At 44.9% G+C, this 72089-nt stretch overlaps 2 long non-coding RNA genes across 2 annotated transcripts; one reads left to right on the top strand and one right to left on the bottom strand.

Moving 5' to 3' along the window:
• Nucleotides 1–16473: 16473 nt before the first annotated feature.
• On the bottom strand, nt 16474–16987 carry LOC120976278 (uncharacterized). Its single transcript, XR_005771522.3, has 2 exons — nt 16847–16987; nt 16474–16736 (listed from the first exon to the last, which is right to left on the bottom strand). It is a non-coding gene; the product is annotated as an uncharacterized lncRNA (long non-coding RNA).
• Nucleotides 16988–33129: 16142 nt separating this feature from the next.
• On the top strand, nt 33130–36534 carry LOC109785676 (uncharacterized). Its single transcript, XR_002238161.4, has 5 exons — nt 33130–33281; nt 33363–33529; nt 33882–34005; nt 35104–35297; nt 36178–36534. It is a non-coding gene; the product is annotated as an uncharacterized lncRNA (long non-coding RNA).
• The last annotated feature ends 35555 nt before the right edge of the window (nt 36535–72089 follow it).

Below are 72089 nucleotides of genomic sequence, written 5' to 3'. Positions count from 1 at the left end.
AATCTAAGCTATTGTTACGCAATCCCGGGTCCGCTAACACGAGCGTTTCCGACCCACCTGCGTCACCCAGACCCAACCGGAGAGCAACAACGACTTATGAGAGGCCTTGGGCCCTCTCCCCCCAAAAGACTAGCCTGTTAGGAGGGGACACCCCTGCCCTTATAAATCGTGTTATGTCTCCTCCCACAACCGATGTGGGACTAAACTCAACAATCTCCCCCTCATACATCGGTCATCCATGGGCTCACTAACACCAGCATTTCCAGCCCACCAACCATGACCAACCACCCGTGAGTCTACCAAGATTCATTCCGGGCACCTGGGCTCTGGTACCACTTGTTAGAATTAATCTGAGGCACTCCGTCGATCATCAGAGGACCAAGCAATCACACGAGGCACAACACCGAGATTTGGTAACGAGGTTCACCGATATGGCTACATCCCCGGGGCCTGACTATGGGCGCTCCTCTCCATGACACCGCTACAATACCCTACTAGGGAAAACCCTAGTAGTAGCGCGGGTTTAATGCCCACTAGTACCCCGGGCAGCCGCGCTACTAATAAGGCACTATAGCTATTACTTAGCAGTAGCGTGTGCGACAAGCGCAACTGCTAAGACACTTAGCGGCAGCGCTTGTTCTATCCCGCGCTGCTGCTAATCTAGCTAGTTGCAGCGTGTTTACTATCCATCGCTACTAGTATTTTTTTTCATTTTTAGTGTATTTATACGTCGTTATACAAATTTTGGTACAATACCAATTATGACGTTTATATCATTATGTCCATAACAGTGTGTCAAATGAAGGTGGATTAGGTTCAAGTGGAGGCAATATGTGGTGCATGTCAAAAGTATACTACTAATCCAAACTTGATCTAGTTTGGACTAGTAGTACTTTCGATGTGCACCACATGTTGCCTCCACTTGAATCTAATCCGCCAGCACAAGCTATTTAATCATCATCATAGTCGTTACACCAACAATATTTATTTAATCACCATAGTCATAGTGTAGCACATCATCATCTTAAAACTCATTCTAGCTAGCTAATCACCACCAACACTAGATGTGGTAGCTATCTAATCACCACCAACACTAGCTAATAATAATCATCATAGTCATTACCACCAACACTAGCTATTTAATCATCATAGTCATAGTGTAGCACATCATCATCTTCAAACTCATTTCTAGCTAACTAATCACTCCTGCTGCTCTCTCTCAGGTAAAATAACATAAAACATGTGTAGCTCTCCTCCTTCATCAAGTTGGAGCATGCAGATGAACCTGTCTCCTAATCATGGGCTGCGCTTCTGATTGCTGCCCCCTAGTACTTCTCTGCACTCCTCCACCACAAATTTGGTCCAGTCTTTCACTATTAAGACTCCCTCGCTATTAGAAATACTGAATGCACTAAAGTGCATTGTAGGATATCTTGGCCGTAAGCTAACAATACTCATGGTACCTTTAGTCTCGATCCCATGAGGCACAGCATTCATCGGGAGTCCCTGTTCAAGAACATCGTATAGTAACATACTTAGCAATGAAGTTTAGCTTAAAAAATAATGTATGCAAAAGATGCACTGAGAACAAATAGTAAAAATCTTACCATCTTTCCTAAATAGATGTGACCGTAGTTCATTATGAACACTATTGGTCGAACGTTTTCAGTACTAACATTTCTAAGTGCAGGAAGAAACTTTGTCTTGACAGTATCAAGATCCTCAAGTCATGAAACATAATGACTTAGCTCCTCGCAGTTTAGTTCAGCCCCGGGATAGTAGTAGGTCCTGTCTATCAAGCGTTGGACATGTTTGCTTGAACGGAAATAAGCTGACAATAGAAATTAGTTGTCAACTATTTTTGAATAAACAACATCAAAGACATAAATATGGTTGAGAAACTCACATAATGGTATAACTGGAGGCGTCTGCACATCGACCCAGATGTCGGTATTACCTTCAATATCATCTTGCAGACGAATATCAAAGGTGATAACCATATCAGGCTCAAATGCATAAGTCTTGCATAGTGATCGCCAAGTTTTGCATCCAAAATAGGTGTAGTCGTCTGTGTTGTATAATTTTGCGTGGAAAATATAACCATGCTTGGTCTTCAAGTAAACTTTCTTTACCTCCATAGTAATCTTATCCAAGACAAAAACTCTTGCATGACAGGGGATAAGCTAGTAGAATAGTAAAAAATAAATTATAAGTTGAAGCAAATGAAGCAGATGTCATGCTTAATTACGAAAAAAGACTTGTTGTTGTGACTTACTGTGTCCACTTCGAAGTTCACGTCCAGCTTGATGCTGAAGCGCGTATCATCATCCAGGAAGATTCCGTCGCACAGGCCGCGCTCGTCTTCGCGGTATTTGCAAATACCGAAATCCTTTTCGTTGTCAGACATTTCCTATGTTCATAGGTGAAACATTAAATGAAAATCGATCGAAGAAAACTACCAGGATACTCAAAATATCTTATAGGACTCATACTCAAATTAGCATGCATTCAATAAGCAAAAGTAACAACAAATGCGGCGGAGATTCCCCCGGTAGGTAGGGCCTCCCAGTACCACCCCGGCGGAGCCCAGTCCCAGGCACTCGATATGTCCTAGTTTGTAGCACAAGTCATGCCAAAATTCACGAAAATTTTTGACATGACTTTTACTAAAAAGTGGACAAATCGAGAACCCGAAATTTGCCGGAACAGGAATGAATCAACATTCCGGCAAAACAAAGGCCACTCGACTTCATTCCCTGGAAACAACAAAGCCACTTGGGCACAATCGAACCACTTCAAGTATGGAATATGCAAACGAACATCAATGACATATATCATATAACAACAATCTTGTTTTTTGTTTACATAGCACAAGCAGTTTAACCAAGTTTTTGAAAGAAAAACAATTTTGTTTTTTGTTTTTTGAATGAAATTACTGTTTAGGCATTTTCAGAAAAATTTGCTCTAGCTAATTTCCTAAAAAAATTCCTAATCATTTTTCCTAAATGCTAAAAAATGCCTACTGCCCTAAACAAATCTAGGGTTTATATGAACACCTAGGGTTCATATGAACATCAACACAGCATCAACTCATATATGAATTGCCCTAGCAGAGAGAGGAGGGTAGGGGAGAGGAGAGCCAGAGCCTTACGATGACTACGGCGAGGGAGGGGCCGGCGGCGTCGAGGACGGGGACGGGGCTCGGGCGCGCGGCGGAGGGCGGCGTCGATGTCGGGGTCGGGGGCGGCGTCGAGGTCGGGGTCGGGGGCGGCCTCGAGGGTGTGTGGCGGGCGACGACGGTGGTGAGGTTGAGGGCGGCAGCGGGCGGCGGCGGTGAGGTCGAGAGCCGCAGGGCAACGACGGCGATGGAGCAGTTGGGGGAGAGGGGGAAGTGGAGACGAAGGACTTAGCGAAATTTTGAGCCCACGCGATCGCGGGTTAAGTCAAACTAGCAACTATGCGTTTTGCCGGAAAGCGCTATAGCTAAGTTAGCTATAGCGTGTCAAGCGAAACGCGCTACAGCTATTCCTTTCTGTTTTATAGTATCAGTAGCGCTTTGCCCTGAAAAAACGCTACTGCTAAGTCTAAGCATGTAAAAGCTTCAAAAATATAAATTGGTCATTATTGATCTTTTTGTGTAGAATCTAAATAGTCAACATGAATCCTCACAGTACTTGTATAGGCACTGGTGAAGATTCATATTGCAGCCACAAATCCTACACATATGGTTCAATGAAGACCAAGTGCTCGAGATAGTTTGAGAAGTAACATATTTAAGGTGGTAAACACCTTGTTCACTTAGCAGTATGGGACTAAACTTAATTAGGTGCAATACTTAGCAGCAGCGTGTTTTGAAGAAAAACGTTGGTACTAAGTTCTTTAGCGGTAGCGCGTCCTAGGAAGGGCGCTACTACTATATCTAGCCTGGGGGCAACGCCGTGGCAATTATAGTAGTAGCGCTTGTTTCATCTACACCGCTGCTGCTACCCGTGCTATTAGTAGCGTGGTTTTACGGAGCTCGCTACTGCTAATTAGCAGTAGCGTTTGTTTTTAAACCGCGCTGCTGCTAAGATTCTGTGTATAAGGTTTTCCCTAGTAGTGATACCGCACACGGTAGCCCTAGACGCCGACACATACCGCCGGCTTCCCCTGCGTTCCTGTGTTATTATGTTGGCATAGGTTACATCATGTGTCTACCCCCGCTATATATGAGAGGCCTAGGATACAAGTGTCCTAGTCCATTTTTGGGGAACGTAGTATTTCAAAAAATTCCTACGATCACGCAAGATCTATCTAGGAGAAGCATAGCAACGAGTGGGGAGAGTGTGTCCACGTACCCTCGTAGACCGAAAGCGGAAGCGTTTAGTAACGCGGTTGATGTAGTCGAACGTCTTCGCGATCCAACCGATCCATGTACCGAATGCACGGCACCTCCGCGATCTACACACGTTCAGCTCAGTGACGTCCCTCGAACTCTTGATCCAATTGAGGCCAAGGGAGAGTTTCGTCAGCACAACGCCGTGGTGACGGTGATGATTAAGTTACCGACGCATGGCCGAGGTGGAAAACTGTGGAGGGGGGCACCACACACGGCTAAAGATCAACTTGTGTGTCTATGGGGTGCCCCCCTCTCCCGTATATAAAGGAGGGGAGGAGGAGGCCGGCCGGCCAAAAGGGGCGCGCCCAAGGGGGGATTCCTACTCCTAGTAGGAGTAGGTTTCCCCCCTTTCCTAGTCCAACTAGGAGAAGAAGAAGGAGAGGGAGAGGGAGAGGGAGAGGGAAAGAGGGGCCGCGCCCCCCTCCCCTAGTCCTATTCGGACTCCCCTTGGGGGGCATGCGCCACCTCCTGGATGCTACCCTCTCTCTCCCCTAAGGCCCAGTAAGGCCCATAACTTCCCTGGGAGGGTTCCGGTAACCCTCCGGCACTCCGGTTTTATCCGAAACTCTCCGGAACACTTCCGGTGTCCGAACAACATGGTCCAATATATCAATCTTTATGTCTCGACCATTTTGAGACTCCTCGTCGTGTCCGTGATCTCATCCGGGACACCGAAGAACCTTTGGTACATCAAATCACATAAACTCATAATACCAATCGTCATCGAACGTTAAGAGTGCGGACCCTACGGGTTCGAGAACAATGTAGACATGACCGAGACACATCTCCGGTCAATAACCAATAGCGGAACCTGGATGCTCATATTGGCTCCTACATATTCTAAGTAGGTCTTTATCGGTCAAACCGCATAACAACATACGTTGTTCTCTTTGTCATCAGTATGTTACTTGCCCGAGATTCGACCGTCGGTATCAACATACCTGGTTCAATCTCATTACCGGCAAGTCACTTTACTCGTTCCGTAATGCATCATCCCGCAACTAACTCATTAGTAACATTGCTTGCAAGTCTTATAGTGATGTGCATTACCGAGAGGGCCTAGAGATACCTCTCCGATACACGGAGTGACAAGTCCTAATCTCGATCTATGCCAACTCAACAAACACCATCGGAGACACCTGTAGAGCATCTTTATAATCACCCAGTTACGTTGTGACATTTGATAGCACACTAAGTGTTCCTCCGGTATTCGGGAGTTGCATCATCTCATAGTCAGAGGAACATGTATAAGTCATGAAGAAAACAATAACAATATACTAAACGATCATAGTGTTAAGCTAACAGATGGGTCTTGTCCATCACATCATTCTACAATGATGTGATCCCATTCATCAAATGACAACACATGTCTATGGTTAGGAAACTTAACCATCTTTGATTAACGAGCTAGTCAAGTAGAGGCATACTAGGGACACTCTGTTTGTCTATGTATTCACACATGTACTAAGTTTCCGGTTAATACAATTCTAGAATGAATAATAAACATTTATCATGATATAAGGAAATATAAATAACAACTTTATTATTGCCTCTAGGGCATATTTCCTTCAGTCTCCCACTTGCACTAGAGTCAATAATCTAGTTCACATCGTCATGTGATTTAACACCAATAGTTCACATCTTTATGTGATTAGTTCACATCTCCATGTGACTAACACCCAAAAGGGTTTACTAGAGTGAATAATCTAGTTCACATCGCTATGTGATTAACACCCAAAGAGTGATCATGTCTTGCTTGTGAGAGAAGTTTAGTCAACGGGTCTGCCACATTCAGAGCCATATGTATTTTGCAAATTTTCTGTGTCTACAATGCTCTGCATGGAGCTACTCTAGCTAATTGCTCCCACTTTCAATATGTGTCCAGATTGAGACTCAGAGTCATCCGGATTGGTGTAAGAGATTGCATCGGCGTAACTCTTTACGACAAACTCTTTATCACCTCCATAACCGAGAAATATCTCCTTAGTATTCTAAGGATAATTTTGACTGCTGTCAAGTGATCCACTCCTGGATCAATATCGTACCCCCTTGCCAAACTCCTGGCAAGGTACACAATAGGTTTGGTACACAGCATAGCATACTTTATAGAACCTATCGCTGAGGCATAGGGAATGACTTTCATTCTCTTTCTATTTTCTGCCGTGGTCGTGTGTTTTCTTAGTCTTACTCAACTTTACACCTTGCAATACAGGCAAGAACTCTTTCTTTGACTGTTCCATTTTGAACTACTTCAAAATCTTGTCAAGGTACGTAATCATTGAAAAAAAAAACTTATCAAGCATCTTGATCTATCTCTATAGATCTTGATGCCAATTATGTAAGCAGCTTCACCGAGGTCTTTCTTTGAAAAACTCCTTTCAAATACTCCTTTATGCTTTCCAAAAAATTCTACATCATTTCGGATCAACAATATGTCATTCACATATACTTATCAGAAAAGTTGCAGAGCTCTCACTCACTTTCTTGCAAATACAGGCTTCATCGCAAGTCTGTATAAAACTATATGCTTTGATCAACTTATCAAAGCGTATATTCCAACTCCGAGATGCTTGCACCAGTCCATAAATGTATCACTGGAGCTTACACACTTTGTTAGCACCTATCGGATTGACAAAACCTTCTTGTTGCATCATATACAACTCTACTTTAAGAAATCCATTAAGGGATGTAGTTTTGACATCCATTTGCCAGATTTCGTAAAATGGGGCAATTGCTAACATGATTCGGACAGACTTAAGCATTGCAACGAGTGAGAAAATCTTATTGTAGTCAACACCTTGAACTTGTCGAAAACTTTTTGCAACAATTCGAGCTTTGTAGATAGTAACACTACTATCAGCGTCCGTCTTCCTCTTGAAGATCCATTTATTCTCAATGGCTCGCCGATCATTGGGCAAGTAAATCAAAGTCCATACTTTGTTCTCATACATGGATCCCATCTCAGATTTCATGGCTTCAAGCCATTTCGCGGAATCTGGGCTCATCATCGCTTCCTCATAGTTCGTAGGTTCATCATGGTCAAGTAACATGACTTCTAGAATAGGATTACTCTACCACACTGGTTAGGATCTTACTCTGATTGACCTACGAGGTTTAGTAGTAACTTGATCTGAAGTTTCATGATCATCATCATTAACTTCCTTACTAATTGGTGTGGGAATCACTGGAAGTAATTTCTGTGATGTGCTACTTTCCAACTCGGGAGAAGGTACAATTACCTCATCAAGTTCTACTTTCCTCCCACTCACTTCTTTCGAGAGAAACTCCTTCTCTAGAAAGGATCCATTCTTAGCAACAAATATCTTGTCTTCAGATCTGTGATAGAAGGTGTACCCAACAGTTTCCTTTGGGTATCCTATGAAGACGCATTTCTCCGATTTGGGTTCGAGCCTATCAGGTTGAAAATTTTTCTCATAAGCATCACAGCCCCAAACTTTAAGAAACGGCAGCTTAGGTTTCTTGCTAAACCACAGTTCATATGGTGTCGTCTCAATGGATTTAGATGGTGCCCTATTTAACGTGAATGCAACTGTCTCTAATGCATAACCCCAAAACGATAGCGGTAAATCAGTAAGAGACATCATAGAGTGCACCATATCTAATAAAGTATGGTTACGACGTTAGGACACACCATTACGCTGTGGTGTTCCACGTGGCGTGAGTTGTGAAACTATTCCACATTTTTTTAAATGAAGACCAAACTTGTAACTCAAATATTCGTTTCCGTGATCAGATCATAGAAACTTTATTTTCTTGTTACGATGATTTTCCACTTCACTCTGAAATTCTTTGAACTTTTCAAATGTTTCAGACTTATGTTTCATTAAGTAGATATACACATATCTGCTCAAATCATCTGTGAAGGTCAGAAAATAACGATACCCGCCGCAAGCCTCAACACTCATCGGATCTCATATATCAATATGTATAATTTCCAATAAGTCAGTTGCTCGCTCCATTGTTCTGGAGAACGGAGTCTTAGTCATCTTCCCATGAGGCATAGTTCGAAAGCATCAAGTGATTCCAAAAGCCCATCAGCATGGAGTTTCTTCATGCGCTTTACACCAATATGACCTAAACGACAGTGCCACAAATATGTTGCACTATCATTATCAATTTTGCATCTTTTGGCATCAATATTATGAATATGTGTATCGCTACGATCGAGATTCAATAAACCATTCACCTTGGGTGTATGACCACAGAAGGTTTTATTCATGTAAACAGAATAACAATTATTCTTTGACTTAAATGAATTACCGTATTGCAATAAACATGATCCAATCATATTATGCTCAACGCAAACACCAAATAACATTTATTTTAGGTTCAACACTAATCCCGGAGGTAAAAGGGAGTGTGCGATGGTGATCTTATCAACCTTGGAATCATTTCCAACACACATCGTCACCTTGCCCTCAACTAGTCTTTGTTCATTTTGTAACTCCTGTTTCGAGTTACTAATCATAGCAACTGAACCAGTATCAAATACCCATGGGCTACTATGAACACTAGTAAAGTACACATCAGTAACATGTATATCATATATACTTTTGTTCACTTTGCCATCCTTCTTATCCGCCAAGTATTTGGGGCAGTTCCGCTTCCAGTGAGCATTTCCTTCGCAGTAGAAGCACTCAGTTTCAGGCTTGGGTCTAGCTTTGGGCTTCTTCATGGGAGTGGCAACTTGCTTGCCATTCTTCTTGAAGTTCCCTTTCTTTGCCTTGCCCTTTTACTTGAAACTAGTGGTCTTGTCAATCATCAACATTTGATGTTTTTCTTGATTTCTACCTTCATCGTTTTCAGCATCAGCTCAGGAATCGTTTTCATCATCCCTTGCATATTATAGTTCATCACGAAGTTCAAGTAACTTGGTGATAATGACTAGAGAACTCTGTCAATCACTATTTCATCTGGAGGATTAACTCCCACTTGATTCAAGTGATTGTAGTACTCAGACAATCTGAGCACATGCTCACTGGTTGAGCTATTCTCCTCCATCTTGTAGGCAAAGTACTTGTTAGAGGTCTCATACCTCTCGACTCGGGCATGAGTCTGAAATACCAATTTCAGCTCTTGGAACATCTTATATGCTCTGTGGCGTTCAAAACGTTTTTGAAGTCCCGGTTCTAAGCCGTAAAGCATGGTGCACTAAACTAGCATGTAGTTATCATACCGAGCTTGCCAAACGTTCATAACGCCTGTTATCTGCTCCTGCAATAGGTCTGTCACCAAGCGGTGCATCAAGGACATAATTCTTCTGTGCAGCAATGAGGATAATCCTCAGATCACGGACCTAGTCCGCATCATTGATACTATCATCTTTCAACATAGTTTTTCTCTAGGAACATATCAAAAATAAACGGGGAGCTACATCGCGAGCTATTGATCTACAACATAGTTATGCAAATACTATCAGGACTAAGTTCATGATAAATTAAAGTTCAATTAATCATATTACTTAAGAACTCCGACTTAGATAGACATCCCTCGAGTCATCTAAATGATCATGTGATCCATATCAACTAAACTATGTCCGATCATCACGTGAGATGGAGTAGTTTTCAATGGTGAACATCACTATGTTGATCATATCTACTATATGATTCATGCTCGACCTTTCGGTCTTAGTGTTCCTGGGCCATATCTGCATATGCTAGGCTCGTCAAGTTTAACCCGAGTATTCTGCGTGTGCAAAACTGGCTTGCAGCCGTTGTATGTGAACGTAGAGCTTATCACACCCGATCATCACGTGGTGTCTCAGCACGACGAACTGTAGCAACAACGCATACTCAGGGAGAACACTTGCACCTTGAAATTTAGTGAGAGATCATCTTATAATGCTACCATCGTACTAAGAAAAATAAGATGCATAAAGGATAAACGTCACATGCAATCAAATAAGTGATATGATATGGCCATAATCATCTTGTGCCTTTGATCTCCATCCCCAAAGCACCGTCATGATCACCATCGTCACCGGCTTGACACCTTGATCTCCATCGAAGCATCGTTGTCGTCTCGCCAACTATTGCTTCTACGACTATCGCTACCGCTTAGTGATAAAGTAAAGCAATTACATGGCGATTGCATTTCATACAATAAAGCGACAACCATATTGCTCTTGCCAGTTGCCGATAACTGTTACGAAACGTGATCATCTCATACAATAATTTATATATCATCACGTCTTGACCATATCACATCACAGCAAGCCCTGCAAAAACAAGTTAGACGGCTTCTACTTTGTTGTTGCAAATTTTACGTGGCTGCTACGGGCTTGAGCAAGAACCGTTCTTACCTACGCATCAAAACCACAACGATTTTTCATCAAGTGTGTTGTTTTAACCTTCAACAAGGACCGGGCGTAGTCACACTCGATTGAACTAAAGCTGGAGAAACAGACACCCACTAGCCACCTGTGTGCGAAGAACGGCGGTAGAACAAGTCTCATGAACGCGGTCATGTAATGTCGGTCTAGGCCGCTTCATCCAACAATACCGCCGAATCAAAGTATGACATGCTGGTAAGCAGTATGACTATTATCGCCCACAACTCTTTGTGTTCTACTCATGCATATAACATCTACGCATAGACCTGGCTCGGATTCCACTGTTGGGGAACGTAGTATTTCAAAAAAAATCCTACGATCATGCAAGATCTATCTAGGAGAAGCATAGCAACGAGTGGGGAGAGTGTGCCCATGTACCCTCGTAGATCGAAAGCGGAAGCGTTTAGTAATGCAGTTGATGTAGTCGAATGTCTTCGCGATCCAACCGATCCTAGTACCGAATGCACGACACCTCCGTGATCTGCACACGTTCAGCTCGGTGACGTCCCCAGAACTCTTGATCCAGTTGAGGCTAAGGGAGAGTTTCGTCAGCACGACGCCGTGGTGACGGCGATGATGAAGTTACCGATGCATGGCTTCGCCTAAGCACTACGACAATATGACCGAGGTGGAAAACTGTGGAGGGGGGCACCGCACACGGCTAAAGATCAACTTGTGTGTCTATGGGGTGCCCCCTTCCCCCGTATATAAAGGAGGGGAGGAGGAGGCCAGCCGGCCACAAGGGGCGCGCCCAAGGTGGGGATTCCTACTCCTAGTAGGAGTAGGTTTCCCCCCTTTCCTAGTCCAACTAGGAGAAGAAGGAAGGAGAGGGAGTGGGAGAGGGAAAGAGGGGCCACGACCCCTCCCCTAGTCCTATTCGGACTCCCCATGGGGGGGGATCCACCTCCTGGCTGCTGCCCTCTCTCTCCCCTAAGGCCCACTAAGGCCCATAACTTCCCCCGGGGGGGGGGGGGGTCCGGTAACCCTCCGACACTCCGGTTTTATCAACTCTCCGGAACACTTCCGGTGTCCAAACAACATGGTCCAATATATCAATATTTATGTCTCGACCATTTCGAGACTCCTCGTCATGTCCGTGATCTCATCCGGGACTCCGAACAACCCTCGGTACATCAAATCACATAAACTCATAATACCAATCGTCATCGAACGTTAAGCGTGCGGACCCTACGGGTTCGAGAACTATGTAAACATGACCAAGGCACATCTCCGGTCAATAACCAATAGCGAAACCTGGATGCTCATATCGGCTCCTACATATTCTACGAAGATCTTTATCGGTCAAACCGCATAACAACATAGGTTGTTCCCTTTGTCATCGGTATGTTACTTGCCCGAGATTCGATCGTCGGTATCACCATACCTAGTTCAATCTCGTTACCGGCAAGTCTCTTTACTTGTTCCGTAATGCATCATCCCGCAACTAACTCATTAGTTACATTGCTTGCAAGGCTTATAGTGATGTGCATTACCGAGAGGGCCCAGAGATACCTCTCCGATACACGGAGTGACAAATCCTAATCCCGATCTATGCCAACTCAACAAACACTATCGGAGACACCTGTAGAGCATCTTTATAATCACCCAGTTACGTTGTGACGTTTGATAGCACACTAACTATTCCTCCGGTATTCGGGAGTTACATAATCTCATAGTCAGAGGAACATGTATAAGTCATGAAGAAAGCAATAGCAATAAACTAAACGATCATAGTGCTAAGCTAACGGATCGGTCTTGTCCATCACATCATTCTCCAATGATGTGATCCTGTTCATCAAATGACAACAATTGTCTATGGTTAGGAAACTTAACCATCTTTGATTAACGAGGTAGTCAAGTAGAGGCATACTAGCTAGGGACACTCTGTTTGTCTATGTATTCACACATGTACTAAGTTTCCGGTTAATACAATTCTAGCATGAATAATAAACATTTATCATGATATAAGGAAATATAAATAACAAATTTATTATTGCCTCTAGGGCATATTTCCTTCGTCCATATCCTATCTAAACACAATACTACTCATAATCCAACTGTAATCTACCTTGTACACAATATTCGACACAACTCCAACAACTATGATGCACGTGCGGAAACTGATTGATGGCACTGTTAAGATAAATTTTGATGCATCTTTTCACCGTGGAACACTTTCTGGAGCTAGTGGAGTAGTGGCAAAAGACCACAAGGGGAACTTCATAGTTGCTGCCATTTGGGTTTTACCTCACATGTTTGCAGTGTTGAATCAGCTAAGATAAATGCTATCCGGAATGGTCTTTATCTGGCAGGGAAAATAGGATGCAACAAGCTGGTCATTGAATCTAACTGTATATCTGCAGTTGAGTCGGTTACCCATGCAGCTGATTATATGGATCCGTATGTGGCAGCGTTAGCTGAATGTACTCATCTCGCTTTGGACTTTGCAAGTGTTGGCTATTGTCTGTTGCAGAGAAGCTGATTCAATCGCTGATAGTTTAGCCAAACGCTATCCTTGACTTTATTCTTCCTCAAGTTGTAAACGATATGTACGTTATATGAGGAATAAAGTTGTTGATGCAAAAAAAAAACTAGAAGCGTCAAAACACGCTTCGCTGCGCCGCTTTCTCCTTGGTGTTTTGGCACTGGTCATCTGCTGGATAACAGATATTTTCGCGTTGATCTTAGGTGTTCTATGACATCGCGTTGTCTTAAGTCCTTCCTGTGTACCTTTTCAGCAACATAGTTGTTTGCGTTTTATGTTGTCCGATTATTCCGGGATCAGCTTTGTAAAAGGGATACCTCACTATCTTGCATTATTCGGCCGTGTACTTTGATTCATGCTTTGTCTTTCGGTTTTTTATAGACCAATGATAAGCGCGAATCGGCCAACCAAGATTTTGTCCGGTCGCACTGCGCACGTATAAAATCTGCGTAGTTATAGCTGCACGATATACTCTCTCTTCTAAATGCTTCATTCAAAAAACGGAAAGGAAAGCCATGGCTCCTGTCCACCGCGTGCATGTCATGATCCTCCGAGGCGCCAACCAGCTCGTCGCCCGTCCTCGCTCGCTTGCCTCACTGCCGATCGCGGCCCTTGTCGCCAGTGGTCGCCCTCGCAGCACCCATCCCCGCCAGTTCCAGCACGACTACGTGACCCTTGTAGAAATTCACAGTCGTCTTGTAGCACGCCCGCCGTATCTATAATTGCAGCACATAGCCACCACCGTCATTGCACGTCTATCGCAGAAGCACCATGCTGCCGGCCGCAGCTCTCAACGTCACTGTTCGCACAAATCGGCACGCCGGTTGAAGCATTTTTCACAAAGTTGAAGCATTTCACCATGCCGGTTGAAGCATCATTGCCATCCACAGGTTGTATCATCGCCACATGTCACTTACAACACTATAGGTCGCCAGACCAAACTTCCATATGAGAGTACGGTTGTAGCTCTTTTAATCCGCAGTGGTTCGGTTGGATATTTTTCTAACTATGGTTGAAGCTTTCATATAAGCGGTTGTAGTCACACTGTCGTCCACTTAAATCTTTATATACCACTGGTAGAAGTTTTCGATTCAACGGTGGAAGGTTTCCATGTGAACGGTCACAGCATCGTCGCCATCGACGGTCACCAGCGCCGCGCGCAACCTCTCGCAGCCCTCCTCCCCCGGCGCCCCCCCCCCCCCCCCCCCTCCGGGCTCACCCTAATAGCAAGGTCTCGTCATGCCTGTGCGCTGCACATGGCGGTGGAGATGGAGGAAAAGAACGGCTGCAATGACCTGCGTTCATGGGCAAGAAGAAAGAGGAAAGGTGCAAACCACAATTTGAACCGGGGCGCTCCCGTGGCTTGCGTGACGCAGTGACGCACCATCGAGACGGTCGCAAGGCTCGCCTGCGACTGGCCTAATCTTCGGCTGGCCGCCCGGCCAGAATAGGTTACTACTACGCGTCATCCGGATGATTTTCGGCGGAAATCATCCGGCTGGTGTGCCGTTTGATCCTATCCGATCTGACGTCTCTAGTGGGTCCTAGGTAACGAGGTTGATGATTTCAAAGGCCCAGTGATCAACGCTACCTGCCAGCCTTATTTTACGTGCATGGCCCATGTGCGTAGCTTTTTGGTGTCTCTTTTGACTAGACTACTGAGTATGCTTCCTGTATCATTGTACGTAGGCTGCCATGAATGAAAAAAAGCACGAAGGCAAAACTATGTACATTGTGTGAATATAACATGCGGATCAACTGCATCCACCATAGCAATTAAATCCATGCGACAGTCCTTCGATCTGCGTCAACTGTTTAGCTGCGATACATCATTTGCAACGTAATCGATGTTGCCCTCAGGGGTTTGCAACATGATACACGTTGCAAATACTCTTCAGTCGTTTAGTTGCGACCAATTGTTTGCAACATGACTTATGTTACACTCATGTTGATTGTGACTCATCGTTGGCAACATGCATTCAGGGGTTTGCAACATGATCCATGCTGCGCTTGCTAGCATTGTAAACAATCATCGGTCATTCAGCTGCGACCAATCGTTTGCAACATGACCCATGTTGCACTCGCATTGCAAACACTCCTCAGGAGCGACCCATCGTTTGCAACATGACTCATCATGTTGCGCTCGCTTGGGCAAACACTCCTCGGCCATTCAGCTATGACCTGTCGTTTTCAACATGACTCATCATGTTGCGCTCGCTTGGGCAAACACTCCTCGGCCATTCAGCTATGACCTGTCGTTTGCAACATGACCCATGATACGCTTGGGTTGAAACACTCCTCGGTTGCGACACATCATTTGCTGCATGACTCATGTTGTGCTCGTGTTGCAAACAATTCATGATTGTGACTTACCATTTGCAACATGACCCATGTTGTGCTCACATTGCAAACACTCGTCAACTACGACCGATTATTTGCAACATCATAACCCATGTTGTGCTCAAGAGGTTGCAGCAGCCAAAAAAAAAGGATATAGCGGAAAGCTTGTAGCATCGACATACTTCTCGCTTGCGTGTCACGTGTCTCATGCACACTAGCGGTGGCTGGCTTTCGAGCAAAAAGAAGTATGTGGCTGTTTGCAACATCGATGTGATTCGGCTTGCAGCGACATACGCTCCGCACGCAATAGAGGTGGTCGGCCTTGCAATGTCGTGCATCGGCTCTACACACACGACCGTTCGGCTTTTGCAATAGAAAAAAATTGCATCCTACTTGAAAGATTCACATCTAACATGTCAACACAAGTACTACGCAACATGGGAAAAAATATTTTAGTGTGCCTAAAATATTTTGAAGCATCCAGCATGGCATCCTTTGTTGAGTTATTGGCGGTAACAAAGCTGCCACTTTTTTGCAATAAGAGTGAATACTAGCTACTTAGTGTGCCTTGAAACGTCAACGTACTAGTGTGAACATGGACCGGCAAACACAAAAAGGCAGACATCCTCGTGTGAACACAATGCTGTGCGCCCCAGGGAAATTGCGATCAGCGGTCATCAGACGGCCGAGCAGGTGGCTTACGCGCCTGTTAAAATCAGCCGGTTGTTTTCAAACCTTTTCCTTTTAATATACTCAGTTAATTTACGATCTAGCATATTTTCTAACAGAACAATATATATGTTGCATGGAGTAGAACATGGAATTCTCAAACAAGGGAAACGGAGGAGAAAAGAGGGAAGGAAGAAACAGGCAAAGTGTATGTTTCGGCAACCAAAAACTGCAAACAATAATTGCCAATAAATTCATAGCAAATTGTTTATTGTCTGGATCTTATTCATTTTTCTTCTAGCTCATGATAAGAACCCGGTTTCATGGAAGTACAGAGGAAGAGGAGGGAGGTAAATATGCACACTTGGCTCTGCACTCATCCATTGTTTTGTAGCATTGCCAATTTTGAACACAACAATAGCATCTATATTTATCTGGGTTGCAGATTGGTATAGTTGCACTCTTTGTGCACCACGGAGGAATACGCTCGCCATTGACACCGATGGCTTCAACTATAAAAGTTTATAGACGAATAAACCATCAATATTCAAAACTAATAAAAGAATTAAAATGAAAGGATAGTTAAATAATCGACTGTTGGGGAAATATGAGTGCCACTTACACTGCCCATGAATAGCGAAGCATACGAGAAGAAGTAGCAACAGCGCGTGAACTTGCTTAGTGCACTTTCCCATGATGCAGCCGATGGACCACGACTGCAATATTTGATCTGATCCAAGAACGATAGGATGTGTCGTCGTTTGACCTGCGGCCTTGTGATCCATGGTCCATATATATAGAGAAAGAACTCCTTATCTTTTTATTACCATATATCTTCGGTAATTAATGCATGATACCCTTATCTTTTCATTCATGGTATACACGATATGCTTCCAGTATTGTACAAACGGTTATAAATGAAAAAAAGATACATACAAGATACTGTTTATCTTCTTTTTTGCGATGGAAATATATTTTTTATCGTTGTAATCATAGTACAAGTATTGCTTATACCAATATAAAAGTTTACTATTTATGGCAAATTAATAGCCTCAAATTAAGTTGAGTATCCAAATATGTATTAATTACATATTGGATCGCTCTCTTGGTAATCTCAAATTAATAACATTTTTTATTGCTCTCTTGGTAATCTCAAATTAATTACATATTTGATTGCCTTCTGGATAATCTCAAATTGATTACATATTTGATTGCCCTCTTCATAATCTGAAATTAGTCATGGCAGCATGATCAGCAACCATTTTTTCTCCACTAGTAAATGCATACCTGCAATGAATGTTGATATTATGGAAGATATGAATTGCACGTTGATATTACGTAGCATATTAATTATGCATTAATTCTATGATTAGCACATAGGCTTAATATTTGGTATGATATTAAATTCACGGTAACATGTTGAGCGCTCACCATTGAAGTAATCCAAATTGGATTGACATGATTGATGGTCGAGATTAGTTGGATCCACCCATTTGGGATGATCAATATGATTGATCAAATCATAAAACTCGATATGATCACAATACAATTTGGATCTGCAATTGCCGAAATCGCTAGGCGCTGCTCAGATGGAGATTCCGCATAGCGTCCTGGCTGACAAATCAGATAGAAACCTGACATGCTTATCAGAGTCTGAACCCACCTGAAAGGACCTTCAGGAAGGAGCCATACTATTTCACGAATATTACTCCCTCCGATCCATATTACTTATCTTAAATTTTTCTAGATATGAATGTATCTAGACACGTCTTAGTGTTAGATACATCCCGGGTCGGAGGGAGTACTTTATTTGTGATTGATATTGGTTCTATTTCTATGAATGCTATATGGTAGAAAGATCCCTCATTAATATCAGGAACATTTTGCATCCCGGATGTTGCATCTTCGCATGTCAGTACATCTAGTAGTGGGCTCTTGAAATTGGGGTGCTGCTAGGTTTCCTTGAACACAAGGGTTTGTGTCATACATGAACATGCACAACATCATTTTTTTACAAGGTTATTATAATGGGTTTGGGCCTTGTCGCACAGGAGGTCGGGATCCGGGGTATAGATACATCGCCGACCGACAGGAATCGTATGGAGATGTGATTAGCATGGGGTAGCTTACCAAATAGGCTAGTCAGCTAGCGGTGATGCTAAAGCTCACTAGTCATCCTGTGCTATAGATGTATCTTGGATCACTGTCAGTTTGCGAAAGGACGTTGACTTTGTTGAGAAACGTAGTAGAAAATATATTTTTTCGCTTTACAACCACCCAGGTACAATATGAAGATGCATATAAAGTTTGGATCAACAATAATTACCGACTCCGGAGTGCATCGGAAGTAGACGAGTTGGTGTACATCATACTTGGAGTCCCTTGTATCGTAGATGAACGATCCCGCGAACCGCCGACAAACGATTCCTCAGAGAGAAGACCAAAAGCACGGCCTCACTACTTGGTTGCAAGCGCACGGTCTTTACGATCCGACAGCGCTTCGCCATCCAGAGCTAATCGTAATCGAAGAATTGAAGGGAGGAGATTAGAACCACACTGAACTTCTAATTGTGAGGATTAGAGGATCTAGGTGAAGAATTAAAGCCAGAGAACTTTAGTAGTTCACGTTTTGCTGGCAGAGACCAATATGTGATGCTACAGCATCACTTGTTAGGGATAGCAAAATTCTCAAAGCCCTGTAGGGTCATATCTAGGTGTCTCCTCAAAGATGATCATGGTATTTCTCTTGGACCTCACTCTTTGATGTTTCTGCAAAGCGTCTTGAAGTCGGAAAAATTAATGGTGGAAGAACATGAAAATGTAATACATCCATTTCACATATTCAGCTGGGCTCCTCACTGGATCATCTGCTATCTATAGCAAGGGAAGGGGAACAAAGGCTAACATAGAAGCCACTGAGCAGTTGCTGCCGCAAGCATCCGACATGATAAAGTGGAAATTGCGATAGTTAGGGGTTCATCTATGAGAACTAGGGAGTTGGGGTTTACGTGTGCACTTCTGCTTCAGTACAACCCCCTAAACACATGGAGATCTCTTGGCACCCCTTCATAATAAAGGGTAGGATGGTCTTTTTTTTAATACGTCGACCGCATCGAGCGCGCCCCGTGTACATACCGCCCGGTTCTATTTAGGGCATCCCCCGCCCCTCCGCTCTGAGCCCGGCCCATTTATTCCTTTTCTTTGCTGTTAAAAACAAAAAATATGCAACAATGTGATTTGAACTCCTTAACTCCAGGTTAAGTGCAACAACTGACCAAATGTGCCTACTTTACTTTGTTTTCCTTCTTCAAATCAACATAAAAAATGGGACCTCCTATCACTAGTAGAAAAAGGCCCATTTGTCTTGGTTTTCCGAAGTGGGACTAAAGTGTCGGTAGTAAAGCCCAATACCTTTAGTCCCGGTTCGCCTACGAACCGGGACAGACGGGGCTCCACGTGGCCGCTGCGGCTTGCCGAGGCAGGAGGGCCTTTTGTCCCGGTTGGTAGCACCAACCGAGACCAAAAGGCATCCACGCGTAAGCAGTTCAGGGCCTGGGGTTTTTTTTAAGGGGGGGTGGGTTGGGGTTTTGTGGTTTTGTAGGGTTAATTTAGGGGTTTCATATATTGTGTTAGCTAGCTAATAGAGAGAAGTGTCCTCTCTTATCTTCATGCTTGGTCGATGCTGCGTACTATACGTATAGAGAGGACTCGACATGCTAGCTGGCTAGTAAGCAAATGAAGGAAACCATTAAGTACAAAAGATCGTCATGAACATATACAGAGAGAAGTGATCGACCTCTCCTTCTCCGAGAGATTGGTCGAACAACAAGTTTTCGTATATCTATCCGACGGTACTGGCTACATATATACAATATAAGATCTCTTACAATCCCCTAATATCTGAACTCAAGTTCCACATGGTATTCTCAGTCTTTATCGATGACGTGGTCAAGAAAGAATCCCGCCAATTCCTCTTGAATTGCTCGTATGCGATCTTGGGGTAGGAGTTCATCCTGCATCTGAAACATCTAATTCAAAGAAGGGGGTCAATACATATATATGAATGAAACTCAACACAAATGATGGTAATAAAATAAAATTGTGAATATTATTGTTTACGCCCTTCATATTGTTTTTTAGAGTAGCCCCGCTCACAGGTCGTGTGGTGGATGAACTCGCAAACGTAGTATGCACAGTAATCATTCCCGGGTTCCTGCCACAACTGAGGGAGTCCTGGATTAGGGGGTCCTCGGGCGTCCGGGCTATGTGACATGGGCCGGACTCGTGGGCCGTGAAGATTCAAGATGGAAGGCGTTCCCCCGTGTCCGGATGGGCCTCCCCTTGGCGTTCGGATATGAAGATTCCTTTCTCTGTAAACCGACTCTGTACAACCCTAGCCCCCTCCGGTGTCTATATGAACCAGAGTGTTTAGTCCGTAGAGGCAATCATAATCATACAGGCTAGACATCTAGGGTTTAGCCATTACGATCTCAAGGTAGATCAACTCTTGTAACCCCTATACTCATCAAAGTCAATCAAGAAGGAAGTAGGGCATTACCTCTATCAAGAGTGCCCGAACCTGAGTAAACATTGTTTCCTCCTTTTACCTTCGACCCTTAGACGCACAGTTCGGTACCCCCTACCCGAGATCTGCCAGTTTTGACACCGACATTGGTGCTTTCATTGGGAGTTCCACTGTGCCATGATCGAAAGGCTCGATGGCTCCATCGATACAACAATGCTGTCGTGAAGGTGATCTTTCTCCCCGACCAAATCTTTGTATTCGGCAGCTTCGCCCTACGGGCCAACTCGCTTGGCCACCTTGAGCAGATCGACAACTACGGCCCTGGTCATCAGATCAGTTTTGGAAATCTGAACTACGTGGCAGACATCCGAGGAGACTTGATCGTCCAAGGCTTCGCGACCCCAACTACTGCTCTGGCCTTAGATCCGGAGCACGTCACCAGGTCCGAAGATGGGAGTTTGGACCCGTCGGACTCTCTGCTGCCATGGAGCTCGATTCTGGAGGACCGAAGGGGATAGCATCACCCGCAGGCCCGTTACTTCAGGCCCCTTCTATCATCACAAAGCCGGACTCCTGTCTGGACTTTAGCTCCAAACCCTCAAATTCCGTGTCACGTGAGCTCTCCCAGGGAACTTTTGTCCCGCCCAACTCCATGGACCCTCGCTTCCCCGCCCAAACCACGCACTGCTCGAACGAACCGTGTTCGCTCGCTTCAACGCGGTCCCGCACTACGCTTAACTAAAGCTCAAGATGCCCGGTCCACGTGGCGTCATTACAATCAACGGAAACATGGAACGCTCCCTCCGTACTGAGGAGCATACCGCGGCCATCGCGGCCGAAGTACAAAGCGGCCCTCTCAAGCCGCACACCTCATTGGCTATTAAGCTGCCGGGCTCTATTACACAAGGACGACCAATGTCGCATGCTGACAGCTCGACAATTCCGGAGCTGGATTAGCAGTTTCGCCTCCTTCGATCGACGTGTATATCCGCGAAATCCATACCGCGCGGGCATAATTATGCACTCAAAACACCTTGGGCATCAGCGGAGGCACAATACGAGCAAGCCTATAGTACGGTTCGACCCTATACGACCTTCCCCTTTCTTTAATTATTTTTTCTCTTTTACCACAGGTGAATCAAAACCTACTCATCCTATGGACTCACAAGGACTCTCTCCGAGCCCGGCTTCGTACAAATAGTCGAAGACCATTCCTCTCAAGGAATCTTTCTTTCTCAGGCGAAAGCGGCACAGGCGTGCGGCAGGAAGGTGCAATGGATTTTGTAGACCACAACTTCACTCAAGAACCTGTATAGAGCTTTTCCCCTTAATCTTAGACCCCGGCACGTAAAATGGCCTTGGTGATTATGGTACCCTTTGTAAGATTACGTTTTGACGTATCAATCAGATTCCAGTGAACCAAATTCTTATTCGGTATCGTCTTTACTTATAGACTTTATTCCGTCTCTTCAGTTGTCTCACGCACACACCTCGACACAAATTGCCAGGGGCTCTATATGGCAACACATGTGTTGCCAAACAAAAGTCCGAACAGCTTTATGGCACAATTCGGCGTCCCGAGCTCGGCACTATATGCACCGGCTATGAATCATGTCTTTGGTCAATAGTTGGGTTGCCCAGCTCCTGTGTTTGCTACCTTACTTCCGTCTGATCAGCTAGGGTAGTAAAGGGAGAACTACTGCGATTGTGTTTCTGGTTAGTCCGGTTAAGCACCTTAGTAGAGAAAGCCGAAAACTGGCTGTCATGATGCGGCGAGAGCTGGTCAGCCACTCGACAACTTATTAAAATCTTTAGCAATTTTTTTCCGTGTTACACGAAGGGCTGTTTCCCGGTCACATATGTAGCGCATCTGCATTGGGATAGCCGCTACATACCAGGGGCTATCTCTTAGACCCATCGTCAAACTCCTATGGCTAAGTGAGAGCGATAAAGCCCCATAATCCGATTGCCTGGTTCACCGCACTGACACCTCCTTCACGGACCAAGACGTTGGATCAAGTGTGAACATGTGCTATTCTGAACACCCCCGTAGTATCTATGTGGGGGCTAAAGCTGGCGACTGGAAAACTCTCAGGAATACAAAAACAGCCCCACAGCAGGATAAAACTTTCAAATAAAGGTGCAAATATGCCTCAAGGCTTTAGTGCATAATGAAAACATCAAGGCGGTTCAGGTACATTCATTCAAACATAATGTCTTTTGAGTACTGACCCTCTATCAAGCGGGCGCCATCTAGGACGTCATCTAAGTAGCGCTCCGGCGTACGGTGGTCCTTGCCTCCGGGAGGGCCCTTCACTGCAACATCGGCGGTCTTCATCTTCGCCTAGTAAATCTTGACGTGGGCGAAAGCCATCCGCGCACCTTCTATGCACACTGACCACTTGACGGCGTCAATCCGCGTCACTTAATCAACAAGTTGCCGTACCAAGCCGAAATAGCTGCTCGGAAGGGGTTCGGTTGGCCACAGCCGGACTATAACATCCTTCATGGCCGCTCCGGATATCTTATGCAGCTCGGCCCATTGCGCCATTTGGTCGTTAAGCAGCACCGGGCGCTCCTGCGCCGCGAACTGTGCCGAGAATAGCTTCTCCGTCGTGTATCCCTCCTGAGTCTGGAAGAATTGCGTGGCGTCGGCGGCACTCTTCGGAAGATCCGTGAAAGCGTATGGAGAACTCCACAGTCTGTTAAACAAGGCATATCTGTCCGGCCTGCGGGATCTCCTTGCGAGCTGCTCTTGATTTGGATCGCGCGTTTTTGGCCTCCTGAAGGGCCTTGTCGAGTTCAGTTGCCTTGGCTTTATTCTCCTTCTCGAGGGACTCGCACTTGCGGGGGGGGGGGCGTCCTTGAGCTCATGCTCTACGACGGATATCCGCTCCTCACATTGGCGTCGGGTGGCTTGTTCGGCCTTTAGCTCCGCAGCCGGTTTATCAGTGGCCACATTGCTCACCCTAGCCTGTTCTTTGGCCCGGGAAAGTTCACCCCTGAGGGTCTCAACCTCGGCAGCGCCATCTGCAGTTATGCAGATAATAGCATTTGAATTTCAATCTAGTGTTCGCACATTCATATAGGCATAAAAGGAGTGTTCAAAGCATACCTTGCGCCTCGTCGAGCCGCTTGTTAATAAGGACAATATCCTCATTGGCCAACTTCAGTTTCTGCTTTAGTTCGGAAACCTCCGCGGCCTGGGCGGTTGCCGCTAACAGTGAAGCCTATTTTTTCCAATTAAATAAGCATGCTACTTCCCTGAGATATCTATAGATCCTTTGTTCGCCCTTCTTCATGGGCCACCAGAGTCTCAGGGGCTACTATCTATATACAGGCGTATTTGTTCATATGGAAGGCGGCTAAGACATTACATCACATACCTCGAAGCCTGTTAGTAGGCTCGTGAAGGCCTCATTCAGCCCACTTTTTTTGGATTGAATCTTCTCAAACATCGTACCCATCAAGGTACGGTGCTCCTCCATGACGGATGCACTCTGCAGTATGTCCATCAGGCTATTCGGCGCCTCTGGGTTCATGGAGGTTACCGTAGTATTAGGCGTTCCCCCCTCCCCTGACGGAGGCCGCTCACCCGACTCCGGATCCGTCTCCGGAGTGGTATTCGGCTGGGGGCCGAACAGTCTAGGCCCCCCATCGTTGGTCTTCATGGGGGCCACACCTCCTATGCCCTCAACAACAGAGGTGTTCCCCTCCGGTGTCGTGCTGATGGTCTCCTGTACTTCTCGGCGATCCAGAGAAGTCCTCCGGGATGACACCTCAATGTTGTTCGTCCTTGGGGGCGAGGAAGCTTGCAGTGGTGTCTCACTCTCCATCATCTCCGATGGTAGATCCCCCGATGACGATGATACTTGAGGGAGATCGCGAGCCGGACTGAAACACGTACTTTGACATTATTCTCTCAATTCACAAATGATTGAAAATACGTGAAAGCATCCTTAGGTACTTACGATGCGGCGATAGGCTTGGTCCGGGGCGGTGCTTGGGGATTGCTTCGGCGTCCGATTCCGAGTCGTCCGAAAATGATGTCCTTCCCCTCTTGGACGCTCCCTCCTCCGGATCTGCAGAGGCTGCCCTCTTTTTCCCTTTAAGGGAAGGGCTCTCTTCTTCCTCCTCCCCCTCCTCCTCGTCTTTGTATTCGTCTTCCACGTGGGAGGAAGGAGCATCGGTCTCTCTGGACGCGGCACCCGAAGTACCTTCATGGTGGAGGCCATCTTCGGCCTCCTTGCCCTGCTTCTTCTTCTTTTCTTTCTTTGCCGGCGCCTGGTAGGGCGTCGGGACCAGCATCCTCATTAACAGAGGTTCGGCTGAGTCTTCGGGGAGTGGAGCCGGACATCTGATCTGCTTCGCTTGCTTTATCCATCCCTGTTCAAGAGGCAGAATTTTCAGTACCCCTCCCAAAAGGTTGACGAACTAAGTAATGTTCGGAAATTTAACACTTACTGAGGAGGCCGGATTGTTACAGTCGAGGCCGGTGTCGTCAGACGTCCGTGGCCACGTCTTCTGTTTCTTGAAGAGCAGCTTCCAGATCCCTTTGTGCGTCATGCCAAAGAACCGCTGCAGGGTCTGTGGCCCTTCTGGATTAAACACCCACATGTTGAGAGGCCGTGATTGGCAGGGGAGAGCTCGGCGGATAAGCATCACCTAGACCACGTCGGCAAGGGTGATGTCCTTTTCTATCATACACTTAATGCGCTTTTGCAGCATCAACACCTCGTCAGAGGATCCCCAGTCTAGGCCTTTGTTGGTCCAAGAGGCAAGCCGCAACGGAGGACCGGATCTAAGAGCAGGAGCGGCCGCCCACTTGGTGCCGCGGGGTTTGGTGATGTAGAACCACTCCTGCTGCCATACCTTTACGGTGTCCACAAACCTACCTTTGGGCCAGGTAACGTGGCTGAGCTTGCCCACCATAGCTCCTCCACACTCGGTGTGTTGGCCGTCGACAACCTTTGTCTTCACATTGAAAACCTTGAGCCATAGGCTGAAGTGTGGGGGAACGCGGAGGAATGCCTCACACACAACGATGAACACTGAGATGTGAAGGAAGGAATTTGGGGCTAGATCGTGGAAATCCAGCCCATAGTAAAACATGAGACCTCGGACGAAGGGATGGAGTGAGAACCAGAGTCCTCCGAGAAAGTGGGGGATAAACACCACCCTTTCGCCAGGCTTTGGGGTAGGGATAACCTGCCCCGGGTAGGAAGCCTGTGTGTAATCTCTGTTGTCAAGTACCTCGCTTCCTTTAGATCCTTGATGTCCTTCTCCGTTACGGAGGAAGCCGTCCACTTGCCCTAGGAACTGGATCCGTCCATGGCTAGGAGGAGCAAGGGTGAAGGGAAAGATTGGGATTGGGGCGCTGGAGCTCGAGGATGTAGAGGTAGGATGGGAGGATGGTGCGGGGAAGAGGGATAGATAGTTATCCTTTTATAAAGGCAGTGAATGTCAAGCGCCCCCTCCCCGGCCTTAAAGTTTGCCTATTCCCAAGGGGTCGTGCGGGTGGCACGGTTGGATTACCCAAGTCCTCAGTTATGAGAATCCAGGAACAAGGGGACACGATCTCTGCTTTGACAAGACGTGTCATCGGAGGCTGGGTCTTGAAATGCGAAACGGAAGGTCAAAAAAGATTCAAAATAATGAAGTGGCCGGACGTAACGTCCCACCAGTAAAGTTGTCAGAAGACAGAACTTATTTTTGCTTAAGTATTTTGCCCTTGTGATTCAGGGTTGTGACTATTGTACAGAGCTGGATATAGTTCTTGTGATCAAATACCTTGAAGTGTTCGGAGGAGGAACCCGGCTTGCAATGCCGAAGAAAATCTGCGCGCCGGACATATCGTGATTGAAGCCTGGTTCAGGGGCTACTGAGGGAGTCCTAGATTAGGGGGTCCTCTGGCGTCCGGGCTATGTGACGTGGGTCGGACTCGTGGGCCGTGAAGATTCAAGATGGAAGGCGTTCCCCCGTGTCCGGATGGGACTCCCCTTGGCGTGGAAGGCAAGCTTGGCATTCGGATATGAAGATTCCTTTCTCTGTAAACCGACTCTATACAACCCTAGCCACCTCCGGTGTCTATATAAACCGGAGGGTTTAGTCTGTAGAGGCAATCATAATCATACAGGCTAGACATCTAGGGTTTAGCCATTATGATCTCGAGGTAGATCAACTCTTGTAACCCCTATACTCATCAAAGTCAATCAAGCAGGAAGTAGGGTATTACCTCTATCAAGAGGGCCCGAACCTGGGTAAACATCGTGTCCCTGCCTCCTGTTACCTTCGACCCTTAGAAGCACAGTTCGGGACCCCCTACCCGAGATCTGCCGGTTTTGACACCGACAACAACCACTTTACATGAAATAGAGGTCAATCAAACTGATAAGCAAGCATGTTAAATGGTATTGATGAAACTAGCTAGAATCAATGGGAGATGGGCGAAACTAGCTAGTAGTACTTACTTTCGGGTGTGTAAATCGCAGCTCCCCCAGCAGTCCCGGAGCTTCTGCGGTGAACTTTTTCCAAACCCTGCCAGACAAAGAAAACAATTACTTGATATCAGGAAATGAACAAAGTTGCCGATATGGTGCGATAATGATCGATTGAACTTACTTCTCAAGCATTTTAGTCATGGCCGCATACTCCTCGGGATCTTTTCGCACTACTAGGAAAAGGGCTATAGGTGATATGGCTACTAATGGCGCACCAGACATGTGGTGCGCCACTACTATATAGCAGTGGCGCACCATGTGTTGGTGCGCCATTAGTGTGAAAGATACTAGTGGCGCACCAGACCCACGGTGCGCCACTAGTAATATTTTTTTTTTTCAAAAATACTAATGGCGCACCAGCCAACCCGTGCGCCACTACTAGTGTTAGCTAGTAATGGCGCACCACTAACCCAGTACGCCACTACTAACATATTTTTTTTCCAAAAATACTAATGGCGCACCAGCCACCCCGTGCACCACTAGTAGTGTTAACTAGTAATGGCGCACGAGTCACCCGTGCGCCACTACTATCTTTTTTTTGCAAAACTACTAATGGAGCACCACCTTCTGGTGCGCCATTAGTAACCAGGGTTACTAATGGCGCATTTGCAAGTGGTGCGCCATTAGTAACCTGAGACATGCTAGATATTTTGGACAACCACCTACACACTCACTTTCCCCACTTCATTCTCTCCACCTCCTCCTCCAAGCTTGTCTCGGCTGCCTCCTCCTCCTCACCTCATTTGCACCATAGATTCATCCAAATTCAGTGGTTAAATTACCTTTTTTGATAGGTAAGTAAGGGGAAAGCTTTCTTTATGTTGTAGATCTACTTTTTTCTCCCTCCAACAACGTGCACATGCACTTTTTATGGCCTAGGTAGATCTATGTATGTTTGTGGTGTTGCATATGTTTGTGGTGTTGCATATATGTTTGTGTTTGCAGGTACCGGTATTTGAAATGTGATAGTTGCCAATATTTTGCCGAAATGTTGATTCATTTCCGTTTCGGCGAGAATTTTGGCACTATGCATTCTTTTTGGTCCTATTTTTAGGCAAAGTCATGCCAAATTTTTTCTTGGTTCTAAAATATCGTTTTGCTCTACCCCGCAGGCGACCATGGTCCGCACGATGACCGAAGGCATCGTGAATAGGTTTTTGAGCTCCGCGAAGGCCGAGATGCTTCAAAAGAACGAGACGGAGATAAGATGTCCGTGTCGAAGATGCAAGCTGAAGAGCCTTATTGCGGACCCGGATTCCGGGCAGGTGCGGGACCACCTGCTCTTGCGTGGTTTCATGGATGGCTATCGGTGGCAAGGTGATGAAGATGACTATGAAGTCGTCCATGGGGGCCGGGCAAGAAATGAGGAAGGGCAGCAAGACAACCACCGCGGCGAGGGCGGGCGAGAAGACGACGAAGAATCTCCAGGACATGATCACGACGGTGATGCCGGACATGATGATGAGGAAGATCAAGACGAGGGGCATGATCATGAAGATGAAGATGCCGGAGCAGACGACGATGGACCATCGATGGGCTGGGTGCAGGACCCTCATATTCAAGAGCTGCTTCTCAAGCAGACGGATAATGCAAGAGCTGCCGCCCGAGAGAAAGCCAAGCTGGATCAACTGGAGATAGACGCGGTTACTCCATTGTATGAAGGATGCAGGCCCGTGGATACCCGCCTGAAAGTAATGCTCATGGCTGTGGAGATGAAGGTAAAACACAAAATGACCGACACATGCTTCGACGAGAACATGTCATTCTGGCACGAACGTCTTCCCAAGGGGAACAAGTGCCTGACCAGTTTCGAGGAGGCGAAGAAGATCATGTGTCCTCTGGATTTACCGCACGTGAAATACCATTTGTGCATATGTCCTGTGTGCGGCGTCACTCGATACAAGAAGAGGAAGAAAGCTCCTCGAAAAGTGGTGTGGTACTTTCCGATCACTCCTCGTCTGCAGCAGTATTTCGCGGACCCTAAGCTAGCAAAGCTCCTGCGTTGGCACGCGGATAGGGAGGAGAAGACGCGAGAAGATGATGCAAATGATCCGGAGATAAATAAAAAAGACAAGATGCTGAGTCACCCTAAGGATGGGAGCCAGTGGCAAGCGTTGAACTTCGAACACCCAGAATTTGGGAAGGATCCAAGGAACATCATGCTGGGCGCGAGCACCGATGGAGTCAATCTGTTTGGCAGCCAGAGAAGCACACATAGCACGAGGCCTGTGTTTGTGTGGATGTACAACCTTCCCCCCTGGTTGTGCATGAAGAGGAAGTACATTCACATGAGTATGCTAATTGAAGGGCCGAAACAACCAGGGAACGACATCAATCTGTATCTGGGGCTGCTGAAACAGGAGCTAGACACGCTGTGGAAAACGCCAGCCAATACGTGGGATGCCGCAGAGAAAGAATATTTCCCTATGAGAGCCGCACTGCTCACGACGGTGCACGACTATCTCGGTTACGGATATCTCGCGGGGCAGGTGGTCCACGGATTTTCTGGATGCGTCCGGTGCATGGATGACACAACGTATCGCCAGCTAGATAGAGATCCCGGGTCTTCGAAAACCGTGTTCATGGGACATCGAAGGTGTCTTCGCGATGATGACCCATGGAGAAAACGCAAGGATCTGTTCGATGGTGAAACCGAACCCCGAAGACGCCCGCGTACGAGGAGCGGCGAGGAAATAGACGAGCTGTTGAAAAATTGGAAAGATTGCCCACTGCCGGGAAAGAAGCATAAGGCGCCAGAGCCGGGAAAGAAGCGAAAGGCGCCAGAGCCGCTGCTCAAGGTATGGAAAACGAGGTCTGTTTTCTGGGACTTGCCGTACTGGAAGATCCACCGTGTGCCTCACAGCCTTGATGTCATGCATATCACGAAGAACGTGTGCGAGAGTCTGCTTGGTACCCTACTCAACATGCCAGAGAGGACCAAAGATGGGCCGAAAGCAAGGGCAGACTTGAAATCAATGGGCATCAGGGAGGAGCTTCACACTAATGGTGATGATGATGAGGCGAAGCAGGACACGGAAAGTCGTCGCAAAGGCAAAAAGGCCAAGAAGACCGGAAATGACTTCCCTCCCGCGTGCTTCACTCTAAGTCAGGAGGAGATCGATCCGTTTTTCACCTGCCTCGTAGGAGTAAAACTTCCTTACGGTTATGCGGGGAAGATAAGCAGATACCTAGACTCAGCGAAGCAAAAGTTCAGCGGGATGAAGTCTCACGACTGTCACGTGCTGATGACGCAGATACTTCCAGTTGCAATCCGTGGGATCATGGACGCGCACGTCCGTGAAATGCTATTTGGCCTATGCAACTTTTTCGACGTCATCTCTCGGAAGTCGGTTGGCGTGAGGCAACTCAGAAGGCTACAGGAAGAGATCGTGGTGATACTATGCGAGCTTGAGATGTACTTCCCGCCCGCATTCTTCGACGTTATGGTGCATCTGCTGGTCCATATCGTGGAGGATATCATGCAACTCGGGCCGACGTTCCTGCACAGCATGATGCCGTTCGAAAGGATGAATGGTGTCATCAAAGGATACGTTCCCAACATGTCACGTCCAGTGGGAAGCATAGCCAGGGGCTTTCTGACCGAAGAGTGCATCTCCTACTGCACGAATTATCTAGGCATTGAGAACCCAGTTGGTCTGCCCGTCAACAAGCACCTTGGCAGGCTCGCTGGATGGGGTAACCGTGAGGGTCGCCGCGAAATGCAAGTCGACTTCGAGGGTCGACTCGCCGACTTTGAAAGAGCAAACCTAGTCGCGCTACAACACATGGACATGGTCGATCCTTGGGTGGTAGAGCACAAAACCTTTATTGAGAAGACGTACAATGACCGAGGCCAACAGAGGACGGACGAAGATATAATCAAAGAGCACAACTCATGTTTCACGCGTTGGTTCAAGCAGAAGCTTCTGTCGTACCCTTTACATCAGGATTCTTCCGCGGAAGAACAACTCATATTCGCCTTGTCACAGTGTGCCGAGCACAACCTGATGACGTATGAGGCGTACGATATCAATGGCTACACATTCTACACCGAGGGAAAGGACATGAAGAGCGATGGTTATCACAACTCCGGGGTAACGATGGAATCCTACACCGGTAACGACAAGGACAGATACTACGGAAGGATCGAGGAGATCTGGGAGCTGAGCTACGCTGGAGAGAAGGTCCCGATGTTCCGTGTCAGATGGCCCAAGAGCGTCATCAAAGAAGACCGGTATTTCACTACCATGGTTATACCCGAAGCCAAATCCAAGACCGCGGGCGCAAACGTCACCGCGAAAAATGAGCCATGGGTACTGGCTTCCCAAGTGGACCAATGCTTCTTCATTACCGACCCGTCAAAGCCCTGTCGTGTTGTCGTGAGGAGTGGCAAAAGGAAGATCATCGGAATGGATGGAGTCGCCAATGAGCAAGACTTCGACAAGTACGGCGACCCGAAGATGGAACATGACGACGACGATGAAGTACCAACATACACCACAAGAAGAAGCAGGACCACCCTACCTAAAGGAAGTCCGTTCAAGAGAAGAACTCCATTTACGAAAAATAAGGGCAAGAAGATTGTGAACAGATAGCTAGCTAATATCGATTGTATTTAAATTCAAGCCTTCATTTCTCGATTGTATTTCATGGGCACTTTTTGAACTCATGAATATTTTTAAATTTCATGGGCACTTTTTGAATTCATAAATATTTTTTCAAATTTGATGATATTTTTTCATATTCAATATGAAAAAATATTGAATATTCATGAGGACACTCGATCTCGATCCCCCTCCATCTCGATCGCTATCGCCCCTCGCCAGATCCCCCTCGCCGCCGAGCAGCCCCCGCACCCTCCCTCGCTCCACCGCCGCCGCCGACCCCCCGCACCCTCCCCCGCTCCACCGTCACAAATTTATTACTGTTTCATATTCATATTCATTTTCTAAAAAATTATTAGATGCAACAAAAAAAAATAAAAAATTACTCCTTACCGTCACTCTACAAAAATTATTAGATGCAACAAAAAATAAAAAAATACAAATTTGATGATATTTTCAAATAAAAAATTTGATGATATTTTCTCATATTCATAAATATTTTCAAATAACAAACTTGATGATATTTTAAAAAAAATTATTACTTTTTTTATAAAACATTATTACTGTTTCATATTCATATTCATTTTCTAAAAAATTATTAGATGCAACAAAAACTAATAATAAAAAAATTACTCCTCACTGTCACTCTACAAAAATTATTAGATGCAACAAAAAATAACAAAAATAATAAAAAATAACAAATTTGATGATATTTTTAAATAACAAATTTGATGATATTTTCTCATATTCATAAATATTTTCAAATAACAGACTTGATGATATTTTAAAAAAAATTATTACTGTTTTTATAAAAAAATATTACTGTTTCATATTCATATTCATTTTCTAAAAAATATTACATGCAACAAAAAATAATTAAAAAAAATTACTCCTCACCGTCACTCTACAAAAATTATTAGATGCAACAAAAAATAACAAAAAAATAATAATAAATAACAAATTTGATGATATTTTCAAATAACATATTTGATGATATTTTCTCATATTCATAAATATTTTCAAATAACAAACTTGATGATATTTTTAAAAAAATTATTACTCTTTTTATAAAAAATATTACTGTTTCATATTCATTTTCTAAAAAATTATTACATGCAATAAAATAATAATAATAATAAATTATTAATGGCACACCGCTGGGTGATGCGCCATTGCTATCCAAAAAAAAAAGTTACTTATGGCGCACTGCCAGGTGCTGCGCCATTACTATAAAAAAAAAAACGTTACTTATGGCGCACTTGTATGTAGATGCGCCATTACTATTAAAAAAAATCATCTCTCTCGGCCCAGTCCCTAATCCCCGATCGATCCTCACATCTCTCTCGCCCCACCCCCCACACTGCGCGCCCCCGCCGCCGCCCCCTACGTGCGACGCCGCCCCTGATCCACGCGCTCCTCGCCCGCCTCGTAAGCCCGCCGCCCTTATCCCCTTCCTTCGTTCGCTACTCGCCCGTTCGGATCTGACCGTCGGTTTGGGCGTGGGTGCAGGAGGGCGAGCTGAGCAGCTCGAGAAGGGCGTGGAGCCGGCGTGAGAGAAGCTGGTCCACCCGCTCGAGCGCATCGTCGACCGGCTCGACGTCGTCTGGAACGTCGTCGACCACCTCAAGGCCGTCAAGGACTCGGCCGACCTCCGCGCCGCCGTCGAGGACGTCCAGGTGACACTCCCGTCTCACCTTCTTCCGTCGAGCCGCCCCTGATCTGGACGATGGAGCCATCGATTAGTTACCGCATCATCAGATCCTGTGTCTGTATTTTGTCTCCACGAATTATCCAGCAATAGTAGCGCATAGATAGAAATTTATCGTAGATAGATCCTGGTTGTAACCTGATTTAGTGTTTATTACGACTTTGGTCCGCATGTTTTTCGTGGGGATATGGTACCAGACTAGAGGGTAGAGGCTGACGATTTCTTGCTGTTTCAATCAAGTGCTTGATGCATAGCTACCACATATGCTACGCCCCGTGTTGCTTCAACTGATTAACTCGATCAATCTTGAATTTAAACAGCCCGAGAAAGTGAAATTCTATCTGAGGCTGGGGCAGAGCAAGCCTATCTACGAGGCCTTCAACGCCATCAGGAATTCTTCAGACTGGGACAGCCTCAGCGACGCCCGCAAGCGTGTCGTCGAAGGTAATATTCTCTATACCCATAGTGACACACTGAGTCAATTGTATTGCTGCCAATAAGAAGCAAGCAACATCGCTGTCTCAATACTTACTAAGAGCCGGCTCGTGTCAGTTTCGTCGCTTTTCTTTTCCTGCTTCACTGCACATGTTGCATATGCATTTTGCCATTTTCCGTGAATTAGCGCTCCATGTTGCGATAATTGCCCTGTGAACCGTTGATTGAGTCGCTATGTTACCGTGTCACTCGCCAGCTTGGGCCATGTGGCTCTGACTTGGCTGGAAATGGCACATGAATATTTAGTTTCGGAGCACTACACACACAAACACTAGAGATACAAAGTTTGATATAGGAGTATGATTTTGTCGGTCGGTCTTCTCCTCCAAGGTTTAGCGGTGTACACTAGTACTTACTAGGGTCCTGAACAACACTTGGTCTGCTGCAGGGAGGCACCCAAACAAGGTTTATCTTGGTCGACTCGAGTATTCTTCTACTGGTACTGGTAGTACAGGTCCAGATCAGTCATCAGAGTGAGTCATGATTTGTTAATGGGGGCTGTGTCTATGTGGAAAGTCAGTGGCCAAAAATCATTTTCATTTTGGCATCACCCAATCAGTCATAGGATTTTGTGCTATTTCACATTTCCACCGGTACTTGGTCATTGCTGGTATCTCTTAACTGTTAACAAATGGCCAAATTGCAGCAATTTGCTTTTATTACCTTATTTACACCAAGTTTTAGTTAAACAATGATACTTGAATAATTTTGTGCTACTTCTGTTATGGTTTTGTGGACAGTATTTGACCTTATGGTAACTAGTTGGTGTCAGGTTTTGGGTTTTTGACTATTGGTATGAACTACTGACCGAGGATCTTATTCACACCAAGTTTTAGTTAAACAATGGTACTTGAATGATCTTGTGCTACTTCTGTTGTGGTTTTGTGGACAGTATTTGAACTTAATGGTAACTAGTTGGTTATGAAAGCATGATACTTCTATAACTTTAGTAGTAAGCAGAATAGATCGTGCTGCAGTAGCTCTAGGCAGCTTTTTTTTCTTTAAGCAGAGACCTAACTTTCCCATCATGTTTCTTTGCATTTTCAGAGCCCAGCTGGACCATTGATCTTCGGTGCTGAACCTGATTAAGTGTGCAGCCCTGCAGTCTTCAGTGCAAAACCTCAAGAGGATATCTTAGGCGAATGTTCATGTGACGAGCTCCTCGGCATTGCATTCTGTTTACAACTGTTCCTCTGATTGTTAGTTCGTTCTCTGCATCTTTACCGCAATCGCTCACTGAGGTTGTCTTCTCTTCTCCTTGATTGGAATTTATGCTGCACATTCTGCTAGTATTCTCAAAAGATATGTCTTGAATTTTTGTCTACAAGCTGGGATTTTCTTTCCGAACCACTAAGCTGAATTACTACTAGTGTTCTCCTAAAATGTCTCTGGGGTGACTCTAGCTATAAACTGAACTTGGTTCGGTTAAAAACTGCACTGTCAAATCTGGACAACAAACTTATATCTGAAAAATGATTTAGCTAGGCTCAGAATTTTGAGTTGGCCCCTTTACATAAGTTTTAGATAAAGTTTCAAGGTTTCTTTAGAGTATTTATTTGTGTCGTTTGGATGTACGGTTTGAGAGCATCTATCAGTTTAGTTTGCTGTCCCGAAATATGGGTTGTTACTAAATATGTCCTAAAATGCGCATTACTAAATTTCTTGCTTACGTATGTGTGTGGCAGCAGCTAGGCTGTTTTAGCTGGTAGCAAACAACAATTGATCCATAGATTTCATGTCTTGATGGTGCTATGGGGTAGTTTTGTGATGATTCAGTGAAATGTTGAAATTCATGTGGTAAAGCAGACTCATTCATGATCGCTGTGTGCTGCTTTCTGCTAGGTTGCAATCTCACTTCGAAAACGTTCATGAGTGCTTTATTATGGATTTGCTGGTCCAGGATCTCGTCCATCTAGGTTTTGCATTATCTTATGTTATTTATGTGGTTGTGTTCTTAATTGGTGAGCACACAAACCGAAACCACCACCATTTTTTTTTTTATTTTGCTTTCCGTGTGTGCTTTATTTCGGTTTGTTGGTCTGGGGGCCTCATCCATCTAATAGGTCTTGCATTTTCTTGCTTACGTGTGTATGTGGCTATGTTCTAAATTGGCGACCACAGCAGCAACTATGCCGTCTTAGTGGTGGCAAACAGCAATTGATTCATTGGCGGGTGATACAGGAGGGTACCCTGTGATGTACTGCTTATGGCAATATCATCTTAGTGCTGGCAAACTACAATTGGCTCATTGAGTTTATTATGTCTTTGTGATGATATGGGGTAGTAGTTCTGTGATGCACTACATATTTAGTGAGATGTACTATGAAATTATCAAAGTGGGCTGTACTATGTTGGATAGAATTTTATGTTTGGACTTGGGTGAATGTAACCAGACTTATACTCTCAGATTTTGTCATAGTTGATGGTGTGAGGACTTATAATGTGATTAGTATATATATATGGTGTGAGGACTTATAATTTTTGTTGGGTGACCTATTAGATCTGGAATGGAAGCTCACATAAGTTGAGCTGATTTTTGTCCATATGAAAGCAGAGGACCATATGGTCTGTGGCCTTTTCATCCATATGAAAGTAGAGGCACATTGTGGTGCTAGTTTGCTGGGTTTTGTCTCCGACCATCGTGTCGTGATGTTTTGCAGGTACCCCGAGAGGCCCTTGAGTTTGCCGGAATGTCGATTAACTTCCGTTTCGGTAAATTCGGGTACTCCATATGTCCTATTTTCAGCAAAGGTCATGCTGAAATTTTCCGGCAAATTTTAGCATGACTCTGCTAAAAATAGGACATATGGGGTACTTGCGACTAATGCATGGGCCGGGGTATCTTAGTACTTAATTAAGTAGGATCAACTTAGCATTTAGGATGCCTCGGTGTCGACAAACCATAAATTATAAAACCTTGGCTTTTAGGGTGCCTCGGTGTCGATAAAAACCTAAATGATGAAAGCTTAGGCTTTTAGGATGCCTCGGGATTGACAAACCCTAAATGATAAAAGCTTAGCTTTTAGGATGCCTCGGTGTCCACAAACACTAAATGATGAGACCATGATCTTGTTCCTTGACAATAACCAACTTTTTGACCAAACTTTTTTCCTATTTAGAGCGAAACATGGCCCACAACGATGAGGCCGGCGGTTCGGGCAAGGCATTCTGGGAGCTGTCCCAGGAGATGGAGGAAGAGCCTCACCGCTATGAGGACGCCGCGGAAGACACTGATCCCGACTACACAACCCCTAGTGGCGTCGGGGATGACACCACTGATTGTGCCGCCGAGGATGCCACCACTGATGATGGCGGAGAACACACAGATGGCAGCCAACCGAAGAGGCAACGGAAGGACCGGCGCCCGAAAGTGCTCGGCACCGTCAAGGAGGAATTTACTGAAGTGTCCTCCGAGGGGCATCCAACGGCGCCCAAAGAAATAGTCAAGGGGTACGCGGTTCAGCTCGGGTGCATTCTCTGGAGCACCGTATCGATCAACACCGAGAAGCTCAGGCATCGTGACCGAGGGAATTAGCGCAACCTCCTCTTCACGAAGCTGCACGAACAATACAAGTTCCCCGGTGACTTCGCAAACACACGCCTCTCAGGGAATAAAGTGAACAGTGCCGCCCTCACGAAGATGAGCACGGCCCTGGCTACTTGGAGAGCCGCGGTGAAGAAAATGATTGACAGAGGTGATAGTTATGAGAAGATCAAGGAGAAAAATCCTTCGATCAGCGAAGATGACTACCGGGAGTTCAAGATCAAGTGCGAGAGCAACGCATCCTCCGAATCAAGTCAGTGGGGGAAAGAGATGCGGGACTTGAACTTAGGGGTCCACAAACTCGGTCCCGGCGGTTACAGGGTGGCGGAACCTATATGGGACAAGGAGGACGCGGAGCGTGCCGAGCAAGGCCTACCGCCCCTCTTCGAGAAATACCGTGACAAGAAGACTAGGAACTATGTCAGGGCCCGGTACAAGATTGACCGAGTAACCAAGGAGCTTACCACGGATCCGAAGACCAAGGCGCTTGAGCTTGTTCTGGTAAGGAATACCCCCCCCCCCCCCCCGCGTAATTAGCTCCATATGGTTGCATTCTAATTAATGAAGCCAAATTTCTAAATGGTTCACGTTCCTTCCGCAGAACACTGAAAGCAGTAGCGCGGGGTCGTCTCAGAGCTCTCCTTTCGACACCCCTTTAAATAGGGCGTTGAACATAATGAAAAACAAGGATAAGCTCAGTAAGCCGTCATCAGCTGGTCGTGTGGCCGGCAAAGGCTTGTCCACGAAATGGTCGGAGTACTATACCGCTGGGAGAAAGGAGAGAAAGACCAGCTCGGAAAGCCAGGAGCGCGAGGTTCAAGAACTCAAGGCACAAGTGACGCAGGTTCCGAAGATGGTCGAAGAGCAAGTGCGAGACCAACTAGGAGCGACGATCACCGCCATTGTGCCTACCTTGATCTCGGGGCTGCAGGCGTGGATTGCGGGAGGCCAACAAGGGCCGCCCCCGATTCCCAGCTTCATGGGCAGCAACTCGCGCAACGCGCCGGCGTCGCCATTGGTGTCTCCGGCGGAGGCGGCATTGGTGTCTCCCGCGGCGGCTCCGGCATAGCAGCTTAATGCATCCGGGCGTGGGAATAATACGTCGGCCGGCACCTCGGCCGCAAGCGGCCCCTCCGTCACTTGCACGCCCGCCGTTGGCGGTGCCTCGACATTAGCCGAGCTCGACGCCATCACGGTAACTAATTAAGCCTCTCGGCCGATGACTTCATCTCTTTGCCTTTGACTGGGCGCATACCTGACGCCCTACATGTTTTCGCAGGGCGCCGCCGACGTTCCATGCACTCTCCTGCACTTCGTGAACGGCGAGTTGGTCGATGTCGCCAAGGGCAGAATCGTTCAACCAGGAAGCCGCGTGTTCCACGGTAATCAGATGCCACCCACCGTTTATAGGGTTGAACTGGTTCGGGTGCTGCCGGGCTTCGACGACATGTTACCTCCTTATCGACCCCATGGGGCCGACGAAGATGATGTGATGACCCTCAGCGCCTGCATAAGCTGGCACATGCTTTGGCCGAAGAGCCAGATTCGTTTGGGGGCGGGGGACACCACCCCACAGACAACACCGCCAGTCGTGCCGGCGCCAAGCCATGGCAAGACCCCTGCAATGCTACCGGACATGCTAGACATGCATATGGCACAGGATCCGGACATGCATATGGCACAGGATACGGACGACGACGACGACGGTACATTTACCAATGTCGATAAGTACTTCAACGAACATGGCAGGTACGGTGACGAATTCTTGGGGCCTCCTTCTCAAGAACCCAACCCTGCAAAAGACGATCGCGATCTAGCTGGTACCGTGGAGAAATCCAATTGCAACAGGCGTCGTCTGGCGTTCAGTTCTCAGGAGACGCCTCCAGCTGCCGCCTTCACTGAGCCTCAGATAGACGAGGTGCGAAATATTATCAGCCCCAACACACTCAAGAAGGTGGTCTCTGAGCAGAACTCGATCCCATTACAGCAGAAGAAGAAGGGACAGAAAAGAAAGACCAACAAGGGTGCGAGCCAGCCGGCACCGAGTACGATCCGTGCTCAGGACGGACCACCTTCACCTAAGGATATCTCGAGGAGGGTGCATGTGGCGTGTAGGCCGATGCTACTGACTAATATGCTCAATGCTGCAACCGGTGCTATGCGGAGTCTGCATGACAGTGTTCTTTCTTTGGAGAAGCTGCGTCTCTGAGAGAATGATGTGGCATACCCGGTTTTCGTGGCCAAGGTTCCAGAGGGCAAGGGCTTTGTCGATAGCGCCATCGGGGGTACGATCGTCCTGCGGTTTGATGACATCTTTGCTATGTTTAACCTTCATCCGCTGCACTACACCTTCGTTCGGCTATTTTCGTTGAGTATGGAGATGCGGATCATTAGAGACAAGACCCCGGACATCGTGATAGTCGACCCCTTCTACATGCGGGCCAAGATCTTGGGCAGCGCTGGGGACCGGCAAGTCGTGAGTTCATACCTTGAAGGCGTCATTCTGGCAAACCCGGATAAGGATAACTTCCTCGTGCCTTACTTTCCCGAGTAAGTCATCCCCTCACCGCCCCGTAACATATGATTTCTTAGATTTCGATCGTTCTTTTTTTTCTAACATTCCGTGTTTTGTGCAGTGACACACATTGCACACTCATCCTCTTAAGCCCGAAATATTCCACGGCCACGTATTTTGACTCGGACCGTCAGTCGAAGAAAGACTACACAAATATCAAGAAAGTTCTTGATGATGTTCTCCCCAGCTACGCCAGATCTGGAGGCACCTTCAGCAGGCCAGTTCATAGGTACGGCAAGCACGTGTTCACCCACAATACGACGTTCCCCTGCGTCAAGCAGCCGCCTGGTGGTCAGAAGGATGCCTACTACGCCCTCCATCACATGCGGGCGATCGTACGGGACCGTAATCACCTTCTGCTGCCAAATAGTCTCAAAGATTGGGCCGCACGCTTGTTGGCAATCCAGGACGCGGACCTCAGACAAGAATTCTTTCGCATCCAGTCGGAGTTTGCGGAAATCATCCATCAAGATGTCCTTCGTACCTCGGGGCAGTTCTACCTCAGATATCAACCGTCCAACAGTGATATATACACAACGCTACAAATGCAGGCTGACAACGCCCGCGATTTCATGACCATCACAAGAGACGGCGGCTTCATCCACGCTCTGGTCCCTGAGTCGAGTCGAAAGTAGTGATGCTATGTGTAGTTATGAAATATCGACTCGCTCATGTTGTAATTAAACTTTAATGAACTTGTATGTCTCTTTGGTTTGGACAGTCGTTCAACTTAGATGTAATCGATGCTATTAATGTGTTGCTTTTCTCTTCCGATCCTTTTGTGGCATACTTATATATTGCTTATGTATTGTCTGTGAATTGTTACTAATGTTTTGTTTGGCTAGTGCATAGAGATGCCGTCGTATGTCGTGTACAAGGGTAAGGTTCCCGGAGTCTACGACGACTGGGAGGAGTGTCGGAGACAGGTTCACCGTTTCAGCGGTAACAGTTACAAAGGGTACACCACTAGGGCGGAGGCGGAAGTTAGATACGCGCGCTATCTAGCGGGAGAGAGGAGGGAGCGTTGGAGGAACCGGATGAAGACCAGTTTCATCGCGATTATGCTCATCGTGATGACCGCAGCTCTCTTCTATGTGATGGTAGCTTATATGATTGATATCGACTTGTAATGTGAAGACAAACTCGCTACTCGCGCTTTCGAGACTTGTAATGTTCTAACTTTGTTCGGTATTTTAAATTCGGAGACTAATATGATGAATTGTATTCGGAGACTAATCTTCTATTGTATTCGATAAATATGCTATTTATATGTTGTGCTCTTTATATTATGTGCAGTAATATGTTTTGTAACCTGTGCAAATATCAGAAAAGAAAAAAAATCCCTAATATTCATACTAGTGGCGCACCACTAAGCACACTAATTGCGCACTGCAAAAAAGCCTACTAGTGGCGCATCACCCACTAGTGCGCCACTAGTATGCCAAAGGACATGGGTAAATATGCCCCCCTGGGAGGCATACTAGTGGTGCACCACTAAGCACACTAATGGCGCACTGCAGAAAAGCCTACTAGTGGCGCATCATCCACTAGTGCGCCACTAGTATGCCAAAAGACATGGGTAAATATGGCCCCCTGGGAGGCATACTAGTGGCGCACCCTGGGCTATACTAGTGGCGCACCATGCAGTGCGCCACTAGTATACCAGATACTAATGGAGCACCAGTGGTGCACCACTAGTAAAAAATTCTAATGGCGTGGTACTAGTGGCACACCTGTAGTGCGCCATTAGTAGGCAAAACAGGTGCGCCACTAGTAGGCCTTTTTCTAGTAGTGTCGTCTCGAGTCTATGATGGTTACTAGTCCTTGCTCAAGCTTAGTCTCTAGCAGAATAAAGTGGAAGCTGCGCACGCATGCATAAATCATCAATTACATTACTATAACCTCGAGTAATAAGGGAAACCGAATATGCACAAGAGAGTAACACTCACTTGAAGTTGTAAGGAAAGAGTATTATATCTTTGTTTTGATTTTTCAGCAACGATCATAGCAAGTTGGCCTCGGTTTGTTTGGCATCATATTTAACCGTCCATTCATCTATGAGATTTGTGTTAATGAACCCAATATCACCGATTTGTCTTTTCTTGCATTCGGCGATCTTCAATCTGCATAATATAGTGAGGATAATTATATATACATGCAATGAAAGAGCTGAGCTATATATATAGACTTAATTACAAAAGTAGTACTTACAGACAGTAGCAAGTGACGATTGTTTTATCGAGGGCCTTTTGACTGAAAAACTGGAAGAACTCCTCAAATGGAACAGACAACAGATCAATTCCAACGAGGTCGGGCTCCTCTTTAACTCTCAGCGTCAAAGTATCCTTCCCAGACATGCTGCAGGTGTCCATGTACCACTCATGGAATCTTCGCATCATCGTTGTTAGAGGAGGATGACCAGGTTTGACGAGATGCTTCCCGTGCTGGTATTTGAATTCGTACACCTCCATTGTATCAAAATGTGCATCGTCAGGCAGGTAATCTCCAGGATTGGTACCGGGCACCATACTTGGATGATTAGCGACGATATCGCTAGACACCTTGAGCGGGGGGCACGATTGGTTCGCTTGTTCGCCGAGCTGGGGAATTTTTTCCAACTTCTTCGTTCTGCTAACCTTTCATGACCCACAAGTATAGGGGATCAATTGTAGCTCCTTTCGATAAGTAAGAGTGTCGAACCCAATGAGGAGCAGAAGGAAATGACAAGTAGTTTCAGTAAGGTAGTGTCTGCAAGTGCTGAAATTGTAAGTAGCCAAGTAGTTTGATAGCAAGATAATTTGTAATGAGCAAGTAACGATAGTAGTAACAAAAGTGCAGCAAGGTAGCCCAATCCTTTTGAGGCAAAGGACAGGCCAAAACGGTCTCTTATGATAAGCAAAGCGTTCTTGAGGGTACACGGGAATTTCATCTAGTCACTTTCATCATGTTGGTTCAATTTGTGTTCGCTACTTTGATAATTTGATATGTGGGTGGACCGGTGCTTAGCTGCTGTTCTTACTTGAACAAACCTCCTACTTATGATTAACCCTCCCGCAAGCATCCGCAACTACGAGAAAAGTATTAAGAATAAATTCTAACCATAGCATTAAACTTTTGGGTCCAATTGGTCCCTTACGAAATAGCGCATAAACTGCGGTTTAAGCTTTTGTCACTCTCGCAACCCACCGTCTAATTGCTACTCCACAATGAATTCCCTTAGGCCCAAATATTGTGAAGTGTCATGTAGTCGACGTTCACATGACACCACTAAGGGAATAACATCATACATACTATCAAAATATCGAACACATATCAAGTTCACATGATTACTTGCAACATGATTTCTCCCGTGACCTCAAGAACAAAAGTAACTACTCACAAATGATAAACATGTTCATGATCAGAGGAATATTAAATAGCATAATCACTAGTAGATAAAGGGCCTTCAGTCCCGGTTCATAAGGGCCTTTAGTCCCGGTTCTTGAACCGGGACTAAAGGGTCGTTACTAATGCCCTAACCCTTTAGTCCCGGTTCTTACACGAACCGGGACTAAAGGCCGTCCACGTGGCCGGTGCGGGGAGCCCAGGCAGGAGGGCCTTTGGTCCCGGTTGGTGGCACCAACCGGGACCAATAGGCATCCACTTGTCAGCATTTCAGTGGCTGGGGTTTTTGTTTTTTTCTGAAAGGGGGTGGATTTGGGGGTTTTGTATGGTTAATTAAGATGTTTCATATATTGTGTTAGTTAGCTAATTAATTAATAGAGAGAAAAGTGTCCTCTCTTATCTTCGTGCTTGGTCGACGCTACGTACTATACGTATAGAGAGGCCCTCGACACGCTAGCTAGTAAGAAAATGAAGGAAACCATTAAGTACAGAAGTTCGTCGTGCATACCGAGATAAGTGATCGACCTCTCCTTCTCCGAGAGATTGGTCGAACAACAAGTTTTCGTATTATCTATCCGACTACTGGCTACATACATATACAATATGTAAGATCTATACAATCCCCTAGCATTTGAAGTCAACTTCCACATGGTTTTCTCCGGCTTTATTGATGACGTGGTCAAGAAAGAATCACGCCAGTTCCTCTTGAATTGCTTTAGTGCGATCTTGTGGTAGGAGTTCATTCCGCATCTCCCACGTCTAATTTGAAGAAGGGGGTTAATACATATATATGAATGAAACTCAACAGAAATGATGGTCTAATAAGATGAAATTGTGAATATTATTGCTTACGCACTTCATATTGTCTTTTAGAGTAGCCCCGCTTATCTTTGCAAGTCGCGTTGTAGATGAACTCGCACACGTAGTATCCACAGTAATCATTCCCTTGTTCCTGCCACAAGCACTTTACAAGAAATAGAGGTCAATCAAACTAATAATGAAGCATTATAAATGGCATTGATGAAACTAGCTAGAATCAACGGGAGATGCGCGCAACTAGCTAGCTAGTAGTACTTACTTTCGGGTATGTATATCGCAGCTCCTTCGGCAGTCCCGGAGCTTGTGTGGTGAACTGTTTCCAAACCCTGCAAGACAAAGAAAATAATTATTACTTGAGATATCAGGAAATGAACAAAAAGTTGCCGATATGGTGCGATAATGATCGATTGAACTTACTTGTTGAGAATTTTAGTCATGTCCGCATAGGTCTCGGGATCTTTTCTTATCAAGTCTAAGACGGTTACTAATCCCCGCCCAAGCTTAATCTCCAGGAGAATATAGTGGAAGCTGCGCACGCATGCATAACTCATCAATTACATTACTCACTACAAGAAATATGCTATCTTGTGACCTCCACTATTGGTCATTAAAATGGTCACTGGTTTCCATTTGTGACCTTTTTGTGACCAAAAACTGATGGTCAAAAGCTGGTCGTCGTTAATTGAAATTAACGACCTTCCTTCTGGAAATGTCATAGACGTTTATGACCAAAAACAAAGGTCATAGGCTCTATGACCTTTTTTTTTGGTCACTGGCTGTCTGCCCAGGCCACGTCGGATCCGACGTGGCAATCTGACGTGGCAAAATTGCGACCAATTGAAAAGGTCACTGATAAGATTCAGCCCGGTCCGATTAGGTGTTTTACGTGGGCCGAGCCCAACAATTCAGCCTATTTGTGTTTTTCTCATGGTCAACTAAATGGGCCAAGCCAAATTTTACGGCCTTTTTCTTTTCTGGGCCCTTTCCTTTTTCTAGTAAGTTTCTTTCTTCGTTAGCCTTTTCATTTTGTTTTTGCTGGCCTTTTCATTTTGTTTTTTATAACTTTTGGAAGAATTATTATTATTTTCGGTATTTTAAATAAAATAAACAATTCCACAACAACATCATCAGTTAGGCTGTAGCCTTTTTAGGTGCAGTACAACTTTAAGCATAGAAAATTGGAAAACAGATATTTAACCAATATATATTGTTGAGAAATTTTCATAATTTTGCTGTCAAAGCAGGATGTACACAGGAATACAAGTTTGTTGTCAAAGAAGCATTTCAAAAGTACAGCTTCACATGATCCCAGCAACGAAAAAACATCATACATATTTTTTTTACAATATGCCATATGGCTCAGATCACATAACACATGACATCCAGGTTCAAATGATCCCAGCAACGAAAAAACATCACCGACACAGTATACTACCTGCACATTCAAAGAGAACAAACTATATGTCAAAAGAGAACTGAGGACAAAATATCCACTAAAAGAAAGCAGATAGTATACTCAGTAATTACTACAGATTTGCTCACTGGATACACACACACACTTTGCATATACTTCTGAAAGTAACTACAGATTCAAGTAAACTGCAGAGTTATATCAAGACTAAGATGGAAGGAGAAGCAACAGAATCAGTTTTGTCTCATACTGTTAAAACAAGTATGGCTCAGAAGTAACAGAATGAGTTATAACAAGTCATATGGCTCAGAAGCAACAATAGCATCAGTTTTGACTTGAACGGAGAAGCAACAACAGCAACATTATTGAGAAGCAACAGCAGCAACCATACTGAGAAGCAACAGCAGCAACAATACTGAAAGAAACAACAGCAGTAGCAGTAGCAGTACCTGAAAGGAACAACAGCAGCATCACTATAGTAGTAGCAGTACCTTAAAATTATTTGTTGTTCTACAACAGCAGCAGCACTATAACAGCAGCAGCATTATTTATTGTTCTACAACAGCAGCAGCACTATAACAGTAGCAGTAGCACTATTTCTGGCCAGACTTATTAAACTGAGAGCAGTCACAGCAACACAACATACTTGAAAATGCCAGATTTAGCATACCTCTATTCCTACGTACTACTACACATAGGTTAACAACTAGGAGAGCAACAGAGCATGCCAAGACTGCAATTGGCCGACTGATTGCTTTAGGTCACAGTGCCAAGAACACTGCTACATGTACAAGTACAACAACAGAAGAATCTCAGGCCTCTATAATTCGCTAGTTTCTTAGGCAACAAACATCATTGCAAATTTTCATGAGATGCATAGGTCCAGCTGATGACTACACAACAGCAACTACTGCAGACATTGGCTAGAGAAATGCTCATCTTTTTTATTATAAGTGCAGATTTTTAACCAGTATGTGCACATAATCTGGACTAGTAAACCAGTAAGTGCACATAAGGCTTGGGCTCCACACAAACACACACATACATATATCAGAAGCAATTCAGTCAACACCCTTGGCAATATATCAGAACCATGCTTAAAATCCACACATACATATATCAGAACCATGCTTAAAATCCACACATACATATACATATCCCAATAGAACAGAGCTAGTAAGCAAACTAGTAGCCGTGCACTTGATGTCTTGTACTAACAGTTAATAACACATAAAACTGAACCGCAACAAGAATAATTGCATAAGACAAGCTTATGCATAAGCTGTCACATAAGCATAGGATCTGGAACTAAAATTCTCGACTAATCCAATGCCGTAACAGGCATTTTACCTCGCCCATGTCTGCGAGCAAGAGGTCTCCCTCCATCTCCCGCTCCTGAGCAACATCTGCTAGAGGAAAACAAAAGAACCGAAGATCTTAATTCAGTTATCTGAATCATTCAGTTATCTGAATTAATAGTACAGAAAAGAACTGAAGATCTCAATGACAGTAGTAATTGGAAGGATAAAGCAAGACTTGTTCTAAGGACAATAAGCTGATTGGTGCCAGGTAGTGTGAGGTCTCATCAGTCACCAAGCTGAACATGAGTGTTTAAACTTGCCAACTAGCCAAAACAGGACTAACCAAAGTGCCAAACAGAGCTATTCAGGCTACATCAGCAACATATTAAACTAGCCATGGACCTACCTAACTCCCAAAGCACTAATCCATCCCCAATTAGTTCAGACAAAAAATTTCCACATGGCTAAATGGGCACGCACCTCTCTGTACTTCTGCAGATAAACATTGAGGGGCTTGATGTACTCCTCAAAGCCCAGCGTGGCCATCCCCAAGAGCAAGTTGTCGCCGTTGATGGTCAACACAAGACCACACTTGTCGCTCGCCCTGCAGTACAGACAAGACAAAACGGCAACAGGTCAGCACCATACCAGTCTTGATTCAGGCAGGCAAAACAGAGCGGCGGCGGTCAGCAGGGGCACTCACTCGCTGGTGATGAAGATGAACTCGGAGAAGCACTCTTGCACGGTCTCCTTGGCGATCCTTGGTGAGGCCCGGATCTAGACCCCTCCTCCGGCACGGCACGGCCCGGGCGAGCGGCGTCAGAGGGCACCGACCGCACGGCCGCGTCGTCGTCGTCGACCACACAGCAACAGAAGAAGCAGATGGAGCCATGGTCTCCTACTAGGCGGTGCACCTGCGCGCATGCATTAGGGAGGGGAGGAAGGAAACCGCATCAGCAAAATCGAACCAAGCAACAGAGAGAGACCAGGAGGAGGAGAGAGAGGCGGACCTTGCATGGCGTCGAGCACGGCGAGGGAGGTCGCGCACGCTGGGCCTGTGCGTTAGGTCGATGGGATCGAGGCGTGCGCGTCGGGTGATGGAGGGAGGAGGATTCGTCAGGGGACCGGGCCCTCCGCCGCCATCGTCTCCGGCCACCATGGGGTGCGGGGTCGGGGCCCGCACGGTGGTGGCACCCTGATTGGCCCGGCGGCAGACTAGTGGATGTCGGATCTGGCGACGCAGGAGGCCATGGCGCCGGGTGATGCAGGCGATGTAGAGGCACAAAGCAGGGGCGCGGCACGACACTGCATGCAGCAGCGGTTGCGGCGTCTCGACGCACTCAGGAGAGCGGCTCGGGTTGGGGATTGGGTTTGGGCGGCGACGGAGAGATCTGGATCGGTTGGCGTCGAGGGAGGTGAGGTAGTCGCGGAAGAAGCCGAGGGCGGGGTAGGCGAGGGGCGAGAGCAGGAGGACGGCGACGAGCTCTCCCTCGATCTGGAGGGAGGGAGTGGCGGCGCGTCGAGATCCAGAGGGATGGAGTGGGGTTGGGGGCGGTGGCGGTGGATCCAGAAGGAGGAGTGGTGTGCGGGGCTGAGAGGGTGAGAGCGGTAGGGTTCGCGGTGGGTGCGGTGCGGGCCGTTGGATCCAGGAGGATCCGACGGTGATTTATCCATGATCCGCGTGAGAGGCCCCTGGACCAATCAGAACGCAGTATACAGATATGATATTTTGACCATTTAAATTGGTCGTAATTGACTAAAAGTAAGGTGCTAAATCATGTTAGCTATTTTATTATGACCTGAAAATTTGAAGAAAAAAACTTCTCATTGTGTCAGCAAATTTGACTATAGTTTTCAGGAATAATCACAAATTGAAATAAGACAAATATTTTTTTAAAGAGTTATGAGAAATGAGTTCTTTTAAACCATTTTCCATTTTTCGAGTGCCCGAAAGGAGGTTTTTTTGTGAAGGACCTCCCAAATAATTGTTGCAAAATTGGACCAAATCATTTTTCTAAAATACTAGGCCATATTTAATGCACAATTGACCAAATTGTTGGGTGTAAAAATTTTTGATCCACCCCTCGTGAAAAAGACAAATTTCCGCCGATTCAGTTGGAAGCGGGTCAAATTTGAACTGCAGCTGCCTCATAGTTTGCCATTTATTTTTTCCAAAAATCATTTATAGGTACATAAGTATCTATTTAATGAGAGAAACACCAAAAAAATTCCAAGATTCAAGCACTAGCTAGGAACGGTCATGCCCGCCGTTTTGACCGCATTTTGAAACGGGCATAAAAAATTCAAAAAAAATCAAAAAATTGGAAAACCTTCGCTTTGTGTCATTAAATGTGACCAAGTTAAGAGGAAAAATAATAAACTTGTAATATAACAATTCTTTAAAAAAAGTGTTCCAAAAAATGAGCTATCATGTGTGAAGATTCATGGCTTTCAAGTCAAATGATCAATGTTATAGCCACATTCATGGCATAGTTTGTTAAAATGATGTCATATTATGCAAAAGGGTGCATATTGGAATGGCAAACAATGTTGCCTAAGGAAGTTTTCATTTTCTTTGGACGAAAAAACCATTTTCCATTTTTCGAGTGCCCGAAAGGAGGTTTTTTTGTGAAGGACCACCCAAATAATTGTCGCAAAATTTGACCAAATCATTTTTCTAAAATACTAGGCCATATTTAATGCACAATTGACCAAATGGTTGGGTGTAAAAAGTTTTGATCCACCTCTCGTGAAAAAGACAAATTTCCGCAGATTCAGCTGGAAGCGGGTCAAATTTGAACTGCAGTTGCCTCATAGTTTGCTCTTTATTTTTTCCAAAAATCATTTCTAGGTACATAAGTATCTATTTAATCAGATAAACACCAAAAAAATTCCAAGATTCAACCACTAGCTAGGAACGGTCATTCCCGCCGTTTTGACCGCATTTTGAAACGGGCATAAAAAATTCAAAAAAAATCAAAAAATTGGGAAACCTTCGCATTATGTCATTACATGTGACCAAGTTTCCAGGAAAAATAATAAACTTGTAATACGACAATTATTTTAAAAAAAGTGTTCTCAGAAATGAGCTATCACACGTGAAGACTCATGGCTTTCAAGCCAAATGATCAATCCTATGGCCACATTCATGGCATAGTTTGTTCAAATGATCTCATATTGTGCACAAAGGTGCATATTGGAATGGCAAACAATATTGCCTAAGGAAGTTTTCACTTTCTTTGGACGAAAAAACCATTTTCCATTTTTCGAGTGCCCAAAAGGAGGTTTTTTTGTGAAGGACCTCCGAAATATTTGTTGCAAAATTTGACCAAATCATTTTTCTAAAATACTAGGCCATATTTAATGCACAATTGACCAAATGGTTGGGTGTAAAAAGATTTGATCCACCTCTCGTGGAAAAGACAAATTTCCACCGATTCAGTTAGAAGCGGGTCAAATTTGAACTGCAGCTGCCTCATAGTTTGCTCTTTATTTTTTCCAAAAATCATTTCTAGGTACATAAGTATCTATTTAATCAGAGAAACACCAAAAAAATTCCAAGATTCAACCACTAGCTAGGAACGGTCATGCCCGCCGTTTTGACCGCATTTTGAAACGGGGATAAAAAATTCAAAAAATATCAAAAAATTGGGAAACCTTCGCATTGTGTCATTATATGTGACCAAGTTTCCAGGAAAAATAATAAACTTGTAATACGACAATTATTTTAAAAAAGTGTTCTCAGAAATGAGCTATCACGCGTGAAGATTCATGGCTTTCAAGCCAAATGATCAATCTTATGGCCACGTTCATGGCATAGTTTGTTCAAATGATCTCATATTGTGCACAAGGGTGCATCTTAGAATTCCAAACAATGTTGCCTAAGGGAGTTTTTATTTTCTTTGCACAGAAAATTCATTTTCCATTTTCCGAGTGCCCGAAATGAGTCTTTTTTGTGAAGGACCTACCATATATTTGTTGCAAAATTGGACCAAATTAATTTTCTAAAATACTAGGCCATCTATAATGCACCATTGACAAAATGGTTGGGTGTCAAAAGTTTTGATCCACCTCTGGTGAAAAAGACAAATTCCCGCCGATTCAGTAGGAAGCGGGTCAAATTTGAACTGCAGCTGCCTTATTGTTTGCTCTTTATTTTTTGAAAAAATCATTTATAGTTACATAAGTATCTATTTAAACATAAATACATGGTTTGGTGGCGATACGTCGAGGTTTGGATGGTGGCCCAGGGCCCCAACTCCAAAGCGCGTGAACTCGCATGCCTGGTGCGTGGTCACCGTGTGACCTTGGCGTTGACATGCGTTCTGGGAGGCCTAGGTATGTCTAGTGGGTTGGGCACTCCCCTGGTAGGTGCTAGGAAGAAAATGACAACAGAAGAATCTCACGAGGAGACCGACCTATGCTCAAAGATGAATTAGCAGCCAAGTGTTCAATTGGCAGTACGGGAAATGCACATGGCCAATGGGCATGAGTTTTGGCTGAGGATGATCATCTACTAAGAAGAATGTCTTCGCAAATTTTTAGATCAAAAGGAGGATCCTAGGTGGTACTTGCTTTGCAAAGTACCACACTGGACAGAAATATGAATGTTGAAGCTGGGCTCAAAATAATGAATGGATTGAGCTGAAATTTGGTGGAGGATGGTTATTTGGGCATTGGAAAGCACCGTAGAAAATTGATACCATTTGGACATGCCAAAGTGGTACTTCCTTCACAATGCTCTTCTATGGACAGAAACTTGGGAAAACTAGTGAGAGAAATTGGATGAATGAAATGAGCTCAAATTTGGTGTATGTAAGTTACATAGGTATGGTCATGCCTTGGTAGATTTTTAGATCATTTGGGTAAGCCTAGCGAGTACTTACTTCACAAAGCTTCTCTCGAGCTAGAAACTTTGGAAATTTCCTGAGAAAGATTTACTAAGAAAATGGAGCTAAATATTATCATGTGGCAATGATTTGGGTATGGAAGAGTGCCCAAAGAGTTTGAGGGTAATAGGAGGGGTCTAGATAACACTTGCTTTGCAACGTGCCAATCTAGCCATAAAATATAAATTGAACCTGGGCTCACATAGATGATTTGACTGAGCTGCAATTTGGAGGAGGGTGATAATTTGGGCATATGAAGGAACTGTATAAATTTCATGTCATTTGGATATATAAAAAAGGTACTTCCTTCACAATGCTTCTAGGTGGACAAAAACTTTGGAAATTTGCCGAGGAAGATTTGCTTGGCAAATGGAGCTGAATTTTTTCATGCGGCAATGATTTGGATAGGAAAGAGTGCCCAAGAATTCTGAGGGCAATCAAGAATATATAAATAGCACTTCCTTCATAAAGTGTTGTTGTGAACAGAATAGGAAAATGAATATTGTTGAATTATTTTTGAACTAGGCAAGGAAGGATTTTTACATATTTGACGAAGATATGACCCAAAGAATTTATGAGATTTTTTTGGGAATTTTTGGAATGACAGAAATATAGGTTGCTTCACAACCTAGGGCAAAAGTTGACACATGGACATGACACATAGACAAAACTGATGAGGTGGCGCCAAGTCATACCAATCCACCACAATTTACAAGGTTATGACCTTTTATATTGGTCATGATCAGTTACAAATAAGGCACCGGACCAGTGCCATCTAGTTTATGACCTTTTACTGGCCCTAATGGTCATTATGGTTTAGGGTTTGGAGCCCCCCGAACAGCTTTTGAACAATTGGTCTCAAATGGTCATAGATATATGACCAATTCTTCCAGGGTCACTGACAGAAGGTCACTAGTTGACATATTTCTTATAGTGACTATAACCTCGCTCGAGTAATAAGGGAAACCGAATATGCACACGACAGTAACACTCACCTGGAGTTGTAAGGAAAGAGTATTAAATCTTTGTTTTGATTTATTACTAATGATTTGAGCAAGTTGGCCTCGGCCTCGGCGGCGTCCTGTTTAATCTGAAAATGATCTATGAGATTGGTGTTAATGAACCCAATATCATACATTTCTCCTTTTCTGCACTCGAGGATCTTCAATCTGCTTAATATAGTGAGGATAATTATAAATACATGCAATGAAAGAGCTGAGCTATATATAGAGACTTAATGACAAAAGTAGTACTTACAGACAGTAGCAAGTGACCGTTAATTTATCGAGGGCCTTCTGATTGAAAAACGCGAAGAACTCCTCAAATGGAACAGGCAACAGATCACCGGAGACGAGGTCGTGCTCCTCTTTAATTCTCAGATACAAAGTATTCGCCCCCCCAGACTCTCTGCAGGTTTTCATGTACCAATTATGGAATCTTCGCATCATCGTTGTTAGAGATTTTTCATCTTTGACGAGAGGCTTCCCGTACTCGTATCTGTGTTCGTCCACCTCCAACAAATCATAATATACATCGTCGGGCAGGTAATCTCCAGGATTGCTATAACCGGGCACCATCCCCGGAGCATTAGCGATGATGTCGCTAGACACATTGAGCGGGGGGATCGATTGGTTCGCTTGTTCTCCGAGCTGGGCAATTTCTTTCCCAGCTCGTCGGTCTTTTAACCTTTGATCACTGACAGTACTTCCCGACCGCTCCGCTTCGAGATATGCCTTTTCAGTAATGCGCTCATAGTTGGTTTTCGACGGAGACTTTGGTGGTTTCCTCAGGGCATCGATAGTGTGCTTTGCTTTCACCGGATCTACCTTCTCCTCCGGAGGTGGATTTCTCTGTGCTTTCAACCCTTGAAAGAAGTCCTTCACCTCGGTCCGCACGATCTTCGCGGTTTCCTCCGGGGTCCTCTCGTACGGTAACTTCTCTAGAGGCTTGAGAGGTGGACCGTATCTGTATTGCCTCCCGCCTCTGCCTGTACTGCTAGACGCCGGAGCAGACGGGACGGCTGCGGCTGTCTTCTTTCGTGCTTGCTTACGAGGCGGAGGAGAAGGAGTACGACGCGCCGGAGCAACCGTGGCAGCGGCGGGTCTCTTCCGCACTTGCTGGCGAGGCGGAGAAGGAGGAGGCTGGTGGCTTAATGGGCTAGCCGGCGGCGGCGGAGAAGGAGGCGGAGTGCCTCCACGCGCCGGAGAAAGAGGCTGAGTGCCCTGATCGTCACTCGCCGGAGGAGGAGGCGGTGGAGGAGGCGGAGTGCCCTTACTCGGCGGCGGAGGAGGAGGAGGCGGAGGCATCCAGTTCGGAAGGTTGATGAGCTCCTTCCGCCATTGGCATGGAGTCCTCAGACAAGAACCCAGGCGAGTCTCCCCTTCACCCGTAGGGTGGTCAAGCTCGAGGTCCTCAAATCCTTCTGTGATTTCAGCCACCATCACCCTAGCATATCCTTCTGGAATCGGCCGGCAGTGAAAAGTTGCGCCAGGTTCAGGAGGTGTAACAGAGCCAACAGCCGCCTTGACTTTCAAGTGCATCCACTGCGTCATAAGGTGGCAATGCTGAGACTCCGTGATAGCATCTACGGGGTAGCTAGCAGGAGCAGTCAAGACAGGCTGAACCAGCTCGGTGGAAGCCTGGCTGCTTCTCCGCTGAGATGGCGGGGTAGCTTGGGGGGTAGTTTCGGCAGGTCGCTTGCTGCGACTTGCTTCTCGCTCCTCTATCGCTTGCACCCTTGCGTGCAGTGCCTGCAGCTGGTCATGCTCCACTTTCTTCCTCCTCTCCTGGCTTTTGTAACCGCTTGCGTCCGGAAAACCAGCCTTCCACGGAAGGGAGCCTGGCGTGCCTCGTGTCCGTCCAGGGTGCTCAGGATTCCCGAGGGCCATTGTGAGCTCGTCGTTCTCTCTGTCTGGAACGAACGTCCCTTCCTGCGCTGCATCGATATAGTACTTAAGCTTCTTGACAGGTATTGCAAGTTGCTCGTTCGTCCAACGGCACTTCCCTGTTACAGGGTCCAAGGTTCCGCCAGCCCCGAGGAACCAAGTCCGGCAACGGTCTGGCCAGTTCATTGTCTCTGGTTCGATCCCTTTATCAAGCAGATCCCTCTCAGCCTTGGCCCACTTAGGCCTGGCTTTGAGGTAGCCACCTGACCCCGTGCGATGGTGAAGCTTCTTCTTCGCAGCATTTTGCTTGTTTGTCGCCGACATCTTCTTACTCTTTTCCGATGTCTTGTGAGCCACAAATGCGGGCCATTGATCTTTGATCTTCTCATATTTGCCGATGAATTCTGGTGTCTCTTCTTTGTCGACAAACCTTTTCAGCTCATTCTTCCACCTCCTGAATAGGTCTGCCATCTTCTTAAGAGCATGAGACTTGATTAATTGCTCTATAACTGGCTTCTCCTCTGGCGGTAGGGTGAAATTTGCCTTCAGCTTGGTCCAAAGATCATCTTTCGGCATATCATTCACATAAGACACCTCAGGGTTTTCTTTCTTAGGCTTATACCATTGGTGGATGCTGATCAGGATCTTGTCCCTAACAAGAACCCCGCACTGAGCAGAAAAGGCTTCCTTTGTCCGGATGGGTTCAATCGGTTGGCCGTCGCGCGCGATTGATGTGATCTCAAACCTTTCTCCGCGCGCAACTTTTTCTTCGGGCCTCGTCTCTTTACCGAAGTTGTGCTCGATCTGGAGGGCTAGAAAAAAGAAGAAAGACGAGAGTTAATTAATATGTGTACATACCAAAACATTGAATGCATCAATTAGCTAGTCAGCACAGGCTTAACTAATATATTTACCTGGCCGGACTCTGTTCGGTCACCGGAGCCGTCAACACGGGCTCCTTCTTGCACCAGCATTGGGTCACCGGAGCCATCATCATCATGTGTTTCCTCCTCCATTCTTCGATCATCGTAACCTGCTTCTTCACCCTGTTCTTCCAGACCATCATTGTTGTTAAGATACGACAACACATCACCTCCGGCTAAGATTATGTCCCCCAACACCTCTTCTGCTTCCTCGTCTCGTCCGTGCTCCATTGTTTCCGCAAATATTACAACATGGCAATTATTACACAAACATGACAGCATGTGGATATATTAGTGGCAAACGTAGACCTAGCTTATTCCGGGTTTGGGGTGGCCTCGGCAACGCTTCAAGGGTAGGGGCGCGGCGGGAGGGGGTAGGAGACCGACATCGTTATTTTCTTGGGTTTGGGTGTCCTCGAGAGTTTTGGTTGAGCGAGAGGGTCGGGGGGTGCTCCCGTGGTATATATCGACCGCCCCTCATGTCGAAGTTATCCGGGAGGGGGTAATATCGACAACGACGACATACATACATGGGAAAATAATGTTACCGGGGAGGGGGCACATCGACCCCCCCCACACACGTGTTGAAGTTATCGGGAGGGGGTTATATCGACAACGACGACATACATACACGGGAAAATAATGTTATCGGGGAGGGGGTATATCGACCCCCCTCGTGTTGAAGTTATCCCCCCTCATGTTGAAGTTATCGGGAGGGGTATATATCGACGACGACAGACCCGATAAAACATAAGAAAACGAAGAAGAAAGAAATAGAGGAGAAGAAGAAAGAAATAGAGGAGAGGATCGAAGAAAAAAAAAGAAGAAAAAAAGAGGAGAAGAAGAAAGGAATAGAGGAGAAGAAGAAAAAATAGAATATTTTCTATTTTTTCTTCTTCTCCTCTATTCCTTTCTTATTCTCCTCTTCTTTTTCTTCTTTTTTCCACTTCTTATTTATTTCTCCTCTTCTTCTTTCTTTCCTCTTCTTATTTTCTTATTTCCTATCCTTCTTTTTATTCTTCTTCTTCTTCTTCTTCTTCTTCTTCTTCTTCTTCTTCTTCTTCTTCTTCTTCTTCTTCTTCTTCTTCTTCTTCTTCTTCTTCTTCTTCTTCTTCTTCTTCTTCTTCTTCTTCTTTATTTTTCTTGTTTTTTGCCATAGGCGGTACTACCGCTTATGGCCATAGGCAGTACTACCGCTTTGCATATACATAGTCATATATATGAACAAAAAACTTTCCTCTTCTTATTTTCTTCCTCTCCTCTCCTTCCTTTTCTTCTTCTTCTCAATTCCCTTCCTAGTCATATATAAAAACTTTCTATATATGAACAAAAAACTTACTATGAACAACAAAACATTTTTGACATATATATTCATACATTTTGAACATCTACATACATACAATTTTTTTTGTTCACATAAACATATAGCCACATACATATACACATATACATTATATATATATATATATGAAAAAAACTAATAAAAAAACGAAAAAACAGAGCCGGGGCGGCGGCTCTCACAGCGGGGGCGGCTAGGACGATGGCGATGGCGGGGGCGCCGGCGCGCGGGGGCAGGACGGGGCGGGGGCGGCGAGGGCGCCGGCCGGCGAGCACGCGCGGGCCGGGCAGGGGGCTCAGGGCGCCGGGGCGGCGCGCGCGCGCGAGCAGGGGAGCACGAGGCGGGCCGGCGCGCGGGGGCGGCGACGGCGCCGGCGAGCACGCGCGGGCCGGGCAGGGGGCTCGGGGCGACGACGACGAGGAGTGGGCGGCGACGACGAGATTTGGGCAGCCTGGTGGCGTCGGGGGCAAACTGGCGAGGGAGATGTGAAATTTTCACAAGTCCCACTTATATAGCAAGGGCATTGGTCCCGGTTCGTGGCACCAACCGGGACCAATGCCCCCTTTAGTCCCGGTTTGGGCCACCAACCGGGACCAAAGGTCCCTTTTCAGCAGCCCAAAGGGCGGGAAGCGGCGTTCTTTAGTCCCGGTTGGTGGCACCAACCGGGACTAAAGGGTGGGCTTTGGTCCCGGTTGGTGCCACGAACCGGTACCAATTCCCCCTTTAGTCCCTGTTGGTGCCACCAACCGGGACCAAAGGCCTTGCGCTGCCTGCGGCCAAAAGTTTAGTCCCACCTCACTAGTTGAGAGGGGCTCGGAGTGGTTTATAAGCCCTGGTGCGGCTGCCCACTCGAGCTCCTCTCAAATGCAGGCTTACGGGCCTAAACTAGCATTGTGCTGTCTGTGGGCCTATTGGGCCTTCTGCGGGCCTGAATCCTGGCCCAGGTTGGGTTTCTAGTCGTATTCAGGCCGTGGTGGCCCAATAGGTGGAAGCTTTTTTATTTTATTTTTCCAGTTTTTTGGTTTTGTTTTCTGCATTATTTATTTTCTTTTGTTTTTTGCCATAGGCGGTACTACCGCTTATGGCCATAGGCGGTACCACTGCTTAGGTCAGAAAAATTATAAACTTTCTGTTAGTGCCATTAGTTTTCAAATTTGAATTCTTTGAAATTTGTGTGAATCATAAGTTTGTGATTAACTTTACTATAAAAATAGATTTTTTTTTAGTTTTTTAGTTTTGTTTTTTGCATTATTTATTTTCTTTTGTTTTTTGCTTTATTTTTTAATTCTTTTTGCTTTTAAGTCAACAAAATTATAAACTTTCTGTTAGTGCCATTAGTTTTAGAAAAAATATAAACTTTCTATTAGTGCCATTAGTTTTCAAATTTGAATAGTTAAAATTTGAATTCTTTGAAATTTGTGTGAACCACAAGTTTGTGATTAACTTTACTAAAAAAATGAGCATAGATGCGCCTATAGAGAAAATTCAACCTAAATTCATAATAAATTTCTATGAATTTCAGAGAAATTCACTATGAATTTAGGTCAAATTCCCTCTACAAGGGCATCTATTCTCACTTTGAGAGGAGCTCAACAAGGCAGAGAGGGACGGGCTTATAAACCGGTGTGAGCGCCCTTCGGTTGGCGAGGTGGGACTAAACTCTGACCGCAACGAGGACCAACCCTTTAGTCCCGGTTCGTGGCACCAACCGGTACCAATGCCCACCCTTTAGTCCCACTTCCCGCCCTTTGGGCTGCTGAAAAGGGACCTTTGGTCCCGGTTGGTGGCACGAACTGGGACTAAAGGGGGGCATTAGTCTCGGTTGGTGCCACGAACCATGCATAAGACATTAAAGCATTTCAAATGAACTTTGAAAAAGTTGAAAGTTTGCATGATATCATAATTTCACCCACATACCATGTGCATGTACAAAACGGACAATGGTATCATACTCGTACGTTACAAAGTTGGCATGGTATCATCATAATAGTTGCGGGAGAAAGTCTTCACTTTTTCATCGCTTGTGTCATTTGCTTATTGCTCCGTAACCATGGATAATCTCATCGTTTGTCAGGATGCTTGGGTCAGCCTTGACTTTGAAGGGAGGAATTTCATGAAACTTTTCATAATCTTCAGACATGTCTGTCTTGCCCTCCACTCCCATGATGTCCCTTTTTCCTAAAAGAACTATGTGGCGCTTTGGCTGATCGTATGATGTATTCGCTTCCTTATCTTTTCTTTTTCTCGGTTTGGTAGACATGTCCTTCACATAGATAACCTGTGCCACATCATTGGCTAGGACGAACGGTTCGTCGATGTACCCAAGATTTTTCAGATCCACTGTTGTCATTCCGTACTATGGGTCTACCTGTACCCCGCCTCCTGACAGATTGGCCCATTTGCACTTAAACAAAGGGACCTTAAAATCATGTCCGTAGTCAAGTTCCCATATGTCCACTATGTAACCATAATATGTGTTCTTTGCCCTCTCGGTTGCTGCATCAAAGCGGACATCGCTGTTTTGGTTGGTGCTCTTTTGATCTTGGGCGATTGTGTAAAATGTATTCCCATTTATCTCGTATCCTTTGTAAGTCAATACAGTCGAAGATGGTCCCCTGGACAATGAGTACAGCTCATCACAAACAGTGTTGTCACCTCTGAGACGTGTTTCCAAGCAACTGCCAAAAGTCCTGATGTGTTCACATGTAATCCAGTCGTCAAACTGCTCCGGGTGTTTGGAGCGCAGACTGTTCTTGTGTTCATCGACATATGGGGTCACCAAGGTAGAGTTCTGTAGAACTGTGTAGTGTGCTTGAGACAAAGAATGCCCGTCCCTGCATATTATTGAGTCCGCTCCTAGCGTGCCTTTTCCAGTCAGTCTCCCCTCATACCGCGATTTAGGGAGACCTATCTTCTTAATGCCAGGAATGAAGTCAACACAAAACCCAATGGCATCCTCTGTTTGATGGCCCATGGAGATGCTTCCTTCTGGCCTAGCGCGGTTACGGACATATTTCTTTAGGACTCCCATGAACCTCTCAAAGGGGAACATATTGTGTAGAAATACGGGGCCCACAATGACAATCTCGTCGACTAGATGAACTAGGACGTGCGTCATGATATTGAAGAAGGATGGTGGGAACACCAGCTCGAAACTGAAAAGACATTGCGCCACATCACTCCTTAGCCTTGGTATGATTTCTGGACCGATCACCTTCTGAGAGATTGCATTGAGGAATGCACATAGCTTCACAATGGCTAATCGGACGTTTTCCGGTAGAAGCCCCCTCAATGCAACCAGAAGCAGTTGCATCATAATCACGTGGCAGACATGAGACTTTAAGTTCTGGAACTTTTTCTCTGGAATATTTATTATTCCCTTTATATTCGACGAGAAGCCAGTCGGGACCTTCATACTGAGCAGGCATTCAAAAAAGATTTCCTTCTCTTCTTTGGTAAGAGCGTAGCTGGCAGGACCTTCATACTGCTTCGGAGGCATGCCGTCTTTTTCGTGCAAACGTTGCAGGTCCTCCCGTGCCTCAGGTGTATCTTTTGTCTTCCCATACACGCCCAGGAAGCCTAGCAGGTTCACGCAAAGGTTCTTCGTCACGTGCATCACGTCGATTGAAGAGCGGACCTCTAGGTCTTTCCAGTAGGGTAGGTCGAAGAATATAGATTTCTTGTTCCACATGGGTGCGCGTCCCTCAGCTTCATTCAGAACAGCTAGTCCGCCGGGACCCTTTCCAAAGATTACGTGTAAATCATTGACCATAGCAAGTACGTGATCACCGGTACGCATGGCGGGCTTCTTCCCGTGATCTGCCTCGCCTTTGAAATGCTTGCCTTTCTTTCGACATTGATGGTTGGTCGGGAGAAATCGACGATGGCCCAGGTACACATTCTTCCTGCATCTGTCCAGGTATATACATTCGGTGTCATCTAAACAGTGTGTGCATGCGTGGTATCCCTTGTTTGTCTGTCCTGAAAGGTTACTGAGAGCGGGCCAATCGTTGATGGTTACAAACAGCAACGAGTGCAGGTTAAATTCCTCCTATTTGTGCTCATCCCACGCACGTACACCGTTTCCATTCCACGGCTATAAAAGTTCTTCAACTAATGGCCTTAGGTACACATCAATGTCGTTGCCGGGTTGCTTAGGGCCTTGGATGAGAATTGGCATCATAATGAACTTCCGCTTCATGCACATCCAAGGAGGAAGGTTATACATACATAGAGTCACGGGCCAGGTGCTCTGATTGCTGCTCTGCTCCCCAAAAGGATTAATGCCATCCGCGCTTAAAGCAAACCACACGTTTCTTGGGTCACTTGCAAACTCGGCCCAGTACTTTCTCTCGATTTTTCTCCACTGCGACCCGTCAGCGGGTGCTCTCAACTTCCCGTCTTTCTTACGGTCCTCACTGTGCCATCGCATCAAGTTGGCATGCTCTTTGTTTCTGAACAGTCGTTTCAACCGTGGTATTATAGGAGCATACCACATCACCTTAGCAGGAACCCTCTTCCTGGGGGGCTCGCCGTCAACATCACTAGGGTCATCTCGTCTGATCTTATACCGCAATGCACCACATACCGGGCATGCGTTCAGATCCTTGTATGCACCGCGGTAGAGGATGCAGTCATTAGGGCATGCATGTATCTTCTGCACCTCCAATCCTAGAGGGCATACGACCTTCTTTGCTGCGTATGTACTGTCGGGCAATTCGTTATCCTTTGGAAGCTTCTTCTTCAATATTTTCAGTAGCTTCTCAAATCCTTTGTCAGGCACAGCATTCTCTGCCTTCCACTGCAGCAATTCCAGTACGGTACCGAGCTTTGTGTTGCCATCTTCGCAATTGGGGTACAACCCTTTTTTGTGATCCTCTAACATGCGATCGAACTTCAGCTTCTCCTTTTGACTTTCGCATTGCGTCCTTGCATCGACAATGACCCGACGGAGATCATCATCATTGGGCACATCGTCTGGTTCCTCTTGATCTTCAGCAGCTTCACCCGTTGCAGCATCATTGGGCACATCGTCTGGTTCCTCTTGATCTTCACCAGCTCCCCCCGTTGCAGCATCACCGTATTCAGTGGGCACATAGTTGTCATCATACTCTTCTTCTTCGCCGTCTTCCATCATAACCCCTATTTCTCCATGCCTCGTCCAAACATTATAGTGTGGCATGAAACCCTTGTAAAGCAGGTGGGTGTGAAGGATTTTCCGGTCAGAGTAAGACTTCATATTCCCACAATTAGTGCATGGACAACACATAAAACCATTCTGCTTGTTTGCCTCAGCCGCTTCGAGAAACTCATGCACGCCCTTAATGTACTCGGAGGTGTGTCTGTCATCGTACATCCATTGCCGGTTCATCTGCGTGCATTATATATAATTAAGTGTGTCAAAAACCATTACAGAACATCATGAATAGATAATTAAGTGACCAAATTAATAGAAGTTCATCATCACATTAAAACCAAAGTACATACATAGTTCTCATCTAACAACATATAGCTCTCCAGAGCATCTAATTAATTAAACCATACATTGAAACTATGTAAAACATTTCAATGCGAAAACAAATGCGATCATAATCGCAACCAAGGTAACGATTGATCCAACGGCATAATGATACCAAGCCTCGGTATGAATGGCATATTTTCTAATCTTTCTAATCTTCAAGCGCATTGCATCCATCTTGATTTTGTGATCATCGACGACATCCGCAACATGCAGCTCCAATATCATCTTCTCCTCCTCATTTTTTTTAATTTTTCCTTCAAGAAATTGTTTTCTTCTTCAACTAAATTTAACCTCTCGACAATAGGGTCGGTTGGAGTTTCCGGTTCACATACCTCCTAGATAAATAAAATCTATGTCACGTTGGTCGGCATAATGTTCATAAACAATAAATGAACCAATAGTTATAAAGATAATATATACCACATCCGAATCATAGACAGGACGAGGGCCGACGGGGGCGGATACCAAAACCATCGCACTATATAAGATGCAATAATAAAAGTAAGAAAATAATACAAGTATCTAACTAAACATACAAGTAAGAATATTTTTCCTTTCAGAAAGAAGATAAGAACAAGAGGCTCACCACGGTGGTGCCGGCGATGAGATCGGCGCGGGTGATCGACGACGGTGAAGACGGGGACGGGGCGTGACGGACCGCTAAACCTAGACAAATATTGAGGAAAATGGAGCTTGGAGGTCGAGCTTGGAGAGGAGAAAGCTTAAGTAGTGTGGCTCGGGCATTCCATCGAACACCTTGTGTGTATAGGAGGTGAGCTAGAGCACCACCAAGCCCTCTCCCCCTCGGCGGCCAGAAAAAACAGAGCAGTGTGCTCTGCTCTTACGCGAGGGGGTATATATAGGCACCTCACTAGTCCCGGTTGGTGGCATGAACCGAGACTAAAGGGGAGCCTTTGGTCCCAGTTCAAGCCACCAACCGGGACCAATGGTGGTGGGCCAGGAGCCAGACCCATTGGTCCCGGTTCGTCCCACCAACCGGGACCAAAAGGTCCAGATGAACCGGGACCAATGCCCACGAGGCCCCGGCCGGCCCCCTGGGCTCACGAACCGGGACCAATGCCCCCATGGGTCCCGGTTCGTGACTGAACCGGGACTAATGGGCTTGCCCTACCCGAACCGAAGCCCTGTTTTCTACTAGTGAATGGATCTAAACATATAATCTTCCACCAAATAAACCATATAGTAATCAACTACAAGATGTAATCAACACTACTAGTCACCCAAAAGCACCGATCTATAGTTCCGGTAACAAGATTGAACACAAGAGATGAACTAGGGTCTGAGAGGAGATGGTGCTGAAGATGTTGATGGAGATTTCCCTCCCCAAGATGGGAGAGTTGTTGGTGATGACGATGACGATGATTTATGATACGTCTCCAACGTATCTATAATTTTTGATTGCTCCATGCTATATTATCTACTGTTTTGGACTATATTGGGCTTTATTTTCCACTTTTATATTACTTTTGGGACTAACCTATTAACCGGAGGCCCAGCCTAGAATTGATGTTTTTTTGCCTATTTCAGAGTTTCGCAGAAACGGAATATCAAACGGAGTCCAAACGGAACGAAATCTTCGAAACGTGATTTTCTCACCAAATATGATCCAGGGGACTTGGACCCCACGTCAAGAAAGGAGGGAGGCGGCCACGAGGGTGGAGGGCGCCCCCCTAGGGCGCGCCCCCTGCCTCGTGGGCCCCCCTTTGCTCCACCGACGTACCTCTTCCCTCCTATATATACCTAAGTACCCCCAAACGATCAGATACGGAGCCAAAAACCTAATTCCACCGCCGCAACCTTCTATAACCACGAGATCCCTTCTTGGGGCCTATTCCGGAGCTCCGCCGGAAGGGGAATCCACCACGGAGGGCTTCTGCATCATCATAGCCTCTCCGATGAAGTGTGAGTAGTTTACCTCAGACCTTCGGGTCCATAGTTATTAGCTAGATGGCTTCTTCTCCCTTTTTGGATCTCAATACAATGTTCTCCCCCTCTCTCGTGGAGATCTATTCGATGTAATCTTCTTTTTGCGGTGTGTTTGTTGAGACCGATGAATTGTGGGTTTATGATCAAGATTATCCATGAGCAATATTTGAATCTTCTCTGAATTCTTTTATGCATGATTGGCTATCTTTGCAAGTCTCTTCGAATTATCAGTTTGGTTTGGCCTACTAGATTGGTTGTTCTTGCAATGGGAGAAGTGCTTAGCTTTGGGTTCAATCTTGCGGTGTCCTTACCCAGTGACAGAAAGGGCAGCAAGGCACGTATTATATTGTTGCCATCGAGGATAACAAGATGGGGTTTTTATCATATTGCATGAATTTATCCCTCTACATCATGTCATCTTGCTTAAGGCGTTACTCTGTTTTTAACTTAATACTCTAGATGCATGCTGGATAGCGGTCAATGAGTGGAGTAATAGTAGTACATGCAGGCAGGAGTCGGTCTACTTGTCTCGGACGTGATGCCTATATACATGATCATACCTAGATACTCTCATAACTATGCTCAATTCTGTCAATTGCTCAACAGTAATTCGTTCACCCACCGTAAAAATACTTATGCTCTTGAGAGAAGCCACTAGTGAAACCTATGGACCCCTGGTCTATTCTCATCATATTAATCTTCCTTACTTTATTATTGCTTCGCTTTTTACTTTGCTTTTTATTTACTTTGCATATCTATACCAAAAATAGCAAAAATATTATCTATCATATCTATCAGATCTCACTCTCGTAAGTGACCATGAAGGGATTGACAACCCCTATTCGCGTTGGTTGCGAGGAGCTATTTGTTTTGTGTAGGTACTAGGGACTAAGCATGGAGCCTCCTACTGGATTGATACCTTGGTTCTCAAAAACTGAGGGAAATACTTACGCTACTCTGCTGCATCATCCTCTCCTCTTCAGGGAAATCCAACGCAGTGCTCAAGAGGTAGCAATTTCCCCCTCCGGGAGGGAAGTTCCCCCGGCGGAATCACTCCGACGGAGGGCAAAAGTGCTCCTGCCCAAGTTCCGCCTCGAGACGGCGGCATTCCGTCCCAATCTCCTCCTTATTTTTTCTAGGTCTAAATGACTTGTATACCAGAAGATGGGCAACGGAAGTGGGCCGAGGAGGCCACAACCCACCAGGTCGCGCATGGGGGGCATGGCGCGCCCAGGTGGGTTGTGCCCACCTGGTGGCCCCCCTCTGGTGTTTATTGGCTCCAATATTTATTAAATACTAGTCGTCAACCCGTGCATTCGCACGGGCTAGAATTATACATAACTAAACACATTGACTCTACTTGCAATTATTGGGACGGGAAATATGCACAGAGAAATCAAGTTTATTTTGTGATATATATAAAATTTAAATAGTATTCCTTCAATCCTTCATGATTATACAATAAAATGAATTTTGGGAATTTAAAACATTGTTGTGTTCTATGAGGCTTAGGTAAAAGTGGATAAATTGTGTTTTGATTTGTCTATTATATAATCAGGTGTATGCAATTGACAATCAACGTATGAAAAGAGTGGTTCAAAGAAACATTAATATAGACAAAATGTTGTAGGGGGGAAAATGGGAGCATGAGAATCCACGGTGACAAACCCAGGCTAGATCTTGTTGGTTTTACTAATAGCTCGGATGTTCATCGACGTGAGCTTCTCTGTGTGGAATCAAACGTGTATAGAGAAATATAATTGTACAAATTTGATAAAACTCGCCAACGTGTAGATTTATATGATAAATTTGATTATATAAGTGACCTGAACTCTAGTGATTTGGAGAACAGATAGATGCCATCTAGGATGCTAAATCTATACTTCAAATGTGTGGTCACTCAGGTCTACAACATCAACCAATTATGTTATGTACCAGAAGTTTTAACCATTGAGTAGTGTCCAAGAAGTCATCTAGATTTTACAAACAGAAATATGATTTAGAAATAAACATGTAGGTGTGAAGATTCAACCCAAGAATTTTCTTGGTCAGTTCAAAACATTCACAGGAGAACAACTACATGTACGTGATGTCAAAATCTCTGGCGCAAGCCTTGAGCATAGTCGTAGTTACATACAAAGCAGGAAGCTGGTCAAATTCAGTTAAAAACCGATACTTTATATATAATATTGTATTACATAATTTCATTGGTTGATGAACTAACTATGAGAAGTGCATAATTAATTATAGAAGCTGAATAGGTGAACATCATATTTGAAATTTTTACATGTAGTAATCTTTCCCCTTTTCCCTCGTAGAGATGATACAAAAAGCTCAGCAATTCCTTCCTGAAATTAAAGAAGAAGAATCAATAATCCCAATGGACTGAAGTTGTTATGTGATAAAACAAAGAGTAAGCACTGGATTAACGGTTGATGCTTCTAAAAACACGAGGTATCCAAAACAAATCACATGAATATGTGACATAGTTGGCCTAATTTGATAGTAGAGCCAGTTATCCTTATTTTGTTTTCTATCTGTAAAAAATATATTGCAGAAATCCAACATATAAAAAAAATCATATAAGGCATATAGTCATGAAACAATTTATTTTATAATTTAATATATATGACATGCGTTTATTTTTCTACCATCAAGAATGTAAAAAAAAGGGTTTGCTTCCTCTTCTGTTGATGACGAAGAAATAAAGCAGCCACAAAAGCATTTTTTTGCTAAACTATGAAATAAGGAACACTACTTAGAAAGCATCTGAAAAATGTAGCTACTACGAATTAATAGATGATAACACAACCACATCATAATCACCAGCAAAAGTAAAAAGTAAAAAAGGCCCATAACAGTAGGAGGAAAATAATATGGACCATTGATTTAATGAGCCCAAGTTGTTGACCTAAGCTTTCCCGTGCGGAATCAATCATTTATAGAGAAATATAATTGTAGAAATGAGATAAAAACTGGCCAACCTGTAGATTTAATGATAAATTTAATTGTAGACGTGACCTAAACTCAAGTAATTTGGAGAAGAAATAGATGTGATCTCGGATGCTAAATCTATACCACAAATGTGTGGTCACTGAGGTCTACCAACATCAACCAATTTTGGTATACGCCAAAAGTTTTAACCATTGAGTAATGTGCAAGAGGTTCTATGGTTTTTACAAAAAGAAATGTGATTTAGAAATTTAACGCCGAATACTATATACTCCATTCCAGATAAACTAACTTTAAGTAATGCATAATTTTACGAATATGTCAACCTCATATTCAAAGATTTTACATGTAGTATTCTTGCCCCTTCTTCGATGTAGAGAACACAAACACCTCAACAATTCCTCCCTGAAATTAAAGAAGAAAAATGAAGAATCTCAATGGATGGAAGTTGTTCCGCGATAAAACAAAGAGTAAGCACTGGATAAATGGTTGATGATTCCGATCAAACTTGAGGTGTCCGAAACCAAACACATAGATGCGTGAAATGGTTGGCCGAATACGATATTGTAGTCACTTATCCTTTTTACTTTTCTATCTGAACAAAAAATCTTCCACATAACTAATATACAAACAATAATGCAGAAAAGGTACACGGTCATGAAACACTTTATTGTGTAATTTCATTTATATTATGGGAGTTCATTCGTCTACCATATACAATGTAAAAATGTGTTTGCTTCCTCTATTTTTACGAAAAATAAATCAAGCAGCCACAAAAGCAAAGAAATTTTGTTCTAATAAAAAATGGTGAACACTACTTAATTAGAAAGCATCTGGAAAAGAATCCAGCTACTACATAGATGATAACATAACCACATCATTCACATTAATACACTTTTGGAAGCCTATTTGTATTTATTTTCTATCATATTGTATATATCCACCCTATACAACAATTATACGTGGCAATGGAGGCGAAACAAAGGAATAGAACATGAGAAAATTAAGATCGTACCTTGAATTTGCTCGGCTGCTTGCAGTGCACCGTGAGCATGTGTGAGGGCAAGGTCGCCATCTTGTCCCAGCGGGGCTCCCAGGCCCAAGCCGGTGTGCAGCTCTGCACCGACAGGGCAAGGTCGCCATCTTGTCCCAGCGGGGCTCCCAGGCCCAAGCCGGTGTGCAGCCCTGCACCGACGTATCATACGTCGTCCCTAGAACTGGTGTGTTTTGCTGCCCGACAAAAGTGTAGGCCGAGCTGTCCAACAAAATCAGTTAGCCCAGGCTATTGTAACTCCTTTGTTTCCGGCCGGTTGAAAAGGTAGCTAGTATTAGATGGAGTCGATCAGCGGCTTGCCTCAAAGCGTATACTTGTACGCCCCAATAAATTAAGCCAAGCATGTATTTTTTTCAAAAAAATAGCCAAGCATATATGGCCTACCTCAAAGCAAGATCGTATATCTGTGTCCCAAAATAATCAAGCATGTACGTGCTCTTGCGCCAGCGCCGTCGTTGAGCAGCTGCGCATGTAGTCTTGATTAGAGGCCTTCAGATTAGACGCCAACATCATGCAGCCACGCTAGCTCACGATGTGAAAGGCCAGCATGTAGTCCTGCATGGGAGGCAATCCAGTCCAGGATGCTGTCTTTCTCAAGGTCGTCGAGACTTGGAACTTGAGGATAACATGAAGACGATGGCGCTAGGGTTTCTGGAGGACTCCCAACAAATCAAGCCAAGCATGTATTTTTCTCAACAAAAAAACCAAGCATGTGTGGCCTACCTCAAAGCAAGATCGTATACGTGGTGTGTCTCAACAAATCAAGTCAAGCATGTGCGTCCTCTTGCGGCGGCACCGTCGTTGTGCAGCTAGTACCGACTACAGGACTCCAGATTAGATGTCAACATCATGCAGCCACGCTAGATCATGATGGGAAAGGCCAGCATGCAGTCCCGCATGGGAGGCCATCCAGTCCAGGCTGCACGTCTTCCTCAAGGTTCCTCAAGGCAGTCAAGTATGAAACTTGGAAGTTGAGGATGACATGAAGAGGACGGCGCTAGGGTTTCCAGAGCAGGCTTATGTTTCTCTATGGAACAGATCTTCATGGGAGATATTATTTTCCATCACACGTGGAAGAGTTTGGTTGAAAACGTAATTAGTATAGTTTGTTTATTTATAACTACCCTACGTTGTTTTTTTCTTAGATTGCAAGGATTACATCGGTGGATCTACACCGTTATAATTCGGTCCTATCAGACGGACGGTCGGTAATTTCTAATTAACGTGGTAATTTATGGGGAGTCTATAATTAATATAGGTATAGATTCCATAAAAAATCTCCGTGAAGTTTCAGCTCATTTGGAGTTATGCAGAATAGATGGCCTCACGTAGCTTTTCCAGGTCCAGATTTCCAGCTGCCAGAATTCTTCCTCTTGGTGTGTTCCTTGCAAATTATGAGAGAAAATGCATTATAATTACTTCAAAAAGCATTATTATGGATAAAAACATTATAAATAACAGTAAGAAAACATGATGCAAAATGGACGTATCAACTCCCCAAAGCTTAGACCTCGCTTGTCCTCAAGCGAAAACCGAAATCGAAAAATATATCCACATGCTTTGAGAGAGACGTGTCGATAAAAACAAAATACGGACATAGAAGCATCATGTTGATTATTATAACAGCAACAAAATTAAACATAGGACTTTTATCATAGAACTTTTATCATATACTTCTCATGAATAAGTAATAGTTCATCACACAATCGAATTATAAAGCAAAAACTCTATTAGGAACCAACAAACTATGTTCTCAGTTAGCTTTGCAACTACAATTCATCATCTTTTCAGGAAGGGTCACGTATCGGAGCCTTTAGGCAAGTCCATATACTGAACCATCATATAGTCTTCTATGATTGCTAACACTCACCTCATACCCATGAGCAAAACATTTCAACCGAGCACATAGAAAGATAGGGGCTTATAGTTTCGCCTCCCAACATACTCACCTCAAGGGTGATGTCAACAATAATAACTCATGCTATCTATATTCAACTGGACATATGTGTCTAGATCTTTCCTCACCACATGATGCTTGCCGAAAGAGAAAAATAAAAGGGAATAGGAAGAATAACTTTGACTCTTTGCATAAAAGTAATTGCATAAAAATAAATGATAGGCCCTTCGGAGAGGGAAGCAGAGGTTCCCTTGTGCTTATTTGTTTGTATGCTCAACCCCTTAGTGCAAAAGAATGTCACATTACATTGCCCCTTGTGATAGCGACCTTTATTATGCAGTCTGTCACTTTTATTCTTCACCATCACAAGTTCGTGCAACGCTCAATTTTCTCTTACACTAAATGATCTCACATTTTTAGAAGCAATTTTTATTGCCTTTTTGCACCGATGACAACTTACTTGAAAAATCTTGCTCAACCCATAGGTAGGTATGGTGGATACTTGAAAACAAGATTTGGGTTTAAGGGTTTTTGGATGCACAAGTAGTATCTCTACTTAGTGCGGAATTTTTGCCTAGCAAAGATAGGGGGCAAGCATCACATGTTAAAGGATCTATGACAATATGACTTCTATGTGAATATAAACAAACATAAATCATTAGGTTGTCTTCCTTGTCCAACGTCAACAATTTTGGCATATAATATTTTGATGAGGGCTCACAATCACAAAAGATTTCTAGGATAGTATATCTATATGTGAATCTTCTCTTCCCTTATTAATTCTTTCATGAGTTGCATCATTGACTAATGCTATGTTTGTCAATCTCTAATAAAAGTTTTCTACTTATACTTTTCCTTATGTGGTGCTATCACCTACCATAGGATTAGTATATAATCTTATTGATTTATTTCCTTTCTTCTTTTTATTTCTCACTTCTTTTCTTTCTTATTTATTTTCTTTATTTGCAACATGAAAGTAAAGAAAGCAAAAACTCAAACTAACTTTATTATATAACTTGCACACCATTACAAGGATAGATCACTAAGCAAAATCTCAAAGAAGAAGGGATCGAACTAAACTTTATTCAACTAAAAGCAAAAGATTGAACTAAGATAAGTAAAAGCAAAAAGATAGTGGGATGATATGATACCGGGGCACCTCCCCCAAGCTTGGCGGAAGCCAAGGGGAGTGCCCATACCCGATACTCAATTCTCCTTTGGTGGTGAAGAAGATGACAATGGTGATGAAGCATTATTCTCCAATATAACCATGAGTAGATTCTTCAAACCTTGAATCTCCCGAAGGGCTTGATGACTTAATTCACCATTTTTCTTCACCTCAGCCATTATGTGCTTATTCTCAGGGCCCCATGGTCTGGTTCCTGCACTGTTTTCTCGGTGAGAGTTCTTCTTGCACTTCCAGGCTTGCTTGATGAGGGTTAGGACGAACAGAGATGCCAGCTAAAGTGCCCATCTCGGAGGCCGGAGAGTGAACCCCGGAAGGATTTTCCTCCTCTTCCTTCATGGCAACCTCTTCAGCTTCATCCCTCCTCAGATCTTCCTGAACCAACCTTGTGTCTCCTTCTCCATTG

The sequence above is a fragment of the Aegilops tauschii genome, chromosome 3, assembly GCF_002575655.3.
Source record: "Aegilops tauschii subsp. strangulata cultivar AL8/78 chromosome 3, Aet v6.0, whole genome shotgun sequence".
Taxonomy (NCBI): Eukaryota; Viridiplantae; Streptophyta; class Magnoliopsida; order Poales; family Poaceae; genus Aegilops; species Aegilops tauschii.
Note: the sequence above shows the minus strand (reverse complement) of the source record. Positions and strands in the feature narration are given on the sequence as shown.